Source organism: Cavia porcellus, unplaced genomic scaffold (assembly GCF_034190915.1).
Source record: "Cavia porcellus strain 051 isolate PalLab524CR breed Dunkin Hartley unplaced genomic scaffold, mCavPor4.1 scaffold_18, whole genome shotgun sequence".
NCBI classification, from domain to species: Eukaryota; Metazoa; Chordata; class Mammalia; order Rodentia; family Caviidae; genus Cavia; species Cavia porcellus.
In genome coordinates this window covers 53,761,712-53,822,659 of record NW_026947501.1, presented here as the reverse complement: position 1 = coordinate 53,822,659, position 60,948 = coordinate 53,761,712, and the positions used below count along the sequence as shown (strand labels likewise).

At 52.5% G+C, this 60,948-nt stretch overlaps 2 protein-coding genes across 6 annotated transcripts; one reads left to right on the top strand and one right to left on the bottom strand.

Moving 5' to 3' along the window:
* The first annotated feature begins 245 nt into the window (after positions 1-245).
* Positions 246-8,210, top strand: LOC100731203 (fumarylacetoacetate hydrolase domain-containing protein 2A). The gene is made up of 8 exons (XM_003471535.5): positions 246-408; positions 2,255-2,502; positions 3,924-4,140; positions 6,506-6,565; positions 6,723-6,885; positions 7,648-7,756; positions 7,832-7,919; positions 8,013-8,210. Exons 2-8 carry the CDS (start codon positions 2,261-2,263, stop codon positions 8,073-8,075), a joined length of 942 nt encoding a protein of 313 aa, XP_003471583.1. The 5' UTR covers positions 246-408; positions 2,255-2,260; the 3' UTR covers positions 8,076-8,210.
* Positions 8,211-8,331: 121 nt separating this feature from the next.
* Positions 8,332-28,020, bottom strand: LOC100730092 (glycerol-3-phosphate acyltransferase 2, mitochondrial). 5 transcript variants are annotated; one of them, XM_063229960.1, is made up of 23 exons: positions 27,636-28,020; positions 20,813-20,963; positions 15,774-15,884; positions 15,545-15,658; positions 14,910-14,983; positions 14,451-14,555; positions 14,061-14,174; positions 13,313-13,412; positions 12,839-12,972; positions 12,612-12,711; positions 12,312-12,524; positions 11,776-11,898; positions 11,574-11,656; positions 11,190-11,308; positions 10,673-10,743; positions 10,347-10,605; positions 10,127-10,275; positions 9,915-9,992; positions 9,384-9,515; positions 9,181-9,301; positions 9,046-9,111; positions 8,816-8,871; positions 8,332-8,525 (listed from the first exon to the last, which is right to left on the bottom strand). In XM_063229960.1, the coding sequence occupies exons 3-23, from the start codon at positions 15,825-15,827 to the stop codon at positions 8,409-8,411; spliced, it is 2,382 nt and encodes a 793-aa protein (XP_063086030.1). In that variant the 5' UTR covers positions 15,828-15,884; positions 20,813-20,963; positions 27,636-28,020; the 3' UTR covers positions 8,332-8,408. The 5 variants fall into 5 exon arrangements, with proteins under 5 accessions (XP_063086030.1, XP_063086029.1, XP_063086028.1 ...); XM_063229959.1 differs by lacking the exons at positions 20,813-20,963; positions 27,636-28,020 and adding exons at positions 16,987-17,086; positions 18,342-18,660; XM_063229958.1 differs by lacking the exons at positions 20,813-20,963; positions 27,636-28,020 and adding an exon at positions 18,342-18,660.
* Between the last annotated feature and the right edge of the window lie 32,928 nt (positions 28,021-60,948).

The following is a 60,948-nucleotide window of genomic DNA, read 5'->3' as shown; positions in this document are numbered from 1 at the left end:
TTTTGTCTATGCTCACCAGTATGCTAGAACTTGGTCTCTTCCACTACTTTTTGCTAAAAAAATCAGAAAGACGCCCGGTATAGAGGTCAATTTAGAGCCCAGGGCGCAAAACTTCAGAGTTCACTCTCAGATCCCCCAGTCCGGGGACTCCCGGAAGAGATCTAGGCTCCACTCTGAACCCGCCCCTCCGCGGGGCGGCTTCCGGGAAGAACCAAGCGCCCGTCTATTGGCCACCGCCTCGTGACGTCATTACTATGCGTCGCGTTTTCCTCAGTGGTGTCTCGCTGTCTCGCCAAGTGCTGTCCTTGGGCTGGCCGGGTTCGCGTCACCCGCTGGCCTTGACCTCCGGCTCCTAGCGCTCCGACCCCACAGTGAAGGGTGCCGGACAGGCCCGGCCGTCGGGGCCAGGTGGGTTGGGTACGGGCCAGACCGGGAGGATGATTTGGCGAGGACACAGCTGGACGCAGGTGGCCCGTTTGCTTCTGACCCCACCATTGCATAGAGTGCAGTTGGGCATCTGAACACGGAAAGACCGATTTGGCTTCCGAGCTAGTGCACAGCGGGACAAGTCTCAGGTGCAAACCCGAGAGTCGGGCCGCCAAGATTGTGCATTTTCCACTCCAGTCGCGGCATTTTTGCTGAGGCACACTTTTGCAGAGTTGCTTTGAGCTCGGGGTGTGGGGAATAAAGATTACAACGGAGCACCGGGGCACTCTGACAGGAAGCTTTACCTCTTTAAGCATCGGTGCCAGCTTCCATAGAAGGAGAGCACCCGAGGGACCATTGTAAGCGTGCAGTGATGCCGCAGGTGACCTATCATCACGGGTCTGGTGCTGTCTAGGAGTGCAAGTGTTCAGTCTGCCCTGAGGCTGGGCTAATCCAGTTAGGACCTCTGGAGGATTTCCGTTGGAAGTGGTGCCCTGGGGAAGTGGGGACAGGTTGAAGCTAGGTTCTCTTGCTTGTCCAGCTGGCTTCTGAAGAACTTCAATGACACCTGGTGTCATCAAGAACTTCGATGTCACCTGGACACAGATTCCATTAGTAGCACTTTGTACTCTTAGCTCTTTGGGCCGTAAACAAACTCCATATGCCTTCTTACTGTTTTCATCTGTACAATGTGTTGTCCACAGTTGTCAGGGGAAGAACCCAGATATCACAGGTAGTCCACTTACCACAATACCTGGCACCCAGGGGACAGAATTACTGTTATTCTAGCGGGTGCAGCGTCTAAGCACATACACTATGGCTCACGAAGCCTTTTGACAGTGGTATAGTTGGTGTTTGTGTAAGAAAACAGGGCCAGAGACACAAAGCTCCTGTTTGTTTTTTACCACACTTGCAAAGCAACACGCTGGCAAGCTGAGTCTAATGAATGTTTAACTAGATAGGGCAGGTTGAGCTAGCTGGGTGTGCAAGTCAGTGCCTCAGAGCGCTACCTCCACATTTTTTAGTATGAAGAGCTGTTTTTAAAAGCAAGGTGCTGCGCTGCAGAGGGAGTGGGTGAAGAGTGCAGACTGGACTCCAATTAAGAATAAAATAAGAGAATTGACAGCTGGAGAAAAGGACAACCTCTCCCTTAATGAACAATCAAGCCCTTGCTTCTGTCATTTGATCATGGAAAAATCACTATGAACCTTCTGTGGCTGTAAAACAGAGCTAAGCACTGTCAACTTGACAGTGAAAGAGATGTTGCCCCTGAATGTCTATAAGGCATAGTCCAACTGATTGCATTGTAACTTGGGCCCAGCATCAAAAACCAAGTAATCCCTATCTGCAGAGGCAGGCAGGAGCTGATCCTAGGAGGCTGAGTGGCCTGGCAGAGGTTCAGGCTTGAGCATGTCTGCAATGGAAAGCATCTTAAGGTGGAGGGCAACCCGCTAACCAATTAGCACTTGAAAGAATGCAGGAGGCAGTTCTATTAGCTGAAGTTTGCTTACATCACGTCTTAACATCTGTCTCCCCCTGTAAGTGGGACTGCAGGGCTGAGTCTGACCTGCAGCAGCCTTGCACATTGCAGTCATTCAGCAAACACTGGCAGAGGAAGACGAATTCCTCAGGAGGAGTCACTTTGTACACGAAGTACTCACTGCTGTATAATCTATCATAAGGATGAAACATTTTATGACTTGGACGTCTTACCATGTGGTTTGCCAGGAATGTTTCTTGGGGCAAAGAACTTGGGCTGCATCTCCAGGAATTTTAAGGATCCCGAGTAATTCTGAACTCTCTTCCTCCGTGTCTGTTTTCTGCACAGGTGCTGATGCTGATCTTTGGTAGGAGAAGGTTGCTCACAGCTCTGCTGCAGGCTCAGAAGCCCTTTCAACCCTGCAGAAACATGAGACTGGTGCAGTTCCAGGCACCGCACCTGGCAGGGCCTCGCCTGGGCCTCGAGTCAGGGAGTGGTGGTGACGTAATTGACCTCAATGCCTTTGACCCCACACTCCCCACAACAATGATACAGTTCCTGGAGCAGGGAGAGGCCTCCCTGTCCGTGGCAAGAAGGTAAAGTGGTGGGCAGCAGCGTTCTGCAGCTGCTGCTCGGCCTCCTTTTCCCTCCTCCACCGCCTCCCCACCCTGGGAAAGAGAACCAGCCAGGAGCCTTTTGCCAAGGAGCAGACAGCTTGCCCATTTTTCCTTTTCCACTTGTTCTTAGTGAGGAGCCTTAGGAATTTTATATAACATCTTCAACTTACAGAGGGAGGAACTGCAGCCCAGGGAAGGTGATTACACTGGATGGTGGCGTACGGACTTTATATTTTTAGGGAGTTAAGTCTCTGCCCATCTGAGGTTGTCTGGAGCAAGGGGGCTTAAGACAGAGTCATCTTGGGAACCTGGGGAGTGGTTTAGACTCCTGGATCCTTAGAGGAAAGGAGACTGCAGAGAGCTTTTCCCCATGATAATTGGATCCTGAGTTTGAGCTGGAGGAACTGGGGGCGTCCCTGCAGCCAGAAGCTATACAAGACCGGACCTGAAGTATTGATGAGCAGTAGATTAAAAACACTTAAGATGTTGTTTTCACCTACTAAACTGGCAGAAATAGAAAGGTTTGACAACCCAAGACCTTGGTGACAGCATGTTTCCATGCTGTCATATTCTTGCAAGACTGAAAACACCTTCGCTACCCCTCTTTAGGGAACTGGGTGATTGCTACAGAGCAGCAATGTACAGCCGTGAGAAATAAAATGAAGAAATGGTCTATACATTGTTATGCAGAGATCTTCAGATTATACCAAGTTCTTTTAAAAGGCACATATTGTGCTATTATTTGCATACAAAAAGGTGAGGGAAGCAGTTCATAGTGTAGCTGTTCAGAACGAACCCAAACACAAGAGCTGTCTCCAGCGAAGTGCATGGGTGACTAGAAGGGGTAAAGGAGACCTTTCTCTTCTTTTTCTTTTCTTTTCTTTTTCGTCTTTTGGAGACAAGATTTCACTACGCAGATCAGGCTGGCCTCCAATTCATTTTATAGCCCAGGCTGGCCTCAAACTCACAGCAGTCCTCTTGCTACAGGCATGTACCACCATACTGGGCTCCATTCATTATTGTTTGTGGGGGTTTTTGTGGTTACTGTTGTTTTGAGGCAAGCTTTTGCTACATAGTTCAGGCTGGTCTTGATCTCCCTATGTACCCCTGACTGGCCTCGAACACACATCCATCCTCCTGCCTCAACCTCCTGAGTGCTGGGACCCAACTTGGCTCTGTTCATGCATTTTGAACTCACCTGCATGGATGTAAATTACCTAATTAGGGAAAGGAAAGAAACACTGGACAAATAACAGTGCTCATATCAAAGGACTGTAGCTGGGCTTGATTTTCACACTCTTGCTGACAGTCGATAGATCTAGAAGATGCATCCTAAAAAGCAGCACTGGGAATTGCTGCAGGATGTCCCCAGCCTGCCCCCTCCTGATTGGTCTCTTCAGGGCCCTGGCTGCGCAGCTGCCAGTCCTCCCACGGTCAGAGGTGACCTTCCTGGCCCCAGTCACACATCCAGACAAAGTGGTGTGCGTGGGTTTGAATTACGTGGACCACTGCAAAGAACAGAACGTGCCCGTGCCCAAGGAGCCCATCATTTTCAGCAAGTTTGGCAGCTCCATCGTGGGGCCCTACGACGATATCCTCCTGCCACCCGAGAGCCAGGTCAGCACGTCCCCTCGCCTTCCAGGTCACTGAGGCCCTTCACCAGGCCACTGACCACCTACAGGAGTCCCATCAGTGCCTGAAACAATCTACGGGGGGAGGAATATATGGTGATATCACTGGTCTCCTGCAGGAAAGGCCTTCATCAATGCCCATCTGATTGTAAAAGTCACATTTTCATTGGAAAGCCATCTTCCCTGGCCTAGGGCTTCTTTCTTTCCTTTCTGAGTAGGGCTTTTTGTATTAATGTCTTGCTGTATTCCCATTCCTGCCTATACCTACTTTTTACTTATGAATTCGCCAGGAGTGTTTTTCGGGCCACAAATTCTCCCGCAGTTTAGCTTGCCATGTGGTTTTCTGTTGGGCCAGTAGCCGTGGTTTCCTCACCAGATGCCTGTTGCTGGACTTGTTACTTGCATTGGGCTTTCTATTGTAGCATTGAATCACCTGACATAGAAAAGGCTTTGCACATCCACAAATGATTCTCTCCTTAGAATAAAGTCTTAGAATTTCAATGTCTATGATAGCAGGAAAAAATAAAAATAAAAAAATATATATGCAAGCAACTTACCCAAAGTGCACATACCCTTAATAATAATGGTTAGGTTTTCTCTCAAATTTTTAAGTTATAAATGTTTTGGAAATGACAGTAAAGTTGAAAAAAGTCATACAATGAACGCCCAGACTTGCCTCACCTGGGTTAACTGCTAACATTTTGCTGTATTTGTTTCGTTGTTCTCTCCACGTGAACAAATACAATTTTTGGAGGGAGAGACATTTGAAAGGGAGCTACAGACATTAAGGTCATTCTGTCAGAGTAGGCACGCTGGCCTGCATGATGTGACACATTATCACAACTAAGAAAATGAACACGAACATGATCAATACCTATGCTGGTTGTCCCAATTCCCAGCCAGGAACATTGACGCCCAGTTACCCCAAGGATGGCTTTTCCTTTGGTTACTTTTTTTGGTAATCAATAATGGAGCAACCAAACCCACACACTGCTCTCGGTGCAGCTGCTGAGTGGCTGTTATCTGGAGCAGAGCTGCAGAGCTTTCCTTGGAGGCTGACTGGTACATGACGGCCTCCAGGAGGTATCTGCTGCAGCAGCTCAGCGCTGCTGCTTCCACATGAAAACTGCCAGGGGTCCCACCTGCAGGAATGAGCATGGGATTCTGGTGAGACATGTTTAGAAAAGGGGGCACAAAGCTGGCTGTAGTTTGCTGACCCCCAATGTCCATCCCTGTGGCCTTCTCTTTCCTGAAAAATCCACTGAAGTTTTCTCACAGCATATCCCAGTTCTAGTTCTCGTTTCCCCATGACAAGATTCAGGATAAACATTCCTGCCAAGGGCAGCACAGGGAACAGTGTGTACCTCTGCTCGCACCGCCCTGGGAGGCTCCTGTCAGGTGGCCCTCGGATGGGACCACTCGCCTGGTCTCTGGAAGCTTCATCTTCCGGTTGGTGCGGGATGGTAGCTCAGTGTCAAATGACTTGCTGCCGTGCTGCTTTCCACCCAGAGACCGTATGTCACCCCTTCCTAGATCCATGTGTGCACTGGGAGGTCGACAATTTTTCTCTTACGCCTTCTACTTGTATTAGCTGGCTTTCTTGTGTGAAGAAAAGTTGTCTCATCTCATGGTAAACTCCTGATTCTCATTCATGTTTACTGCAATCCATACCCTAACACTCGATTCACAGCCGGTTTGGCCTGGAGGACCGTGGTGTGGCACCCTGCTGCCCTGAGCATTTCCTGCCAGTGGTACTGTTACCCGGCCTCCCCTGGACCTGGGATTGGGCATTCCCTGGTTCTTTCCCATGGGGATGGGCTTAGAGACTGGCACCTGGGGTAAGGTGTGCTTACACAACTCTGGTTATTACATTAGAAATAGCAGCTAATTTTATCTCTTAGCAATGGCATTTTGCCAATTTGGGAAGAATGAACATTTGTTCGTCCTTCATAACCGTAAGTATTGTTGTTTTGTGTCTTGTTACTTTAGCTCTTCGGCTGCCTCAGTGCTGAGATGTTGATCTTTTTATTACTAAAGCAAGCCAGCGCGTTACAGCAGTGAGCTCCAACACACAGGTTATCATTGCTGTGGCTGACAGTACCGTCCTCTGTAGGAGGCCTCAAGAGTGGCTTTTAAATGCCATCCTCCTGATATGTTGCCCTTCTAGTCACAGGGGAAGGTGTGGCAGCTTCGGGGTCAGTGTGTCATGCCTCCCCTGTCATTCTTCTGGCTCTGGTCACGGTGACTGCAGACAAGAGCTGGCAGCCAAGGCCCCCCGAGGTCTGGTGTTCCACCTGTTGCCTCAGGGATAGGCCTCGGGCTGCCACAGTTTACCCTCTCCTGCTCTGCAGGAGGTGGACTGGGAGGTGGAGCTGGCCTTCGTCATTGGGAAGAAAGGAAAGCACATCCAGGTGAGATGGAAGGGCCCAGGCCCCCGAGTGCTGCCGCGCCTGCTGCCCCACCTTGGCTAACTCTGGCTGCTAATGTGCGATTAGGGCCTTGGGATCTTGTTCTAGGGGTTACTGTCACCCATGATATAGCCTGTCTAGCTGAATCCCTGCCCCCTAGGCCACAGATGCCATGGCTCATGTGGCAGGCTTCACCGTGGCTCATGACGTGAGTGCTCGGGACTGGCAAGTAAGACGCAATGGGAAGCAGTGGCTATTGGGAAAAACCTTTGACACCTTCTGCCCTCTGGGCCCCGCTTTGGTCACCAAGGACAGTGTAGCAGGTAGGTCCCCGGTCTTTGCCACCTGTGCCTGTCCCTGGCAGGCACTCGGGGTCAGAAGGCAGTAGTGCAGGAAGCAGAGAGCAGCTGCAGCCCCGGCCCGCATCCTCCCACAGGCATCCTTCCTGTGCTGGACAGGGGACGCGACTGCAGTAGAGGTGGGCCATGTTCGTGATGTGAACGACAGAACAGAGCTGCAGGGGAGGGGGGCCGGGCTGCCGGAACAGGCTGCGTTAGGAGGAAGCGCAGGTGGCCCCAGGCATCCTGCAGAATGGCTGCTTGGGTACCACCAGGCCCACTCACTTTCCAGATGGAGGGAGACTTGGAGGCTCCAGCAGGCTCTCACCCAATCACCGCACACCCAGGGCTAAAGCAGAGCTGCTGGAATGGTGCGGTGGCCACAGGGTGAGCCACGCCCCCACCAGCCTCCTGGGACCCCATGCAGTCTTCAGCAAGCCACTTTGGGGGCAGAATGGACTGCCACCAAGGAGTGAGGTGCACTGTTTGGCCAGGGCTGGCCGCTGCCTGCCTGTGGCAGACTCATGTGGCTTCCCTGCCCCTGCTGCTGTGGACATGAAGTCACCTTACAGCTCTGCCCACCTCCACTATGGTTTTGCTGAAGGCAAAACCACCGGGCATTTCTGTTCACTCTTTACTCCTGAGGGTGGCAGGGAAGTGGGCGCAGTGTCCAGGTTGCAGGCAGGGGTGAGGTGGGGAGGGTTCGGGAAGGAAGTGGGGTGGCCCCACAGCGCTGCTGTGTTGCAGATCCGCACAACCTGAGCATCTGCTGCCGCGTGAACGGGGAGCTGGTGCAGAGCAGCAACACCAAGCAGATGGTGTTCAAGACGGAGCAGCTCGTAGCCTGGGTCTCCCAGTAAGTGGTGGGTGTCTGCACCAGCCCCGCCTGCGGCCCGGCCTGTGTCTCACCAGTGCTTCCCCTCTGCCGTAGGTTTGTCACCCTATACCCGGGGGACGTCTTCTTGACTGGGACGCCTCCGGGCGTGGGGATGTTCAGGAAGCCACCCGTCTTTCTCAAGGTAGGTTAGCTAAGAGAGGGACGGGGTGAAGACCGAGGGCTGGGCAGGTCCCACAGGCCTGTGTGTGCTGAGCCCTCTCGCCTGCTCTTGCAGAAGGGGGATGAAGTCCAGTGCGAGATTGAAGAACTTGGGGTCATTGTCAACAAGGTGGTGTGACGGCTCCCGCACAGCCCAGAGTGGCACGGGATGGCCACCTACTGCCGACCCAGTGCTGGGCTCCCCCAGGCTGCCCTTCAACAGCTGGGAGGAAGCTGGAAGCCTCTGCAATAAACGTACTGAGCAGAGCAACAACCTGGCTGCTGATGGTCTTTGAATTTCAGGGCCAGGGAAGGAGCAGCCACACACGCCCTAGGGAGAGAGGTGTTGCCTGGTGCTCTGGTTTGTCACGCCCCAGGACAAAGACAGCAAGAGCCAGTGCGGCCACACACTTTACTGTTGCACGACTCCAGCTCCAGGCCAAGGAAGCTGGGGACAGGCTCTGTCCATGATCTAGCTGCACACAAACTGTCGGATGAACTGTTCCAGCTTGTCCTGACTGTCCTGGCTGGCAAATTCGGGGGATAGGCTGAGCTGGGGGCCCGCAGGGCCAGGTGTCTGCTGCAGTACCTGGTGGGCACACAGGCCATGAGAACTGTGCTCAGGGCTGAGCCTGTGCAGATACCTCTGGACCCATAGGTGGCCTCCCTGGGAACACTACAATGTGTCTCCAGCCTCCCTGCTGCCCTTCCCGGGAATAGAGAAGCCAGGGGTTTAGGAGGCCCAGGGCTGGGAAACCATCTAGTGCCCCAGCACACATCTGTTCCTGAGCATATCCATCTCCGAGTGTCATCAGGGCCAGCTCCATGGCTTGGGACAGGAGCAGGGGGCAGGAAAGAAGCAATGCCAGCTCCTCTCACCCCTAGGTCTCTAAAGGTCCAGACTGCGCTCATGGCAAGCTTTGGGTCCGCATACTCTGGAGGGAGAGAAGTGAGGCCTGAGGACAGGGCAGGGAGCCCCTGGCACAGCTTGTCTTGTTTAAAGGAGGAACCCAGGGTTGGAGATCAGGCTACCAGTGCCCAGCAGGGAGCAGCAGCCACCAGCAAACTCTTCTGCCTCTGGGAGCCTGGGCTGGATACTCAGGACTCACCGAACAGCCCATCTTCCTGGGCGCTGGTCTGCAGGAACTTGAACAGCTGCTCCACATAGCCGGACTCTGCGGGAGAGGAGATCTAGACCAGGCCCCGGGCTGAGCCCTGGGCAGCACAAGGGAGGCAGGCCTCACCGGTATCAGGCAGCTGCCCCTGGCGGAGGAAGGCTGCCGCCTGGGCAAAGGCTTTGAGCAGTGGCCTGAGCAGGCGACAGAGGAAGATGAAGAAGTCAGGGCAGCGCGACTGCTCGCTGAGCTGGAGGGGGACAGGCCGGAGTTAGGGTGGTGGCTGCTGTGTCCCTACCACTGGTCCCCCTCCCAGGCCCCTCTCAACACACCCTGAAGCACCGGCCCTGGGCCTCCTCGAAGTCGTCACTGTCACTATCACTGAAGTCTCCACTTAGTCTCCACAGCAGCTTTGCACTCAAACGCTGTCGACCTGTGTCGCAGGCAGCCCGAGAGCTCCCAGTCTGGGGGCCAAGAGAGCCGCTGGCCCTTGACAGGCACCTCAGGGGTCCGCCCTTCAGCCCCCATACTGGGTGCATGCAGGTGAAACCAGAAATGCATCTGAGGAGCCAGGAAGAATGCCAGAGCCAGACCAGGCCACCGCATGTGCAGCATGGGAAGTGAGTGCCCAGCTGCAGGGCCACAGCTTGGTGGGCAGGAGTCACAGGGGCAAGGAGTGCTGCAGGAACCCCCCAGGCATAGTGTGCGACCCATGGTGAGAGCCTAAGGGCCTGGGGCCAGCGTGGTAGAGCAAGGTCTCCCCGTCCCCCCACAGCTGGGCCCACGCCCTGCACACAGCTCGTCATCAGCACAGGAGGATGGGGCAGCACATGCACGGGGCCTGGGGGAGCTGCCCTGCCTACCTCCTCAGCCACCAGGAGCCCACACTGGATGAGCCGGTCCAGCACTTCCTGACAATAGCAGTACGAAGACTGGCAGGGCTGGGGGAGAGGGGCACCTGTGTAACCTCAGGAGACTGGGCCAGGGGCAGGGCAGGCCAAGTTCCTGGGGGCTCCGCAGCAAAGCGGGCATTCCCCTGAATGGGACAGAGCGGGATAAGGCCAGCAGGCCTGACCTGTAGCAGCAGCAGATCCCTTGGCAGCAGGTGCAGCAGCAGCAGGACCTGGTGGTACAGCTCCCTCTGGCTCAGCAGCTCGACGCCGTGCAGCTCCCAGGGCCCCTCAGGTGGCACCCTGCCTGCCAGCAGCCCCCGCACGGCACATGCTGGGGGGAGAAGGGCTGTGAGCATGCACCACGCCCCCCCCACCTCCCACCTTTGAGGCCTGGGCACTCACCGCCCACTGCCTCACTCAGGAAGGCGGGCAGCAGCTCTGTGCTCAGGCGTGCCAGGTGCACAAGGCCTGGCCCGGGCCGTGGCACCACCACCAGGTCCCCTTGGTGGAGTCGCAGCAGGACCACATGTGCCCGCAGCAGGCTCAGCGCATGCTGCACCAGGCTGCGCAGCTGCCCCGAGAAGCCCACGTCGAAGCCACGCAGCAGCATCTCCTCCGTCAGCCAGGAGAAGTCGCCTAACAGCTGCGACAGGGCCACACCCTGAGGGCAGAGCAGTGCTGAGTGGGCAGCAGGGGCACACCCAGGGACCCCATATGTCACACCCTACCTTCCGGTGCTTGAACAGCAGCAGCGTCGCCATGATGGCTGTGCTCATCACTGCCGAGCTCGCCACGCTGGCTGGGGTCAGGAGTGCTGCTGGTCAGGATCCTGATCCCACCATCCTCTGCCAGGTCGCTCCACTGCCCCCACCCTGCAGTCTCCACCCCAAAGGGGCACTTGAGATGCTGTCAGCAGACCCCTTGAAGGGCCCCTCAGAGCAGGTGCTGGGTTACCCCTGGCTTGCCTCTTCCCTTCCTATTAACAGCCAGGGCAGGCTGAGAAGAGGGGGTGAGCCCCAGGCGGGCTGCGTCCCAGGCAGGTGGCCACAGCTGGGCCCACGCCCTGCACACAGCTCGTCATCAGCACAGGCAACCCTGTGTGCCCCCCAGGGCAGGGGAAGACCCCACTGTGCCATCAAGGGAGGGTGAGCCAGGCGCACACTCCCACTCAGAAGGACCCACTAATGGAAGCCCACACAGAGCAGAGTGCTCAGGACACCCCTAAGCCCGGAGCACCGCCCTTACCATTTAGGATGTGGCGGCTCAGCCTCCTGACCAGGAGCCGGTCCTCCTCCCCAAGGGCCAGGAGTGGCCCAGTCACTGGGGTCCACTCCTGCTCCTTCTCAGTGTCCGGGACACTGGTACTGGGACAGATACATAGATCAAAGAATAAAGGCACCACCCCTGCAGTCACAGGGGGTGGGGAGCCTTCCTCACTGTGCAGGTGTGTTCCCCGCCCAAGGCCAGCCCTGGATAACTCTCAGAACTTGCTACTTCCTGGCTGCACAGTGTGCCCAGACTGGGTAAGGCTAGTCCCTGCACCATTCTAATTAAACAGGCTGCATGGGAAGAGGGCTGCCCACTGCCCGGGGTAGGGACCACAGGCCCAAGGCTGTCACCTGGCCCTACCAGTGGCCCAGCACGATGGGCTGCAGCAGGTGCTCCAAGGTCTGCCTGTCGCCCCAGCAGCTTCTGGCGTTGGTGGTATATTCCTGCCCAGAATAAGACCTTCAGTGGCTGCCACTGATCCCCAGGACACCTGCACACAGCCCACCTAAGGCAGGGGAGGTGAGCCCCAGACCCTCCCGGCTATGGCCAGCTAGCTCCGTACCTGCAGGGAGAAGGGCTGGGCAAGGTGCACTCGCACACAGACCTTGCGGTTGCAGCCCCAGTAACTGCGCAGCCTCCATAGGACAGCCAGAGCTCCTGTCCACAGCCCCAGGGGGGCCGGGGCCTGCAGGGAAGGAGAGGCCAAGTCCGAAGCCTGGCAAGGGCACCTGGACAGGCCCTGCTGTCCACTGTGGCCCACTCAGAGGCATTCCTGCTCTAGTCTGTGAAACTTTATTCCACCCCTAACATCATGCAGGGCCTTGCCTGCTGCAAGCTTGTTTTCTCGTCCACAGAACAGGACAAATTCCTCCCCAGCAGGGACTTTAAAGATGAAAAAAAAAGACTGATGGTAGGGTGTCACCAGGAACCAGGGACAATGATGATGAGGAGAACTCCCTGGGGCTCACTTCACTCCCTGCTTCAAGCCCATGCCTGGGATGGGGGGGGGCGTGGGAGACGCAGCCACATGACAAAGCAGTGCCCCCTGCCTGAAGCGGGTATCTGTCCCCGTGGGGTCCCCAGGGCAGGGGTACTCACATGGTGCACATCCCCTGGAGAATCTGGAACCAGGTCGTATGCGATGGCTACTGGCACCAGCGTAACATCTGGGATGACACCTGCCTGCACCGCCTGCACCACCAGCCCTAGCCAGGCCTGGCCCAGGGCTGACAGCCGTGGCCCTGGGGCCCCAGGAGCTTCTTCCAGGAAGATGAGCAGGGGCTGCCCGCTCAACAGCAGCTGCTCCACAGCCTGGGGCAGAGGGGCAGGTGTCAAGACCCAGGCAGAAACAGAGCCCATACCTTGGCCTGGCCCATGCACAGCCCTGGGGACACTTACAGCACCGGCCACCGCCCTTGCAAGGGCCCCCTCAGGGCTATCCAGAGAGAGGCTGGCCTCTGCAGGCAGGAAAAGCCCCCCGAGATTCCTCAGCAGAGCTCTGTGGGGCAGAGGCCAGAGTGGTGAGAGGCTGGGCTATGAGAGCAGGAGGGGTCTGTCAGCATACCCCACCCTGCCCTGCCCCAGCCTGGGACTTTGCCCAAGACAACCAAAGCCCAGGCTCTTACCTGAGAGCAGGGGAGCATGTACAGGGGTCCCACGCCACGCGGAGCACGCCCAGGCCCTGGGAGAGCAGCACGAAGGGCAGTAGGATCCCGTCCAGGAGCGACTTGTGCGTGGATAGGAAGATGAGTGGCGAGCCCTGCTCCGGGAGAGCCAGAGGCCAATGCCACCTTGTCCCCAGCCAGTGGCCCCACAGCAACCCCGGGGAAGGCGGAGACAGCTTTGGAGTCCCTCCTCTCAGCCATTTCCCAAAAGGACAACAGTCTCCCAGCTACTGTCAGGGTGAGGACACACTGACAGACGGTTGCTGGGACCATGATGAGAAGACCTGAGAGGAAGCCCCAAGGGGGCAGGACTGTGGGACAGCAGGAAAGGGCACCCAAGGACAGTGCATGTTCCTGGCAGCCGGTGGGACGGGCTGGACTTGGTGGCCTGGCCTCGCCTCTGCCCTGGCCCTGCCGCCCTGCGTGGCCGCTCACCACCTCGGCGGCCTTGTGCACCATCTTCATCTGGCCTTTGTGCAGCTGCACGTTCAGGAAGAGGCGACTCAGGAACCGCAGCAGCGCCCAGCTAAACAGCCTGGGAAGTGACACCAGGCAGCTGTGAGGTCAGAGACCCCACCTGATGGTCTCCATTCCTCCATGAGGCAGCACATGGGCATCCACAGACAGCAGTGGGGCTGAGGAGATGCGTTCTAGGCAGGAGTCTTCTGCTTTCTATCTGGACCCCCAACCACTCCTCGCTTAACCTTTGCAATGGGTTTTTGCTGCCCTCAGAGATCCAGCCTGCACTTCCCTGAGGCCCTTTATGACCCCAGTCCCTCTACCTCTCGAATTCATCCCCAGGGGCTCTGCCCTGCCAGCTTCCAGCCACACTGGCTTCTTTCTGCCCAGCGCCATGCCCCATGCCTTCCCTCTCCCAAAACTGTCCTGTTCCCACTGCCAGGCCTGTGCCCCCACAGCTGGCTCCTTCCCCTCTGGCCTCAGGGGACCATCTCCTTCTTCCCTCTGCAATCTCTCAGGCTTACCTGCCCTGTATTCTTCAGTTGTGTCTCTTCACACCTTACTCCCCAGAACAGTGCCTAACACCCGCTACGAGCACCACCCCGCTTCTGGAAGAAACCCCACCCAGCTCCCAGAGGGGCCCAGCCCTTCCCAAGCCCAGCCAACACCACTCTCCAGAGGGCAGAGAACCCTGCTCAGAGCAAGTGGCCCTGGGCACAGTCACCTGAGCAGGAAGGGGCGGGGTGGAGCCTGCATGTGATCCAGGATGCGCCTGGCCTCCTTCTTCTGGCCTTCCCCAGCCCCTGCTGCAGCTGTCCCTGAGAGCAGGCTCTGCACCCTATGGGGTCAGGTGCAGTGCTGGGCTGAGTGGGCCCGGACTCACGCCATGCAGAGACACACACACACACACACACACACACACACACACACACACACACACAAGTATGCATGCACACTCCCCAGAGTTCCCTAGTCTGTACCACATTCTGCATAGCTAACACTCCAGGAACCCTGCACCACCACCCCCTCTCCAGCCCTCTCCAGCCCTCTTGCCCTAAGCCTTGGCTGCCCCTCTAGATATGAAGGATAGTCAGACCTTGATCCCTCTCCTCACCCAGGGCTTTCCATGATCTTCTGTGAGGCATCCTGGCAGGGGGGGATGCTCTGCTCCAGGGACCATAGGAAACAGCAGAGCCTGCGAACCAGCCAGCCCCGAAACCTGAGCGGGGTAGGGAGGTGATAGTTCACAGTGGTCCCCCCTCATCAGGAGGGATCAACTACACTGCTGCACCCCAGAACACCTGAGCTGAGTTCAATTTACCATGGAGGGATGCCTGTCTTCTCAGCCCCAGTGTCCCCCACCCCGAGGGACACAGTAGGTGATACACGCAAGCTCACAGACCGAACTGCAGGATGGTGCCAAACCCACCTCCCCCAGGTTGGAGATGGAGCACAGGATGGGGACCCTTCTTTGCCTAGCAAAGAAAGAAAATGGCACCCCAAACAGGGCCCCAGACACTGGCATCCCAAATGCCCTGCCCACTCACACTCCCTTAGCCCCGGCCCCATCTACCTGGTGTTCTCCTCCTTCACCAGGATCACATTGCAGAAGCCCAGGTCCATCAGGCTCCTGTGAAAGAAGGACTCCTGCCCGGGGACAGGGACAGTATGTCCTGCGTGGCCTCTACATTCCAAGAAAGGTTCCTGCCCTGCCCCTCTAGCCTCTGCCCAATGGCCTTTCAAGTTTACTAGAAGAAAGGATCATCCTATAGCAGTTATCTCTCAAAAGGCGCCTGACCCCTAGCCCTAATGCTGGCTCAGGAAAACGGCTCCATGCTCACAATGGTACCCCGTAGGCTGCCCAGAATCACTCTCCTGGAGAACAGCACACAGACGGTCCCTGAGGACTCACAGCCTGGCTCTCCTCTGGAACCGCAGCCCCTCAGTACCAGCACCCACCGTGGACAGGCAGGGGTGTCTGAAGCATGTGCAGTGAGACACAGACACCAGGCCTCCAGGCATAGCTGTTCCCCCAAGGCCCTTTTGATTAGTGCTCCCCCAAAGCCCCCCCAAGACCTCCCCAGCCAACAGACTCAGCCCTGGAAGCCCAAAACTGCATCCAATGCCAGTGCCTCCACTCCCAGCAGAGACAAAAGCAGAGGCCTAGTGCAGGCCAGGAAAGATGAAAGTGCGCCTCTCATCACTTACCCAGCTTTTAGGGGTGCAGGTCTGGCAACATCGACCCACAAAGGGGCGATACTTGCCCAGAAATGGGGTGACAGCCTCCAGCTTCATACTAAAGCCTGATGATTGCAGGCTGGCCTGCAAGAGGGCCACAGAGAGTGAGGATTCAAGGTCCTTGGCAGAGGGCACCAAGAACAAGGGTCACAGGGGTGAAGGTAGCAGGGCACAGGGCTGTCGGAATGGGCGCCACTACCTCTGGGCCACTGTGGCTGCTGCTCTGCTGGGTCTGGGATCTGGATTCCAACATGGTGTCGATGTCAGTCTCTAAGGTCTAGGAAGCAGGCACCTCTCTCACCACAGGAAGCTAGTTTTGGGTAAAAGGTAAAGCATGGAGCTACATGGAGTTTGAACCCTAACTTAGGAGCTCTTGGGAGGACCCCTATGGCCCCATCCTACAACAGACAGACAATGCTCAGGCCAGCAGCAGTTAGACAGACGTAAAAAGCCAAGGGCTGGTTCAGCTCAAAGCCCCAGTGAGCCAGTTGTCCTTAAAAGACCCTGGGAGGTCACAGGCCAGGGGCTTTCTCACAGGGACATCAGGGGACTGGCTGTCCAACTAGCAGTATCCACCCTGCCATCTGCAAGCACAGACAGGCTGTGGCAGACACGTAGAGCTTTACTGTACAAGGAGAAGTGTGGGGCTGCACTGCAGGACAGCTCCAGGCTACCAGAGAGCAGCAGGACGGTCACTAGGAGGCTAGCAGGTCCTGCTCCACTGCTCTTCCCCTGTCTGCCAGACAACACTTCACCCATTCGTCCTTACAGTGCCCGGGGTCCTTACAACTGGGCTCAGAGCACAGAGAAATGCCACACAGACCTGGTCACAAGGAAGGGTCATCCAGTTTGGGACAGGGTAAGACTGTTTCACACTCAATCCACTCTCAAGTGGCTTCTCCACAGATGGTACCACTTCCCACCACAACAATCCCTATGACTGGCAAATATCCACCTTCGATAAAACAGTACCAAATCCCTTGTGGCCCAAATAGCTAGGCCCTAAAATCCCTTCTACCTCGACCTCCCACCTCAACCCTGACAGCAGGCTGGGCTACATGTTTACATTTTCCTCATCCCACCTTCTCCCTTCCTGCCAACCCCAGACCCTGCTCATGGCCCTGCGTTCATGAATCCTCTAGGACACCCTCTCTTTAGGTTTTCAGTCCATGTTCTCTGGGCAAGCAGCCATGTGAAGCCTCGCACCGCAGCTCAGCATTCCCCTCCCCAGACCATCCATAGATGTCCTAAGAGCCAGTGCTCATCTCTGTGCACTTGGCATGCCCAGAGGAGGAAGGCAGGAGGAGCAAGATGACTGTGACCTCCTCTCCAGGAAGTCAGGCTCTCTCTTTTGCTGTCCAGTTAGTTCAGTTCAGAACTTTAAAGCCAAAGCTAGGCATGGTGGTGCCTACCTGCAATCCCAGTACTCTGAAGGCTGAGCCAGGATGATCGCTGCAAGTTCAAGGCCCATACACAGTGAGTTCAGAGCCAGCCTGAACTACATGTGAGACACTGTCTCAAAAAAAAAAATAACAAAACAAAACACTAACCAAATAAAAAAGAACCACAAAGCCATGGAGTAATAGGATCATGATTCCAGCCTGGATATTCTGTTTTTAAAATGTTCTCACAGCCCCATTCACAGACACTGGCACAGGGAAGTTAAGCTAAGGCTGCAATCTGAGCAGTACAGCCTCCTTTACCCAGGTGTCTGCCCCTGCCTCAGGCTTAGACCTGTCCCACTCCCAAATCCTAACTGCACTAATCTGTGCCAGCCCTAAAAGGGCAGAGTAAAAGTCAGGGCAGAGGTGACTCCCTAATGTCAATGAAGGTGATTACTGAGCTGACACACTGCAGGCAGTTCTAGGACACGTCTAGCACCTAATTCCCCCATGGGAACCTCTGTGGCTCTGTAGCTCCTTCTTAGATGCCTCCTCCCACTAGGACACATACTGCAGAGATTGCAAACTAGCATCCCAAGGATCAGACGCAGTTTTCATACATACTTTTGAATACATGTGCTAAAACCGTAGGAGTTAAGCCTAAGGTTTAAAAAGTGGAGAGTTCGTTATATAATAATCAGTATTTCCAGCTGCTGTTGTAAAAGTGATGTAAGAGTTGGGGGACTCTGTGTGTACACCCCACAGAGTGTCTGATGGGGACGCAAGAAGACCACTCCTTTGGTTACAACTTGTCTCACCTCAGGGGCCCCTACCTGGCCTGCCAGGCCTATCCCACTAGAGTGAGCCTTTCCGTTCACGCCCAGCCCCTGTGCACACCCGTGCTTGTATCCTCAATCCAAGGATGTAAACAAAGCCACTGGCATCCACAGTGCCCATGCCAACTGAGGACCGGTCTTTTAAGGCTGGGCTCCAGTCTTCCGCCACCCCCACGCCACTCTCACCCCGTCCCCCCACCCCGCGACCCTTGCCCCAGGGCAAAGGGGAGAAGGGCGACCCCTTGGTGGCAAGGCCCAAAGTCCCTCCTCCATGTCCCTGTCCCCACCTCCTTGTGAAGTAACACAGGTCAAGGTCAGCACTAAGCAGACTCCCCAGTGTTCTCCCCACAACAGAACCCCAGAGGTCTCGTGTGCTCGATGGGCCTGTGAGGCCTATACTCCATTGGGTCTACAAAGACACCCACCCCGCCTGCTCTCAAATGACCACCGGGCCCAGTTTTCCATGCGGAAAGGTCCCTGAAGGACCCAGGACCTGGTCAGACCATGCTTGCCTGGGAGCAGCTCCCGTGGATTAAACTTCGCACCCACCTCACACTTCCGCCGAAGTGGACAGAAAACTGTTTGGTGCGCTCAGTGCGCAGGTGTAAAGCAGCTCTGAGAGCCAATAGGAACACACGCTGGGTCTGAGGCCCGCCCCTCGCCGTAGCACCGCCCTCAGTCCAAGGCACTCTGGGTATGGGGCCCTGGCTCTGGGCGGGTCCTCTCAGGCTGCGCAGAGCATGGTGTGCAGGCTATGTTCCCCTTCCAGACAGGCCCTGCAGGCCACGCAGGGATCTCTGAAGACTTCTGTCAGACTTGGGGCCCCCAAAGTGGGACGAAGAATCATTTGTAGCCAGATTCTAACAAAAAAAATTTTTCAGCCAAGCATTATGTGGCATTCCTGTAATTCTAGCGCTGTGGGAGACTGAGGCAGGAAGATCACACATTTGAGCCCAGCTTGGGCAATTTAGCGACTTAGTAAGACCCTGTGTAAACATTTTTAAAAGGCCTTAGAAATGTAGCAGAACGCCAAGGTCTTGGAAAAGTGAGAGAAAATGTCGACTAGAGCCAATTCTAAGGTGATTAAAAAAAACAAGTTGGCCTCTCCAGCAGACTTTCTTTCCTTAATTAGAACTCCAGAGCTGCTAGGTGCCTGGCATCAGCTGGGCCTCTGGCCCCTGTGTTCTTCGCCAGGTTATTTGATTAATATCAAACTCCTGTGTCAGCCCTGAGCTCCGTGTGAACGAAGGCCTTACAGGTTCATTCATCTTTTGACTGTGTTCCCAGCACCCAGCAGGAGACCAGTGAGCGATGGGCATGAAGCTTGGAATAAGTGAAGGAGAGGATGAAGGCACTTTGTTCCCGCACTGTCACCCCCTCCTCCGTGGGCCACCTGACTTGCCAGAGCATTCTATGGTTCGAGGGCATTGTCACACCATGGAAGCAAAGACGTGCAAGCCTGCTGACCCCAGGTGACAAGCCGGATGAACAGCCCTCTCTATAGCCTCCACACTCCCGATGTGACTGCCTAGATTTACCCTCAGGATGTAGCCATCTCTCCCCCTTTTTGTGTCTATCCAGGCTTTTTCTGTCCACTTAACACGTGTCCAGTTTTGCGATGTCCTGCTAGTATTGCACAACCCATTTTGTGCCCTCTCCTACCTTTTTGTACCAGAGAGCACAGACACAAAGAGGACTGAGATTCTAAAGCTAAAAAAAACAAAGCAATCTTTTTTTTTATGTTGTCTGTTCCCCCTGTTCTGGGAACACTCTCTGGGTGGGTGGCTGAGCTTCAGTTACTTCCAGGTCTGTCCTCAGGGAGCTCTGAGGCGGGACAGGAACACTGTGGACTGGAACACCCCGTGGTGGTGAGATACCAGGGCATCATCTGGCAGAGTTCTGTCCTCTGAGGTGTGGCTTCTTTGGAAAAAATGTGTTTGCAGGTGGTCAGGATGTTTTCCTACAATCTGGACATTTAAAAAGAAGCCTTGCCTTAAATCTGCACCAGAGCTGAGGTCCTGAGGACCAAACATGCTTTTCTTAGGCAGTCTGCAGACTGACCATGACCAGCGTGGCCCTGAGAAGGATTGAGGCACATCTGGGCTTGGCCTGCCCAACCTGGACTGAACCTAAGGAGAGAGAGAGGCCTTGTTGACAGAATTAGGATTCTAAGAGATTTTGAGAAAAGGTGATTGAGGACCTAAAAGACTGTGTTGAGACCTGGTGACCACAGTTCATTAAAGTGAACAGAGTAATGGACTTCTTGGGTTCTCCTCTTACTGGGGCTCTTCCTTTCCAACAATTGCAACCCACATACACTTAAGGCAGAAGACAATGTATTGGCTCATTTAAGGAGAAACTATATGCACATCAGCTTCATGTATAGTTAGATACAGGTGTTCAGACAATGGTACTGATCCTTGGATTCTTCCTTCATTGTCTGTACTGCTCGTGTCTGCCTAGCTTTGCTCCTCCTGAAACTTCTCCTATTAAAAAAAAATGACTGACAGCCCAAAAATTACATTCACCCTATTAACCTCCTCCTAGATAGGAATGTCTGTCCCCCATTATCCAAATGGAAACTCTAGAGGAGACTTTGATTGGTCCTGCAAAATCACCTTCTACCCTCTTGTTGTAGTCAAGGGTTATACACAGAGAACAATTCAGATCAGGACATGGAGTTTATAATATTTTTATAATGGTCACTGAAAGTTAACACAGGAGAATGCAGGAAATCTATCCGCAACACTAACGACATAGATTATTTAGTCAAGAGTCTAAACCCCACAGCAATGTCCCACATGAGTCCAGATAAAAACCCAGAGCTCAGGACAACGCCTCCACAAGTCCAACTGGAAGTCCAGAGCCCACAAGAAGGACTCACACCAGTCCCTTTTACGGATCTGTGCCAGGAAGACCCAAGGGTCAGCGGTGGAAGCCAGAAAGTCTATGCCAGCAGGATAAAGGAGCTGTGCTAATGGGATGAGGATTCTACACTGGAGCCAAGAAGTCACACTCACAACAAAGAGCGGGGCTGTCCTGAAAGGCACCACAGCTGTCCTCAGTGACACAGAGGCCCCGAGCTCCTCCGACGACAAGCTCAGTCAGGTACGTGCCAGGAAGCAGCGTGAGGAGTTCATCCTGGAGACCAGGCAGCACATGTCTTCCCCTCTGGAACCAGGAAGCAATGCTCGATGTGAAGACCAAAGCTTTTCCAGGAGAACCAACAGCTCAGACAGCAACTCGTAGGAGAACCAACAATGCCTCCATAATGCCTCAATCCCTCTCAACACCTCTCTTCTTCTCCACCTATTTATCCTGGCAACCTGCTCAGGTGGAGCATCTTCTCTCAATCTAATGTAATCCAGCTGGAGTTAAGTTGACCACTAGTTATCAAACCATAACACCTCTGGACCAATCACAGTGTCTAGAAGGTGTGGCGTGTGAAGCCATTTTACCTGGGTCTACATCTCTGTCCTCTTTTCCTGTCCTGGATTCTGGTCTAGCAGGGATGGTGCATGGAAGGCTTGGGTCTCGCAGGGAAGAGACACTGGCTGGCAAAACCACATGTACAATCTATCACAGGTGTGCTGTGGACTTCCCAACAGTAGGCTGGGACTAATTGTGCACTGCACTGAAGGCGCCATGCTGTGGCCTCTTGATAAATGGGTGTCAAGAAGTGACTTCCTTCTCAGTGAATCTCACTTGTCAACTTCTGTTGAAGGGGGTGACCTTCTGGCTGCTTACTTTGTGAGTCAAGCATAGCTTATGGTCAAGGGATGGGCAGGTGTGGTAATGGTCACCCAACCGTGTGAATGGATTTATACTCCTGGCACCTCCCAGAAGCAGAGGGCTCCATAAGGGCTCCTCTGTGCAGGTAGCACCTGGCCGACACCCTGGTTGCAGCCCCAGGGCAGGAGGCAGCTAAGCTGTGCCCAGCTCCTGGCCCTCAGCAAGTAGGAGATAAAAAGTGGTGTCCTTTCAAGCCCCTGGGTGCACGGTAACCCGTCACACAGTTGAGGAGGGGAATGCAGTCTACCAGTCAGGCTAAGCGGAGCAGTGCTGCTGCTAAGCGGCATAACGTGATGTCGACAGGACTGTTGCAGGAGTGCCAGTCAGTGTGCGTCCCACAGCCCACTGTGCACTTCCTGTGTTGGTGCAGGTGGCACTGTCACCTGTCCATCAGCCGCCCCACCAGGGAGCTCCTTGCAGAGCTCTTTGTGTGGCTCTTTGGGGGAGGTTGTCAGAGGCAAGTGAGATATTCACCTCTGGGAGAAAGAAAGGTAAAGGGGGCCAGTTCCCACTTCAGGAAACCAAGCAGCATGGAGGAGAGCTGAAAATGTACACAGAATGATGTGCAAAACCATCCTGAGTCTAAAAAGTAGGAAATAGGGGGCCCAGGCATATACTTGCCAGAATATCTCTCTCTCTCTCTCTCTCTCTCTCTCTCTCTCTCTCTCTTTTTCTCTCTCTCTCTGTCTCTCTCTCTCTCTTTCTCTCTCTCTCTTTCTCTCTCTGTCTCTCTCTCTGTCTCTCTCTCTCTCTCACACACACACACACACACACACACACATGCACGCACGCACGCACGCACGCACTTACACGCACTCAGACACACAGTCAATGGCCAAGCCCAGCTACTTGTTAGGCAAGCGCTCTACGGCTTCATCCCCAGCCTCCCAGCTTTGAACAAAGCTGATTTATGAATGTGTGTTCCTCAGTTGCTCAGGGATGGGTCAGCCTCAGATGCTGCTCTCTTCGAGTCCTGGGTATTTTTCTGGTCTGCCTTCCTCTGTGGAGGTCTCACTGCCAGGCAGACTACGTTGAGGGTCAAGGACTTCCTGCAACCAGATAAGAGGCCTGAACACCCTTTATTGAGGTGCTCCCAAAAGCCCTGAGACCTGTCTCAGAAAGAGCTACACTCTGCTGGCCAAGACAAGATCCCTAAGTACCTGTGACAGCCAGCAGCTCCCTGCAGGGAACTCAGGGATGTACCAGCAGAAGCTGAGTACCCCGAAGGCCAAGTCTTGGGGCCTGCAGGTGAAAGGGTAAACACAAGACTCTGCAACCCCAGGGACAGTAGGGTCCAACATTGTTGCTGAGCTCATGGCAGGTGACCTCCGGGGAGAGGTGACAATTCAGGCCCTAGAGCTTTTCCTCCCTGGGGACACAATGTCCCTTTCCCAGAGAGAAGCCTAGGGTTCAGAATGGTGGGGTTAGAGATTTTGTTTTTCCGGTGCTGGGGATGGAAGCCAAGTGTTTGAAACACTAATGACCGTGGGGAGGGCCCGGTGGGGCTCCAGGTCACTGCCAGAGAACGAGCATTTGGGAACAAATCTGTGTAATCAGAGTTGGCTGTATTTCTCCTGCCTCAGGAGAGGTGCAAGAGAGGCCGAGCTGTGCCCTGCACAAAACCCTGCCACCCGCCCTGGGCCGGCGGGCCCCCAGCTCCTAAGCAGCACCCTCTACCCACCAGCTCCACCACCTGACCCTGCCCAGGGAACCGGTGGGTGTCTGAGGCCTTTGTCTCAGAGCAGCCCCGATGGAGGGCTGGGCTTGGCCGCGGCGGGTGCTGGCTCTGAGCCCTGAGAGCCACTTTCCTCTGTGCAGCGCCCTGGGCCTCCCCCAGTCACACCTCCCACCCACTTGGGACTCTGAACAAAGTCCTGGTCCCTCCGGGCTGTGGATTTTTGTAAGGACCATCGAACCCACCCATGAGGCTGAGCTCCAAGACCTCACACGTCACCTTTCTTCAGCCGCCTGGTGTCCAATGGGGGACTGGGTTAGAATTAGCTGCATTCAAAGGGGTTCAAACAACAAGGGAGGGGGGTCTCCTATGTCCAACAACCAGGCCAAAATAAACCTTTCCTCCTTTAAACTGCCTATGTCAGATATTTTTCCCAGTGGTAAATGTTGTACTCCACTCAAAAAACAAGGCCTCATGGTGAAAAACGGGGCAAGACCCCAAGATGACCAACGGGGCAAGACGTCTTTTTAAAAGAAGCACTTTTATTTTAGCTGGCCCAGCGACACAGTGCAGATGGAATGTGCAAAGCTGTGCAACTGAGTTAGAGTTTTGACTGATTTTTATAGTTCATTTATGATTAGCTCATTGATCATTAAGTAGTGATGAGAAACAGAAACAAGGTGGGCCTTTGTTCCCCTTTGCTTGAGGTCAGAGGCATTTCACAGTGGGTGGTTAGCCAATTCATAGCCCTTGGTCTGCCAATTCCAGGAACATTTGTCTCTCATAAAGGGAACAATGGTTGACACAGCATCATTTGTCTCTGACAAGGGGAACAAAAGTTGACACAGCAAACAGGTTACTGGGGTGGGGGGATGACGCATACAGAACAGCAGAATGAAGCGGTCAGTTAATTTATAACTATGTGGTTGTTGCTTGGTTACTAGGGTAATGAGCTCAGTACAGAATGACAATATTACTAATAACTATCTTTTTAAGTAACTATTTTTGTTAATTATCTTTTCATCAATTATTTTAATTTTTAGCATCTTAGTATAACAGTAAACAGTTGACTAATACACCAGGCAATGAGAAACTCCACCATGATCCTTCTACAGACAATTTTCCTTTATATGCAAAGAAAGCTTTTTGCCTCTTTCTCTTCTCCATCCTTTTCTCTTCTTTCCAGTTTTGTTCACCATTAAGTAAGAATGTGATGTTTGGAGCTATGGCAGTGATGTTATGACAATGAGGAAAACACCAAAGAACTCTTGGGCTTGCAAACTCTAGGATTTGATTTCCCTGGGGGGTGAGACAATCTGGGGACCACAAATATGACCAATGTAAACTGTTCAGTTAAATCCAAATTGGTGGAGTTGCCAAATACAGCTTGACATAGAGTTTCTTCATCAATAAAAGAAACATTAGATATGGGTCACCCAATACATTTGTCACATTAGGTATAGGGATAGTTTTTGTTTAGGAATAACTCCAAGAGCAGTTTTCAAAATATTTTCTTTTCCCCCTGAAAAGTCAATCAGGTTTGCTTCTCATGAGATCCAGGGGCAGGATAGGTGTTCCCTGTGGACCCAAGGGAAGAGGTGGCTGGTTTTGAGGATGGACCTCAGGTGATCGAACCCTGCTATTCTACCATAGCCTCACTCTCCCAAATCTGCAGTTTGTAAATAGCAAAAGAACCCAATTCGAATGGTGTGGCCAGTAAAGAATTTGTAGATTTACCTAACTGAAAACTCAGAACCAGTGTGAGACTCAGGCATGGTGTGATCCAGAGGTTTGAGACGACGTGATTGCTGTGCAGTATTTGCTCCACAAAGCTCTTTAGTTTCTGCTCTCTGCAAGCGGTTCATTTCTAGTCTCCGCGGGACCTTTCCTTTCAGGCTGGCTTCCCCTCTGTGGTGACAATGGCAGCAGGAGTCCCAGAGCTTGTCTGGGCTTCACCACAGCCCCACTATGAGCCTTTTATGTTAGAACTTCCAGGAAGTCCTAGACTTGCTCTGATTGGCCTGACTTTTGTCCCTTGTCCTCTCTAGAGCAAATCAGTTCCTGCGGGGGCTGGGTGTGGGGCAGGCTGTTTACAGATTGCTGCATACAGAAGGCAGAAAAGAGGCTCCAGGATGTGCACAACCCGATCCCTAAGTCCTGACCACACGGGAGGGAACAAAGGTTGCTAACCAGACTTTGTTTTCAGAAGAGAGTCCATGCTCACCAAGGGCCGCCCGGAGACTTTGCTGGGACTCAGCCCAAGGTGCACAGCGATCCAGCCTATTTGCTTTGGTCCCTTTCCTATCTATCACCCTATTTCTCTCTTTTTGGAATGGGAATGCCTTTGTTGATTTTCTTTTTAATTGTGCAGGGACCTGGAGCTAAGAGTTTGCCTTGAATCTCAGGGGAGACTTGGGACTTGGACTTTTCAGCAATGCTGGAACTGTGAGGACTTCAGAAATGGACTAAATGCATTTTGCATCGAGAGATGTGCCTGAGTCTGCTGGAGGCCAGGGGCAGAATGCTATGGTTTACACAGATGTCCCCCAAAGCCTCCTGGGTCCATGGGAGGGGCATTTGGGAGGCGAGTGTATCATCCGGTAGGGATGATACCCTGGGGTACCTAGCTGAACGTGCTGCTGGGAGGTGAGGCCTGGTTGGAGGAGGTGGGGGGCTGGGGGCGTGGCCTGGAAGGTTTTATTTCCCTCGCTCCGCCCTTGAGCCCTCTCTGCTTCCTGATTGCCATGCTGTGAGCAGTTCTCTTCCCCTAGGCCTCTCTGCCTTGCCACCCTGCCTTGGAACCCTCTGACTATAGGCTGAACCAAAATAAACCCTCCTTAGGTTGGGGGTGTTGGGTATTGTGACTCAGATAAGAAAACACTAAAACAGCCCCTCTGTTTTTCTGACCCTGTTTGAAGTGCTCAGTTGCCAGAGCCCTAATACTTATACCTCTGATTCTAGAGGTGACTGCAGGTGACATTAGCCAAAGCAGGAATTCATTTGTGACCAGAGATACAAGACAATCTCCAGCCCCTACTGATTTGTGAGAACTGGGCTCTTTCTTAATCAAGGATGCTACGTGGGTGGGAGGCACTCCTGACGTGTTTGTGCATCTAAAAGCCTGGAGTTGTGGGCTGCCCATGCATCCCCGCCCTCCCCAGCAAAGGTGCTGCCAGCTCTGTGGCAGAGATGACTCCTTGGTGGGCTGAGAAAGGACTGCATCTCCATGGAATATGCACAGGGAATCTAAAGATGTTCTGCCTGGAACACACACTTTGACAGAAATAGGCGTTCAGGGCAAGGAGCAGACCACCAAGTGAGTGAGAAGGCTTTGTCTCTAGAAAGCAAACAGAAGCGAGTGCTGGTCTTTGGACATGGAGCCTCAGAAACTCCAGGAGGAATGAGATCAGCTGGGGAAAAACTGGGTTTGATCTCGGAGACCAAATAGGAGCAGCAGGAGCAGCTAACAAGGGGAGAAAAGAGCTGTTTCTGCTGCTGCAGCCCTGTTCCTCTTCCACAAGGTTGTAGGAGGACCTCAGAAGCAGGCAGCCATCTTGCAACGGAGTAGATTGGAAGGGGGGACCTCAAGAGACGCTAGGCCATGGTTCCAACAACAGCCCCACCAAAGCTCCTGTGGGGATGTGGTCCCACTAAACGCGTGTCAGTCAGCTGGTCCTCACAGTTACCTGAGAAAACGGGACAGAGGAACGGTTTGTGTGGACTCATGGTTTCAGGGGATTCAGCCAAAATGCTGCTCGTGCTATGGCAGCCAAGAAGGTGAGGAGGAGGAGGAGAGCCAGAGGGAGAGAGGACAGAGCTGGGGACAGGATGTTCTCCTGAAAAGCACGGCCCCAAGTAACCTAGTTCCTCCCACAAGTCCCTGCCCATCCCCACATGGGCTCAATGCTTCAGCCCTTCACCTGGCACTAATCAGGGCTGATCCAATGTCCTTGGCCTCTGACCAGGGCAACATCCTGCTGTTCATGGGATTAATGGGTTGCTTTGGGGTCCAGGAGCCAAGAGTATCCTTTAGCTTCTTGTATGTCATCTGACCTAACCTCTCAGCCTTGCTTCACTTAAAGTGGGGACACTCAATCATCTGACCTGCTTTGTGGGTGATGAACAGAGTCCCTGGGATCAGGGAACCCCGTTGTCACAAAACAAGCTGGGCTATGTTGCTGTCACTGGCAGCTCTGCAATCCCAGGACTTAACAATGACTAACCTCCCTCTCCCAGCACAGTTACATCCCAGGCGGGCAGGGACATCTGCTGCATGCAGGGTAGGTCCCCAGGGCTTCAGATTGCTGGTCCTCCAGGAGACAGTGGCCCTTGCAAACCCATGACAGGGGAAGACCAAGGTGTTAGGTGCGACTGACCTGTCCGCTGAGCTGCCCGGCTGGGAAGGGGCAGGTGGAGTCTGGCTCAGGAAGCTCTAACCTCCAAGTCTTTCCTCCACCCCTTCAGCATGCAACAGTGCCCCCAAAACTGTGGCAACCCGTGAGCTGTGTTGGTGAAGCAGATTCCAGAGGGTCAGCACCATGGCCCCAGATCTTCTCACGAACAAGGGGACAACTGGGTTACACTACCAGCCCTTCCAGCCTGCGCACTCTGTCCCTGCTGAGTCAGTCCCATGACTTCTAGTTGTCCTCAGGGTCCAGAGAATCAGACCCCAAAATTCCTTCTCCTTCGGTGACTGGAGGCCCGTCCTCCCTGCCCTCTGCCTGGCCCATCCCAGCGGGCAGCTGCCTGGCTCACAACCTGTTAATCTATTAATTATCTGCCTTCAGCACTAATGCCTGTTAATAATAAACCCAGCCCCCTCCCCCCTCCTTTAATTGCCTGCCTGCTACCTCTAGCTTTGTGGCTTTTGCACTGGGTTCCCCATGGGCTCCAGGCCTTGGCTTCTCTGCCCCAGTCCCTACCGCCTTCCTGGTCCTTCTGCAGAGCGGGTGAATGCAGCTGCTGAAGTGTGACGTCAGGATGGAGAGAATCAGGGCGTCACGCCCAGCCCACCTGGGAGCATGCCTCCTATCTGCCTGGGTTTGTGAGACCAGATGGTGTTCGGAGCAGTGGGTGTGTCCCGGAATTAATGGGGCAGTGCTGGGCCAGAGAAGGGGAGCAGATTTCCCCACAGGGGACCAGATTTCTTGGGGTTTTTTTGTTTTGTTTTGTTTTTTGTTTTATTGAAAGTGAGCCTTGCTGTGTAGTTTAGGCTGGTTCTAAACTCACTATGTAGCCCAGGCTGGCCTTGAACTCTCAGCAATCCTTCCTCAGCCTCCTAAGTGCTGGGATTACAGGTGTGTGCCACCACACCTGGTTAGGGGAGCAGATTTCTACCGAAAAGCCAGGAATTGGTGTCAGGGGCTCTTGGGAATCACTGAAGAGGCTGTGCCAGAAGCCCCAGAGGTTCTACCCAAGTCCTGATGCTCAGCCTTGCCTGGGGGACTTCAGCCCTCGGCATCGGGATGCAAGGGCTCGCAGTGGCCCCTGCCTCCTTCACAGCTTCTGCCCTGGCACCTCTCCTGGTTGGCCAGGTACAGATAGACCTGGGCAGTGTCCACAACCTGACATACGAGCAAAAGTCTATGAGCTACATTCCCAGCCCACTGCCCTTTTGAGGCTGAGTCTCGCTTGTACTTTACTGGCCTTGAACTCGAGACCCTCCTACCTCAGCCCGAGGGCTAGGATGAATGCCACCGCACACAGCCTCAGCCCATCTTTTTAAAAGGAAGGCCTGATACAATGTCCACTATTATAGTCTGTCTGTGCTGCTATAACAACATCTTAGAGTGCGTAATTGATGGTCACTCACAGGCCTGGGGGTTCCAAAGTCCAAAATCAAGGCCCTAGCAGAGTGGGTGTGGGAAGGACTCGTACCATCCAGCTGTGTCCTGTCACAGCACAAAGGAGCACACAGCTTCCTCAGACTCCAGAAAGCTGTGCCACTTAAAGCCATCTCGGTACAAGATTGCCACATGTGAATCCTGGGGGACAGGAACATGCAGACAACTGCACCCACCTGACTGCTGGGGGTAGTTGCTTCCAGACAGTAGGGTGGGGAGAGGGAGACAGGAAGACCTATCTGTGTTCTATCTTTACCATTTGAATTATTTTACCAGGAAAGAAATCGAGTGACCTTAGTCCTCAGTGCCCAGTGACCTTAGGCCCCTTAACTACCCAAGGGTCGATACTGGGAATTGGACTCAGGACCTTTGCACTGAGCCAGATCTTTTCTTAGACAGTGTTTCACCAAGTCATTCAGTTGCCCACGTGGTGTTCAAGCTTGTGATCCTCCTGCCTCAGCTTCCCAGAGTCCTAGGACTATACCATGCCCAACATGGGATTTTTAAGTGTCTAAATCTTCAGCAGAAAACAGAAAGCTGAGGTGGCCTCTGCACCTCTCATATGTTCCTGCTCTCTTTCCCTTTGAAATGTGATTTTTCTACTTCTGCATTTCCATGGTGGAAAGCAAATAGACTGGGTTTATGTCTTGGGAGCCAAGCCCACCAGAAAGGTTCTTATTCTGAAGTCCCAGGTAAGGACTCACCAGCCAGCTTGGTGTACTCTCAGGACAGGATCGGCTATGCTGTAGTAAGGAACATCCCCTAAACGTGTCAGTGGTTTCAAAGTGTATTTCTTGCACATGCAACACGGTTCTTCCAAATCCACAGGAGAGCTCTGTGCACCACTATCTCAGTGACTTGGTGGAGGGGGACTTCATCTCAACAAATGTGTCCAGAACCTCAGAGACAGCCAGGTGAGGTGGTGCACGCCTGTAATCCTAGCGCTCGGGAAGCTGAGGCAGGAGGATCATTGCGAGTTTGAGACCAGCCTGGGTTACAAAGTGAGCTCAAGGCCAGCCTGATAGTGGGACCCTGTGTCAAAAAGCCAAAAAAAAAAAAAAAAAAAAAAAAAAAACCAAGAGAATCTCAGAGACAAGCAAAGAGAACCATGGTGGCCACGCATAGGTTCCTAGCTTCTGCCGCAAAGTGACATTCCATGGTACTTCTGCCCAGGTTTCAGAGTGTCCCTGGCCAGCGTGGGTACTTTCTGCAGGGATAACAGAAATCAAAACTGAGACAACAGCATGAACTGGCGGTAAAGAAAAACCAATGGGAAGGACAGCTTGAGGACTGGGGAGTGGCACTGCTCAATGGGGGGTTTGGGCTGGCCCCTGACAGAGGAAAGACGCCAGGCTTGGTTAGGTCGCTAAGGCAGTCTGGGTCTAGCTGGTTACTGTCTCAGTTCTGGCGATGTAACTCTCTACAGCGGAGGGACAATCTGTTTCCCCGGAGACAAGTGAGGCCCTGAAGCAGGGCTGTCTCAGCTGGGAGGACTCTCTGCTGGAGTCAAAGGTGGCTGCAGGTTTAAAGCAACCAATGGAGACTTTGGGCACCTATTCCAGGGGGTAAAAGCTGGCAGCCAAATGTCCCTGTTGATGGCTCATCTTGCTATCCTGTCTCAGGGGGATGAGACAGACCTGGTAAACTGAATGCTACAAAGCTCGAAAGACTAGTGTAGACAAACACTCCTTAAATGCCTCACCCCTCCTCCATAGCTCCACAGAGCTGGGCTGGGTGATACAGGAGACAGATGCTAAGTGGAGGCAGGGATGCCCAGCTCTGTCCTGTTTTAGTTGCCCGCTGGACATCTGAAGGCCCAAGCAAAGTTACAGACTTTTAGCAAAATCAGCTCTTAGGTCCCAGACCATCTCAAAGAAAACATGAGTCATGCTTTTAATGAGTTACACATTAAGAGTCCAGGGACTGGTTTGTCCTTTGTCCCTCTGTGATGATCACAACAACTTTCTTTTCTTGCCTAGCTTATTCTTGGAGGCACCAACTATGGTGAAGAACCCCAGGAAGGAACAATGAGCCAGGCTGGCGAGGTTGACAGGATTGTCACCATCCTCTGTATGAGCAGCAGGTCTTGCGTTGGGGTTTCAAAGTACATCTGGCCTTCTGGTGGTCCCAGTCCCAAAAGCATGTCACATGGCCACACCTGAGTTGAAGTGGATGGAGAAGGCAGTTCCCACCATGACCCGAGATGAGACAAGACAGTGCGTTTCTGAACTCCGGGTGTCCTCGTGAAATGCTACCAACAGCACCACCCCAGTTCCCCTTCACCCCGCCTGTCATTGCAGCACTGTGAACAGAGGTCTTGTGAGGGAAGAGGTAGAGATTCCTTGTCAGTGATCTGTTGCTGACCCAGTGCTTGTTAGCTACCTTCTTTTCTCCATGGGGGAAGAATCATCAAAGCAGAGAGCCAGGACTCCCCAGCTTCCTGTATGTCCCAGGGTTGCCATACCTGCCTCCTGGGACTCAGAGGCAGCCTCTCTGCTGATACAACCCAGCACCCAGTTTGGGAGGGGAAGGCCGGGTGGAATGAGGTAGATGCACCTTTGGTACACTCTGCCTGGGCTCCAGAACAGGAGCCACAGCTGCTGTCTGTCCTGGTGGCTCTCCCTGGCCTCATCCGATGCAGGAGCACAGCTTCTACAAGGTGTGGATTCGGGGCCCAGGAGCCCGGGTCCAAGCTCTGGCTTTGTCCCCATGGTCAGCCCCAAGACCTGGGTGGGTCAGCAGGCCTTCAGAGCCCCATGCTGGTGGCTCTAACAGTGGATGTCACAGCTCTTGGTGTGAGGCTGTGATACACGTGCAGACAAACATGAAGAGGATCTGTGGGCTGTGGTGAGCTTCAGCCCTAGCCCGCCTGGCTGTTGCCTCTGCAGACCTGAAGCAGCCGCCTGACAGTTCTGGAGAGCACTCTGAGATGTCAGACAGAGCAATTTCCTTTCCCTCACATGCCTGCCTGTCCTGGAAAATCGCACAACCCACGCACCCCCTCCCCATGCGCGCCTCCCGGCTCCCACAGCCATTGTCTCCCTTGTCAGTCAGTCAGCAACACAGCGGAGTGGGGGCGCTGCAGAGACCGACACTGGCACCCCCAGCAGGAGGGACCCCAGCTCTTGGTGAGCTCAGGAACTGGGCCCTCGGCCACACTCAGCCCACCCTGCAGAAGCCAGGGGTCCCCAGAACCTTTTGTCTGTACAGGTCTGGAAAGCAGACGAGCCAGGTAGGGAAGTCCAGAGAGAGCTGCTGGAGGGACAGCTGAGTGACCTGGGAGACACCAACTGCTCCCTCCCTCCCTGCAGCCCTGCTCCACAGACGCCCCTGCTCTACGGCCTGTGCTGGGGAACTTCCGGTACAGTGAGGCTGGGGCTCAGCCTGCCCTTAGAAACAGTGGGCCCTTCTCTCCTCGCTCTACTGCACCGAGGTCCCCAGAAAACCCGGGCGCTCTCTGAGCACACCCACATCCTAGCCTACCAGTCCATCCATCTCCCTAGGACCAGGCCAGAGGCCTTCCCCTGCCCTCCAGTGGGAGCCCGATCCTCCAGCAGGGGGCGATGTGGACCCCTCTCCCAACGTTCAAGCCCTCCGGTCCGGAGCTGACAATGGAAACTGCCATTCAGGGTGCAGAGGAAGAGTAGCTCAGAGGCAGAGTCAGGCAGGTCTCCAATCCACTGTCTGCAGTGATAAAGACCCTTCGTTCTGAGACCAGTTTCTGGGGCTGTTTCGCCCCAGCAGAGCTGCCCACATAGAGTCACAAGAAAGGAATACGGATGTAAACTGACATCTTGGCGACTGGGAGTACAACCTTCGCTGGAGGGGGTTACCTAGAGCCCACCTAGAAGGGGCGGGCCTGGGAAGAATGCGTCCTGGCCCCACCCCCAGCTCCGCCCATCTGTTCCTCCCAACCAGCCTCTGCCCTAGCACAGCAGGCCCCACCAGCCAGGCAGGAGCCTGGAGGGCAGCAGGGGGTACTCCAGGCCCAGAAGGGAAGGGACTGCTGTGGGGGCTCGCCCAGATATAACCCCTTGAAACACAGGGCTGGCTGGGGTCTGAAAGTTGAGCGGGCCCCATCCCATGAGGGGGCCATAAATATGCCATGCTCTTTGACCCCATAATCCCACTGTTTGGAATTCCTCCCAGAGATATAATTGCAAAGGGAAAAATAGCTATACGTGCTTAGCTGTTTATAGAAACATTATTTATAAGAGCAAAACAGTGGGACCAGCCAGGCCCCCGGCGCCCTGTGGGAAGGGGTGCGGATGTGCCCATAGGCAGCACGTCTAAGATAATACTAGGCAAGGGCAAAGTGGGGGAATTCCTCAAGCAGCGATGGGAACGGACAGGAGGCCACGGACTGCACAAGGTGACTCGGGTGATGGTGACCAAGCGCCCTCTGGGCCACACTGCTGCCAGAGCAAGGTCCTCATTAGCAGAGCAGTTCCCGTCCTCCTGAGAGCCCATCCACAGCAGATGGACGGGTCAGCAACACGAGAGGAAGTTCTCACTGACCCACTGTAAGGCAGGCAATGGGCGAGCACCAGTGCTCTATGCTCCCACTGCCCCTGACTTCGCATCCTGCCTGGCTGGTGGTCACCAAGGTGCAGCCCAGCAGAGACCCTGGGCTCCCAAGGCAGGAGCTGAGCCCAGGAGGAAAGGCAAGGGCAGGTGAAACAAGGATGGTGACCACGCCATGCAGAAGGGTCTGTTCCTCTGCTTTGGGGAAGGCTGTGAATGCTTGGGGTTTGTGGGGAACAGGCGGCCCCTCAGATGTGAGCTTCGTTTTCCTCTAACCTGGCAGGTGGGGTCTCAGGCATGATTGGGCCTGAGTGGCACCCACATGACCAGGTCTGCAGGAGGAGACGTCCGAGGGGACCTCCAGGGAAGGTGGAGGGAGGAGTGGAGGGAGAGGCAGGGTGGCCAGTCCTGCTGGCTCCCTGAACCCACCGTGCATGTGTGCAAGAGGAAGCGTCTGCTCCCAGCCAGAGCTTCGCAGGAGGCCCTTGCCACGGCCCCAGAACTGCTGGGAGCTCCCTGGGGTGGCAAAGTGAGGCAGGGGCTTGCAGGAGGCCCCAGTCCCGGGTCCAGAGTGATGCTGCTGGGTACGAGGAGGCCTTTCTGCCCCCGCTGCCCGCCCAGGCAGCTGAGAGACTGGAGCTCCGGGCCGTGGGAGGCAGCAGGCAAACGGGAAGCGTCAGCAAGCTAAACATGCTATTAGCAGCAATGGAGAAGTGCCGATCAGCACACAGCCACCAGGAGCTTCCCAGGTCTGCACCCTCCCGCACTGGCACCTGGGAGTGCGCCTGGAGGAGGGGGCCGGCATCTAGTGACAGGGGCCAGTAGGGAGGCCACCCTGGCATCCTCACGGGGTTGGGAAGGAGGATGCCAGGGGGCCTGGGAGAGGTCTGGGCTCAAAGCCCTTTACAAAAGGGGTCTCTGCCGCAATTCTTCCACACTAAATCCTGCCTTCAGGGACTTGCTGCTTCGGTCACACAGCATGCTGTGGGGCTCAGAGTCCAGCTGCAAACAGGTGTCAGTGTCCACAGCTGGAGCCAGGAGGGAGCTCTCAGAATGTCCAGACCCTGTGCAGTGAAGTGGGATCGGGCACAGGAAAGTGAGGTGACCCACCGCTGGCCACAGAGCAGACACCAGGTGCACTGTGTGGAATAGCAATGCCAGGACTCAGGTCCCCAGCTGGGGGCCAAGGTTCGAATCCTGCTGGGCACTGAAGAGCCACACCAGCAGCAGCCTCTGGGGGACCCTAGGACAGAGGGAGAGAGGCCCTAGCACTTTCCACAGTGCTTTGAACCGAGTCTCCTCCCAGGCTGCTGCTGCCCAGAGCCAGGGAGAAGGATGGGGAGGTGCGTGGCGCTGCCCACCTGAGCACCCACCTCGTGCACGCAGGGACTGGGGGCGAGGCGTGGATGAACACTCTATGTGGGAGGGACTGGAGGGTGAGGTGACTCACAGGACGGTGGAGGACAGGATCTGTCTCCAAGCCTCCCTGGCTAAGTGGAAAGGAGGGCTCCATGCCTCAGGGACAGGTAGGGAGGGTGACTAGGGGCGGAGCTCAGCCCTGGAGGCCACTAGTGTGTGCACCTAGAGCTGTGCACCCATGTTACGCGCCTTGATCCTGCCATGGTGAGAGGGGACCATTCACCCTGGACTCCCAGGCGGCTGGCTGGATGGCCCTGGAGACCTTCAGCAGACCATGTCGATCCTCTGGCATCACTTCCAGGTTTGCAGAGGAGGAGCAGAGACCCTGGCTCCCATAGCCCAACTGATCGTTCTGCCACTGTGGGTGGTGCAGCTCACAGCAGGGTCTTGTGCAAGCTCGATGAGTGGCCTGGAGGGCTACTGCAGGTGCCCCACCTGCCCAACACCCACTCGTGGCCCCACAAGCAGTAAATAAGGAGCCCTGCCCCTGACCCTCTCACTACCCAGCACCCTCCACCCATACCGGTGCAGGGCTCCTGACGGTAGCTGCCTGACTCAGCCTCACCAGTGCTCAGCATGCTATAGCCCTGGTGGGACACAGAGCGAACAGTGCAGCTTAGATGAGGGATCTGATACCCCTAAAGAGACCCCCATCTGATGAAGTAGGAAGATACAGCTCCACTCTGTCCTGTGTCTCCATAACGCTCAGCCCATCCCTGCAGCCCTCTCCCAGCCTGACACCCAGGCCACCCACCACCAGGTCTCCCCCACCTTGACTGTTGCCCCCCCCGCCCCATGTTGGTTCAGGCCACTGTCACCTTCATCTGCCATCATCTGGCAGTCAGCTCCCTTGAGGTAGAAATCCAGCCACAGGAAATAAGGAAAGGGATCATGCTTTTACCTCTCCCCAGCCATACAGCTGTCTGCCCACCCATCTCTCTACTCACCCATCTACTTACCCATTCCTCCATCTCTCCATCCATCCTTCTATCTCTCCATCCACCCATCTCTCCATCCTTTCATCTACCCATCTCTCCATCCATCATCTATTTATCTATCCCTTCATCCATTATCCATCCATCTCTCCATCCATTCATCCACCTACCCATCTCTTCATCCATCATCCATCCATCTCCATCCATTTATCAGCCATCTCTCCATCCACCCATCTCTGCAGCCATTCACCTGTCCATCCGTCAGTCTCACCCAGAGTGCTTGCTACCGTCATCCCATGCATGTGGGTCTCCCGCTGGGCAGGACTGCTGCTGGGTCATTCTGCTGCTGGGTCAACACAAAGCTTCTGTTTCATATGTAGTTGTTGAAGGTTGGCTGGCTCCAGCAATGGATTCTCCACCTGGAGACCGGGAGCCCAGGCCTCATCTGCAGCTGAATGATCCAGGCCAAATCCCTGGGCAATCAGAGGTGGCGCCCCAAGCCCACAGAAGGCATGACCTTCCCATGGCTGCTGAGTCAGGAAGGGGCAGGGCCAGGCTCCAGAGCAGGGTTCTTCTCCCAGGCTGATTGATATTCTTCTCACCAGTGACAGTGCTGGGGTCTGGACAGGAGACGAGTCCAAGGCCACTGGCCTGGACGATGATCCTGCAGCTGGCATGGTGGTGTCGGCTGCAGGCCACCCTCAGCTCTGGTCTTGCCTCCATTGGGCTTGTTGCCTTGGGCAGGTCCTTAGCCCTCTGTTGGCCACCTCTGGCCTACAGAATTAGAAATGAGCACTTTACCAGTGCCCGCTACTCAGCCATGAGTGGACAGGGCTGAATGGCCACAGGGAGCCACCCCAAAGGTAGCCCAGGGCTTCGGTCTTCTACCTCTGACACAGGAAGTCTCCTGTGGGCCTTGGCAGGTCCCCTGGGTGATGGGGTGACTGCTTGGCCGTGCCCCAGCAGAGAAGGGGCGCGTCGATGTTGGTCTGTGGTCACAGCCAAGCAAGGTGGCACTCTGCTGGTCTCACTTCCGTCTGCAGGGAGCATCCCTGAGGGAGGTGGTCTCTGCAGTGGACAGAGCCCCAAGCCCAGCATTCCCTGGCAGCATGGAGGGTCATGTCTCTTCCCGCAATGGAAACCTGGGAGCTGTGTGGGCCTCAGGTGCCCTGTCTGCGCAGTGGGCACCCTAAGAGTCCAGCAAGTGATTCTGTGAGAATCCTGCAAGCTCTCTGTGTGGCAAGATGCCAGCTCCACTCTGCTCCTCCAGGATATTGCTCAGCGTTGCTGGCTGCAGCGGGTGAGCCCAGGGAAGGAAAGCAGGGTCCTGAGACCTTGCTCCTGCCTCATTGCCCGACCATGGGTTAGAGATAGGTGAGGATGTGTTGTCCAGTGCTCTGGCAGCTGTCTTGTGACCACAAAGAGACAAATCCTAGCAGGAAGTCATTCTTTTTTTTCCCTTGCAGCATTAGCTGCAAGATCTTTGCACTGAGCTACATCTCTAGACCTTTGTTTTGTTTTTCACTTTGAGATAGGGGCTCACTAATTTGCTAAATGACTCCTGCCTCAGCCTCCTAGAGGTATGCACTACCAGGCCCAGCTGAGGGATCATTCTTTTTTTTTTTTTTTTGTACCAGGGATTAAATTCATGACCTCGCACTTGCCAAGCAGGCGCTTATGCTGCTGAGCTAATCCTTGGCAAGAAATCATTCTTGATCATACTGTTGAGCTGCTAGGTAAACCAGCCCTGGCAACGGCCTGACTCTGTTTGTTACATAACATAATAAAACATTTCATTTATGTGTTTATAAAACAATTAGTTGTGCCATTTGTTACCTTCAGTCGAAAGCATCCTGACTAATATAAAAACTGAGCATTCTTCAGACGCCTTCTTTTCCATGATGCTTTCCTATGCATCTCTGGGTGGTTTGCTTTCTCTTTGCTTTGCCTGCTAACACAAGATCCTTCCTGCTTCCTCTAGTTGGCGAACTCCTAGCCATCCTTCAAAGCCTAGATGAAATGCCCCAAACATACCTCTTCCTCACCTGCTGTCTTCAGTTTTCTAGCTGCTCAGCTACCTGGGAAGGATGCAGCTGTCAACCCCGAGGCAGCAAGGTCTCAATGAGCAGTCAGGGGACAGACTCACTACAGCCCAGAGGCCCCCACAGGGGAAGGACAGATAATGTCACCCCAGGTGCTTGAGGTACAGCAGAGTTCTGGAACCCAGCAGGGGAAACAGGGTGACAGGAACAGAGGGAGCAGGAGCACTGGCAGGTGCTGAATAGAGCTTCGGGGTCAGGGGCAGCCCAGCCTGGGGACTGGCAGGGGATGCCACCCCCATGCTGAATGCCCCTGGCCCTCGGCCCTCAGCCTGGGGGAGCAGAGCTGCTGAGGAGCAGGGGGGATGGAGAAGAAGGGGTCCAGCCGGCTCTGGTGAAGGTGTGGACCTCAGACTGGGACCAGGTGCACCGAGGGCTCAGAGGTCTTGGAGCCTGGCAGGCCCTGGCCTGGTGCCTCTGACAGCAGCCAGTAGGAGCTGTGAACTCTGGGAGTCCAGGGAGCTGGCCCTGAGTGCCCAGGCACCTTGGCTGCACGTGGTGTGTACACACACACATGCGTGCACACACACACACATGCACACACACACGCACACACGTGAGCACACATGCACCTGGGGGCGGCAGACAAGGCTGGGGCATCCTAGCCTGAGCCCCACCAGAAGATGCAGCCAGGCTTGCAGGGTTTAATTTAAAACGAGCTTTGGGAGTTGTTTTTTTTAATATATTTCTTAAGAATATCTCTTTGTTTAAAAAGAAAAAGCCTTAACTATTCCCAACAGTGCTCCCGTGTCTCTTTTCACTCCTCTTCCTTTCCAAAACAAATTCTTGTCCCTAAAGGTAACTGCTTCAGCTCCTGTTTCGAATAAAGGTAATCCTGGCCTCTCCGACACACACATCCACACACACATGTGCACACCCACGCCGGCAAGGCTGAAGGGCTAAGGGAACATGTTTCCCTCCCCCGAATCATCACTAACAACTGCCTTGCGTCTGTGACACTTGGTTCACCTGCTATCACTACCGCTTTGCCAGGGCTGGGTGGTCCTGGGGTGGCCCTGCCCCTTGGGGTCCTGCCCAGCCTGCGGCCAATGTTTGTGCGCACGCGTCCTTTGCGGACTGAGGCTGGGGTCTTTCCCCCTTGTTTCCCGGGCAACCTGGGAGGCATCTGTCACCCCCCAAGAGGGGCGTAGTGGGGCTGGGCAGATGCTGCAGGGTGTGGCCTTAGGCTCCTGCTGGGAAGGGCACGGCCCCATCTACCCCTCCATCTCCCCCAGGACAAGGACAGGAGAGGTCAGCCGGGGTCCCACTTCCTTCAGGTCCTCTCCTAGTGGGCAGAGGACCCTGACGGTTCAGGGCTGGCCAAGTTAGTCTGCACCAAGCCTCCCAGGCTACCCCACAGCCCTGGCCCCAACTCTTGTCCCCGTAAGGGACATGGGTGACCACGCGACCAGCAAAGCCCAGGGGAAAGGGACTGGGTGAGCCGGGCTCCCAGCAGCTTGTGCCTCCCCCAAGTCCCAGCTCCTCTGCTGCAACAGCTCAAAACACAAAACAAACACCCTTTGCTCCAGAAAACACAAAACGAAAAGACAATGAAAATGTAATATTTCCAGGATGAGTCTTCCCAAAAAGGAGACAGCTGCCTGGTTTGGCAGAGGACGAGAGATGTTTGTTCCTTTCCACATTTTCTTTCCAAGAGGTCATGCTAGTTGAAACTCCTTTCTGGGGGCAGGGGACAGAGCGTTTACATAACACTCACGAGCCCTGGCTTCAACTCCCAGCACCACCAAGAGCAACCCCAAACCCCGCGCCCATCCTGAAATAGACCTCCTGCCCTTTGCTGTGACTGAAGTGGCCATTGTTAGCATTTCCTTCGCCTTGCCTGTGGGGATGGCTGGGGCTTTGAGTGGCAGGATGTCACCTCAAAGGAGGGAAGGTCATGTCCACAAGGTCAGCCAGAAGAGGTTTTCAGGCACTTCCCTCTGTTGCTCTTTTTTTCAGAAACATTCAGAAAAGGTCTAAGGCAGGTGCGGTGCTGTCATTCCAGCACTCTGGGAGGCTGAGGCAGGAGGATCTCAAGTTTGAGCCCAGCCTGGGCAGTTTAGCTATTCAGTAAAACTCTGACTCAAAATACAGAATAAAAATAAAAAGGGCTGTGCCTGTAGCCCCATGCAGAGGCCCTGGGTTCAATACTCAGTGCCACCCCCAAAAACAAGAGTCTATACCAGGAGTCGCCCTGTGCACCGTGTCCAGTCCTCCACCTTCCTCCACCACTCAGGGCGATGCTGGGCAGAGGAGCAGCAGGCAGAGTCGGGTCTCAAACAGGGTACCACTGAGTGGTCCCCGGGAGAGGAGAGAGCACCGGGATGCTGTCTGCAGGTGCTCCAGGGAGCTTGGCTGGACCCTGTGTTGGATCATGGTCCTGGTGTGCAGGTGGGCCACTGTGCAACCCACAAGGGAGCCTTGGGGCCTGACCTGGAACCCACGGGAGCTCCCACCCATATCCCCACGCTGTGGGGAGCCAGCGTGCAGCTGCGGCATCGGGGGCTCCCTGCCCTGAGAGCTCCCTGCCCCTCACCTTCCCCTCTCCGTACCCTGTGCTGAGCCTGGAGCAGGGGGCAGCGGGTGGGCTCCGGGGCCCTTCCCCTGGGCTGCTTCTCCGGGCCAAGCCTGCTTTTCTCAGGCTCACTCGCTGACAAGACGGGGCGCCTCTCAGAAAGTAGACACCCATGTGTCTTTTTTCCATCTTCTGTTTCTTCCCTGTTATTCCCACCCCCGTACTGGGGATTGAGCTCGGAGCCTTTATACTGAGTTTCCTCCCCACACCTTTTTAAAAAAGTCTCCAGACAGAACTTTGCTAAATTGCTCAGTTGGGACTCAAACTTGGGACCTTCCTGTCTCAGCCTCCCATATGCTGGGATTATGGTCTCGTAATATGTTCTTCCCTGTGCCTCTAGAGTCACTGATTTCTCTATGCAGAGCAGTGAGGTTGTGGTGTCTCGGGCTCAGCCCCTAGCTCTGGGGCTCCCACGCACACATCAGTCGTCACCCCAGGGTGACAGCCTTGGACCCGGATGCAGGAGGCCATGCTGCCGTCCCATCCACTGCTAGGAGCTGGGCGGTTTCCTCACACAGCAACAGGACCAAACCTCGCACTCAGGGCTCCGGCTCACCCCTACTGTGGAAAGGGAAACAGCATCCACGCCCCAACTCCTCCATAGCAGCTCAGGCCTTGCAGCGAGCTCGGGCACAGATTGTGCAGACGCCAGGGTCTTGGGGACCCCACAGGCTCCCAACGCAGCTCAGGTCATCCAGGTCACTCCTGTGAGGAGAGGAAACTGACCAAGACTGTGGGGTACGCGGCACCGGCAGCCACCTGGAGCTCTTCTGGGTCACCACGCAGTCTGGATGGCGAGTGACACTGCCCTGTGATGAGGAGAACGGGACTCCTACAGGAGACAAAGCCAGGCCGCTCCAGGCCCCCCAGGTACGCTGCGTAGCAACCCCAAGTGGGGCTGGGGTTCAGCTCTGCGCAAGAGCACTGGCCCAGGACCCAAGGCCCTGGGTTCTGTCCTGAGCATCAAAAAATGGAAGAAAGGACCGAGGATTTGCCTCAGCGGCACAGCACCTGCCTGACAAGCATGAGAACCAAAAAGAGAGAGACAGAGAAAGAGAGTGAGCAAGACATCTAGCACACACATTTGACCCCGGCCTGGAGGAGCATGTCTAATCCCAGTACCGAGGAGGCTGAGGCAGCAAATCTCCTGAGTTCAAGGCCAGCCTGGACTGTGGAGTGAGACCCTATCTCAAACAAACCAACAGAAACAAACAAACAAAACCAAAAGAATCCCAAGGCCAGCACAGAGGTCAGCAGAAGACAAGGCTAAAGATGTGCCCACGCAATCCTCTCAGGCCTGTCCTGGCCTGTGTCTCTGCTCAGAGTCTTACAGGTATGTGCACAGCTGCAGGCCAGCGAGGCCAGCTGCAGGCTGCAGCCCCGGGAGCTCCGCGAGCCCCGCCCCTGGAGGAGAAGCCAGGAAAGGGGCTGGTGCACGGCCTGGTGGTCCCACGGTCCTGTCCCCTCCTGGTTCCTAAGGGAGCCGCTAGGCCTCCCTGAGCCTTTGACAGTCAGCAGGCAGCCATCACCACCTCCCTCCCTCCCCAGGCGCCTCTTAATGAGCGCCCATTAAGCCGCCTTCTATTCCCACATAATTGTCCCCATTAGGAGGGCTTTGTTCTCTTCATTTTAGAGATAAAACGGCTCAAAATTCGCAAAGCAGAGAGGAAGGAAGCTGCAGGAGGCTGGGCAGGTGGGGCCTCCCTGGTGCCCTGGTCAGCTTCTGAGGTCCTCAGGCCCTGTGCCAGCCCAGCAGAGCCCGAGCATGGGGATGGCGGCCAGCGTTTCCGCAGCCCAGGGGACTGCACAGCTGCCACAGCCCAGCTCAGGCCCTCAATCCCCACCAGCCCCAGTGACCTGCATCACACACACCTGTGCCAATCACACCCAGGCTGCAGGTGGCCTGTGACCAGCTGGGCTTCCAGCACAGCCCCGAAAAGTACCAGGTGTAAGGGGAAAGGCTGGGATATTCCACAATATTCTGGGGTATTCCAGAATAACCTGGAATATTCTGTCCCCAGCCTTTTACAGAGGGAGAAATGGGCCGCAGGAGGTCAGACCCAGTGCCTAGCAAGACCCTGCCCTCCTCCCTGGTGTCCTGCTTGCCCCATGCCTGCCAACCCTTTTCTCACTTTTGCCAGCACCTGCCCAGTTGTCTTCCATCCTGCTATGCGAGACTGGTTTCCTGGAGGCAGTTAATTTGCAAGCCCTTCCTAGCCAGATTGAAATGGGTATCAGTCCTCACACCTTAGTATGAATTAGTTCTACCCCCCCCCCCCCCCCCGCATTAACAAGGTGAGGGCATTCACGGGGTAGAGAGGGGGATAATTATGAATCCTTTAGCTTTGTTTAGGGAGAAGAAGAGGGAAGGCAACTATTAGACCAGAGAGCACACCAAAATAAACCTTCCTCCGGAACCACCCAGTCTGCGACCTTGGGTTATCACAGCAGAAATCAGGATGGTACACGGTCCCCAGCCGCCATGTGAGGGGAGCCTAAGAATTTGACCACGGAATGATGACAACCTCATTCTATTGGCCCCTCTTTGCTTTTTGTGGGTCACCATGCATTCAATTGCTACATTTTTATTATTTTCACTTAAACAAATCAACTGTTTTTAAGTAAAATAAAGAAAAGAAAGGAGGGCCAGGGATTTAGCTCAGTGGCACAGCACCTGCCTGGCAAGCGCAAGGTCCTGAGTTGGTTCCTGGTGCCTGAAAAAGAGAAAGAAATATATTTTCCACGTATTCATAATTTCTTGATGTAATAGTCTGGGTTTCTACTTGAGATTCTTCCCATTAGGCTTAAAGAACATCTTTCAGTGTTGTGTTTGGAGAGAGGCTCTCACTGTGTTGCTCAGCCTGGTCCTGAACTCAAGCGATCCTCCTGCCTCAGCCTTCTGAGTGCTGGGACACACTGCTACACCTGGCTTAGGATTTTTCTAGCTTAGTGTTTTCCTTTGTTTTCTAAGGACTTTACATTTGTGTTTTTTGCTTATTTTGCAGTGCTGGGGTGCTAGGCAAGCATTCTACCATGGAGTTGCTCACAGCCCAGGATATTTTTTTTGGATACAGATTTTAAGGGGTCACAAGCTTTATTTTTTTCTTTCAGAGTTTTTAAGCCATCCTTCAGTGATCTTCATGCTTCCTTTGTTTCTAGGGAACATTAGCTATAATTCTTACGTTTTTCTTCTGAACAGAGTGAGTCCTCTGAGTGTCTGTGAGATCTTACCTTTATGCTCATCTGATGATGATGTGCCTAGGGTTACCCTTCCTTATGATTACAGTTTTGGGGGCCACTCATATTCTGAAATTTATAAGTTGATATCTTTCTTCAGTTTTACAATATGTTAATTTTCTGTGTGTGCATGTGTGTGTGTTACTGGAGATTGAATCCAAGACACTAAGCTACTTTTCCATCTCTTTAAAAAAAATTTTTTTTTAAATTTTGTAAGTTTCTCCCTAAATCACCCGGTTGCCAAGCTGGGCTCAAACTTGTGATCCTCCTGCCTCAGCCTCCCAGAGTGCTGGATTTCAGGCACGCATCACCACACCTACAAAACTAGGCTTCTCTTCCGCTACCTACTCCTCCCCTTCTCTCTCACTTCTCCTCCAACCAGACTCTCCTCCAACCAGACTCAATGCTAGTTAGCATTGTCTCATGGCTTTCAATGCCCTAGTACAAAGTACAAAGGTTGGAAAATTCCCTAAAGGACAAGACTATAAATAGCTAAGGCTTTGCAGGCTCCACGGTCTCTCTTACAACTACTGAGTTCTGGAACTAGAATATCAGCCTGGAAGGGACTTCCCACGGCGGCCGTTTTACAGAGATGGGCCCTGGGAGTCAGCGAATAAACTCCAGAAGCTAAAGCATCCTTAGGTAATGTCGCACATGTTTGGGTTCCAATAAAACTTTATTTACAGCATCAAGCCCTGGACAGACTCTGGTCCATGGCCTGTAGTCTGCTGGTGGTGGTGGTTTCTGGGCTTCAGCATGGATAATTCATATTGACCCCCCTTAGAGTTTACCAGCCCCTTTCTCCTGTATCCCATCTGCTGTTAACACTAACATGAGTCCTTCACTTCAGATGCGGCATTTTCAGCTCTAAAATTTACTTGTTGTTTTTTGGTTTTTGGTTTTTGGTTTTTTTGTACCAGGAATTGAAGTCAGGGCCTTGCGCTTGTCAGGTAGGCACTTATGCTGCTGAGCTATAGCCCTGGCTATATTTCTTATTTTTAATAGTTTTTTTTTCTTTTTTATCTTTTGATTCAGGGTTGCCACTATGCCAGGCTTAATAGACTTTTAAAATTTATTTCTTTTTTAAATTAACTTTATTTTCTAGAAGAATTTTATATTTACAATAAGACTGCGCAGAAAGCAAACCATATTCCCCTAGATCCCTGCCCCCACCCCACCCCACGTGCACGCGCACACATACACACACACACACGTGTGCACACCCACACACACACACAGCTTCCCCCAGGCACTACAGCTCCACCGGTTTTGTTGCCTTTGATGGGACCAGGCTCTCTGGTCCACATCTGGGCTCACTCCTGGCGTGTACGTTCTGTGGGTTTTAACAAAGCTATGTTGCCCAGGTCCACTGTGACAACAGCAGGCAGAGCACGTCATTCCCTGTAAGCCCCCTCTGCTCCGTCTCCTCCCTCCCGCAGCCACTGGGTGTTTTCTGTCCCCGTGATTCTGCCTCTTCCAACCTGTCAGCTAGCTGGAATCACACAGTATTGCAGCAATAGAGGCCCAGCAGGCAGGAACGATGTGGATCAGGCTCCTCGAGAATGAGAGGAAGCCAACCTGGGCTGCTGTTAGCATGTGGGCCACTTGTACTCGGAGCTTAGCCATGTTTCCCTTTGTGCAAACTGTACCAAGAAGCACAGAAAAGAGTAAGTTTTCAGTGGGCTTGGTGGCACACGCCAGGAATCCCAGCATTCGGGAAGCTGAAGCGGGAAGATCACTGGGAGTTCAAGGCCAGCCCGGACTTCTACAGAGCAAGACCCTGTCTCAAAAAAAAAAAAAGACACTTTTGGTCAGGGCTGTAGCTCAGAGGCACAGTAACTGCCTGGCAAGCACAAGATACTGAGTTCGATTCCCAGTACAAAAAAATCTGCTCTCAAGACTTTCATTGGAGACCCCTAGCAATGAGCTGCTAACCAATCACAACAGCCACTGGGAGGGGTGAGATGGGCCTCAGGACCCCATTACCCCATAAAGCAGGACGGCTGGCCCACGTTCAGCAGTTAGCTCCGGGGCCTCCACCTCTCAGAGTGGCTTTGCGCTGTTTTCTCCTGCAAATAAGCTTAATTTTGCTTTGCACCACTTCCTCTCCTCTACAGTGGAGAGAGAGAGAGAGAGAGACAGAGACAGAGACAGAGACAGAGACAGAGACAGAGAGACCAGAACCAGACCTGGAAAGTGAGGCGGTAGCAGGGGAGGGCCGAAGACCACCCCTCACGGCCTCCTGCAGGCCCCCTTCACCTGCACATGTGGTTTTCACCTCATCCCGGAGAAGCTGCCACCCTGTCTCACAACTCAGCTGCCCCTTTTCCATTGCCATCAGCGGGGAGTGAGCACTTCTGTCACTCCCTGTCCCAGTGGATGTTGCTCCGTGTTTTTCCCTGTTATTCTAATGATTATGCAGTTCCCCAATGACCTGCGGCAAGTGTATTGTGTGTGTGTGAGTGCACACACGCGCTGTGCTGGGGACAGGACCCAGGGCCTCACACGTGCCAGACAAGTCCTCTACAACTGGGCTTTAAGCGCAGCTCTTTTTCAACCCTTTGTATACTCGAAAATTTCATAGTAAAGTTAGCCCAACACACCCAGAATTGTGAGGGTGAAATTGAATCCCGGCTGCCACAAGAGATGCTGAGTGGACGGAGGTTACCACGGCCTCAGTCATGGACTTGGGCGAGGCACTAGGCACTGCTCCTTGAAGCCCAGAGGCCCCACTTCCGAAGAGACGTTGGTAGGCGTATCCCTGAGGATAAACTGAGGTTTGCTCCAGTAACAAAAGACCCCCAAATATCAATGACTTTTCTTCTTCCACTTCTGCCATCAGTGGGTGGTAGTTCTGTAAGATCACCATCTCGAAGAGGACCCCAAGGGACCAGCTCTCATGAAAAATCAAGGGGTTTTATTATCCGCACATGCGTGGGACTCTCTGATCGCACTCCGGTGGGAAGGGAGAGAGAGAGAGTGCCCGGGTTGGGGAGTGCAGAGTATATAAAGCCGAAAATCGCAAAGCAAGCGTCAGTTACAGAAGCAGATGGCATTGGTTAATAGGGGTCGTGTCATTTGCTTATTGGCGGGTGAGCTATCCGCTGCAGGTGGCCTGATGTTTGTGAAAACTCATGTCCTATCTGGCAGGGTCGATAGTTCACGGTGCTCTTATATTTGGGGACGTTGGACCACAATTTCCTTACCAGGCCAGAACATCTGGTTGTTCTGATCGTGTGACAAGGCAAGGGGGGGTTCCTAAATGTTTTAACTCTTCATTCCCCCCTTTTTTTGGTGAGTATCTCTAATTCTAGAGATTATTAGTGGGTATTGGGTTATATTGGTATCTCAAGACCATCATCTTTACCTGGAAGACCTGTGATCGCACCAGATGTGTAATCTTGTTTAGAACGCAAGGGCCATCGGTAGGGAATAAGAGCAAAGCGGCTAAAGGGCCAGGAGGGGGCCAACATAAGGAGCTAGCCCTTGCCATAGGGAAGGGAAGGATGTCCCCAAAGAGTATTTTTTTTTCTCTAGTTTTGATATTTTCTCTGAGTTTGGACATGGCGTCTTTTACTATGCCTGAATGGTCAAAAACAGCACTCTTCTTTTAGAGCAGCACATAGGCCACCCTCCATTAGGAGGAGTAGGTCTAGTCCCCTCCTGTTTTGGAGAACTACTTTAGCCAACAAGTCTATTTGGTCTTGAATGACCTGAATGGTACTAGATAATGTCTGTACATCACTAACAATCTGGTTGGAAGGTTGGACAGAAACCCCTACTCCTGTTGCCCCTATACCTAAGCCTCCTGATATCTCTAAGCCTACCAATAAGGAATAAATTGAATTGCCCTCTTTGAGTGGCCTGTGATGTAATCTAAACTAGGAATGGGGACAGGCTCATCCCCAGGTAGGATCTCTGTATCAGGCAACAGGACAGCTGTTACACATATCCCTGTCCAGTTAGTTGGGAGGAAAGTATAGGCCATATTTCTTCCACAAATAAATACTTGTCCTTTGGCAGGATAAAGGAGGTAGTCCGGTTAACTATGGAACTACAATCAGTAAATGTAACGAACTCCACGTCAACGTTGGAGGTATCATTATGAAAACCTCCTTGGAGACAGAGAGAATCCTTGAAGTCTACTGGTTGTATTCTAAAGGGGGGACCGGCACTACAATTTAAGTAATCTTGTTTCTCCAGTGTAGCCAAAGAAACACTGCTGGGGATGGCAAGGGGGATGGGGGAGCCCTGTGCCATGCATAACCAGCAATTCTTCAGCCAAAGTTGGGTTGGAAGCATTTAAGGCTTTATGAGTGGCTTCTAGAATATCATAAGTTTGAGCATCCAGACCAACTCCCCGCAATTTAGGCAGCTTATTTTTATTAGCAGCTTGACTCGTTCCTCAACCACCAGAGTTTTTTTATTTTATCTTGTGGCCTGCCCCTATCAGACACATGTATAGGGCCACCTTGCTCTAGCACACTGATTTATCAACCATGTTGAGACATGAGGGTTGGGCATACTTTGAACTTCCTATCACTGTCGGATTTGTCAACCAATCACCTTTAACTCTTTCAGCCCTTGTCCTCATAAGCTCAGCAGTGAAGTAAGTTTTGCTATCTATGCCTATACATTCTTGTACAGAGTCATAGCAGGAGGAATGCATTTTTGAATACTAAGAACAATTTTGAGGGCATGGCCCTCACTGGCTGCCTTTGTTAGGTATCACACGGGGCTTTATCATTCACATCCACCTTTTAGTTAAACTCCCTGTAACTGAGGGTATAGCAACAAGGAATGTTAACTTGTCCCCACAATCTGTCCGAAGACTGTATGTATACAATTTATCATTTGTGTGGGAAGGATCTCGATCTTTGTTTCCTATTGTATGTATAATTTCCCCCAGTTGGTGTCTTTACCTTTAGTAATATAGCCCCCTCCAAAATCACAGGAGCTCCCACATAAAGATCTTAACAATTGTTCTTTGCTTACAGAGGGACCAAAGCCGCCGTGTAAGGTCGGCATCAATGTTATTAAAATCAAAGCAAGCAAGCTAAAACAGTTCATGACCAGCATAATCTAACTATGTCTTAGTCAATTTTAACTTTAAGGGGTTACCAGTCTACTGAGTATGTCCCTTTTTGTCCCCTGTTTCCAGTGGCTTTACGTGAGTATAGTAAATCTACGCAGTTTTTTCTGCTACCTTGATGGCAGTGGGGGTACTGAGCACCACGGTGAAAGGTCCTTCCCAGCGGGGTTCGAGGGAGTCACGGTGGTGACACTGCACCAAGACCAAGTCCCTGGCTTGATCCGCACCTTGAGAGGTGTCTCTGAAGGCAGATCCGGGTGTTTTTGTCTAGTCTAAACAGCTGGTGGATTGAAGTCAACACGGGTTGGAGAGTCTGTCGGGACTTAATGAGATCTTGATTAGTTATTTTAGCTAATTTATTTTCTGGCAATCTTGGAACCAATGGCAGGGGCCTCCCAACATGGCTTCAATGGGGGAAATTCCAGAAACATATGGGGTACATCTAGCTCTTAGTGCAAAGGGAAGAAGGCTCACCCAATTATCTCCAGTTTTTGAAGACAGCTTAGCTAAAATTGAGACTTTGGTTCATACGTTCTACTTGTCCTGAGCTTTGTGGCTGATAGGCACAGTGGAGTTTAATTAATTTTTAATGCCTGGGCTAACTTTTGGGTAACTTGGGCTATGAAAGCCAGGCCATTATCAGACCCCCATTGATAGTGGGAGGCCAAATCAAGGTATGATCTCATGCAATAGCCTTTTAACTACCACTAAGGCTGAGTCAGACTTAGTAGGGAAAGCGTCTACCCAGCCATTAAAAGTGTTTATTAATACCAAGAGATAGCAGTACCCCTGTAAATCAGGCTTTACCATGCCATGAAGTCTACTTTTTTAATGTTCTCCTGGAACAATTTTTTAATGTCGGGTGGTCTCCAGCATAGAGCTCTTGGCTGAGTTAACTAACAATCACTGTGGGCATCTGGAGCTCAAAGAGGTAGTCAGTTTGCAGAGTTTTGGAATAAAAAAACCTAGTTCTGAACAATTCCACAAGTTTAGTTTTCTCTAACGAGTAGTCTGGCGAGCCCAGTATAATAGCTCCCACCCTAGTGCCTCCAGTAACAGTACTTGTTTATCAGGTAACTGGTACCAGCCCCCAGGGATGGGGGACTTTACTCCAAGTTGAGATGCTAACTGTAGGTCTTTCTTTGTGTAGACTGGTTCTGACAAGGTCGGAGGGACTAGCATCAGAGCAGTTACTTCCTTGGTTGGCCCCTCTGATGTGGTTGCTATTTTTTGAGTGGCTTGATCTGCCAAACTGTTCCCTAAGGTGACAGTGTCATCTCCTGTCTGGTGAGCCTTGTAATGAATAATAGCAACTCGTTAAGGCAGCCAGACATCTGCCAGCAAGTCTAGAATCTGTGGAGCAGTTTTAATCTTAGTCCCAGCTGAGGTTAAGAGACCTCGCTCTTGATAGATGGCTCCACGTACATGTACAGTAGCAAAGGCATATCTACTGTCAGTTAAAATGTTTACCCTCCTTCCTGTGGCTAGTTTTAGCCTCTCAGTCAAAGCAACAAGCTCCGCCTTTTGGGCAGAGGTGCCAGATTCCACCCGCTTAACCCAGAGTACCTCCTTTTCGGTGGTCACTGCTGCCCTGGCCACTCGTTTGCCATTCTGGATGAAGCTGCTTTCATCGATGAAATAGTTGTCAATATTTCCCAAAAGCTGGTTGGTAAGATCAGCCCGTAGGTTCTGCTGCAGTTTAAGGATGTCAGCACACTCACGGAGAGGTGTGCTTTGTTCCTCCAGGTCATCATCAGGCATAAGGGTGGCTGGGTTTAAAGCTGAAGAAGTCTTGAATATCACTGACTCTGGGTCTAGAAGCAGGGCTTGACAGTGTAGAATTTTGACATTCGAAAGCCTTTTTTTTTAGGAGGGGTTTTGATAAGAGTCTCTAAACTGTGAGAGGTTACCACAAAAATCACTTGCCCAAAGTGAGTTTCTTTGCCTCCTTAAGTAACATTGTCACAGCAGCTAGTATTCTTAGGCAAGGGGGCCATACTCTTGTCACTGGATCAAGTCTTTTGGAGAGGTAGGCTATAGGCCTCTTCCAAGGGCCAATGTCCTGAGTTAGGACTCCTTTGGCAATGCCCCTGAGTTTGTCTATGAACAAGGTGAACGCCTTGGTAACATCAGGGAGTCCCAGGTCCGGGGCCTCTGTTAAGGCCCACTTGAGCTGCTGGAAGGCCTGCTCACATTTATCAGTCCAGTTCAGTGCTTTGAGTTTCTCCCTTACAGGAGTCATATAGAGGCGAGCTTTTCAGTAAAATTTAGCCTACAGCATCCAAACGCCCCCAGAAACTCTCATCTGTTTTTTTTTTTAATTTTCTCTCATAGGGCAATTCTAACACGTTGGTTATCTTTTTGTTGGTAGCTTTTTGTAAATTTTCTAGTTCTCAAAGACCTTTTGTGTTATCTCTATTAACTGGCTGAGGGGCATTCCCTCAAACCTCTCAAACCTTTGCAATTTTTGTCTAATGTGTGGGGTCAACTGAGTTGCAAAGAGAACAACTGGCGATACTGGGAAACCTCCTTACCTCTGGATGTCCAATCGGGGTGGGACAAAAGGAAAACATGGCATTCAGGATCAGAGAGCCGGCTTCATTTGGATGGCACACCGCTCTTTTTTTCCCCCAGGATATCACGTGGCAGGCCATCATTTTACTGAAATTATATTCTTAACAAAAAAGGGCTTTTTCATAGGTAACAAAATTGCGCTGCATAATCTCCCAGATGTTTACAGCACATGCAAGAACTTGTATCTTATCTCTAGTATCACCTATAATCTCATTTTAATGGAAACATTTTGCAGCAAAGTACAATCTTATGAATACTTCTACCAAAACTGATCTAACACTGTCAAATTCTGAACACATTTACTTCTTGTCAAACTTGTTATTTGTAGTACTATAAACCAAGACAAATAAAATTCACATCCTCTTGAGCCTTTTACAACTTACAATATAACCCCCAAGTTAAGCTTTTATCTTTTTTTTACATTCTGGCACAGCCAGACATTTTTACTTGAAGACAAAACACTTTTTTTTTTGTCCCTCTTTTTACTATTACCAGTCAATTACCTTTCCTCTCGCTTCTCAGACAACATCAAAACTCTTAACAAAACCCTTGAAGTCACCTTTTAGTAGTCTAAAACATACTTAATTATTTTATGTCTTTTTACCGCATAAAAATGCTGTATTTTTAAAAACAAAACTGTAACCTTTAAACTGGCTCAAATATAGTACAACCTGGTTTTTACTTGGTAAAGTTGATATGATTCTTAAAAACTATAAATATACATGTATATGTGCACATATGTTTACATTTTAACCAGAAAGAAAAATACTCCTTTTAAAAGGCATGCCGAGGTTGCAAGCAATCAATTGAAGACTTACATATTAAACAAGGTGCCACAACATTAAAGACACAAACAAAGGGTGCTTCGTGCATAGTTTGGTGAGCTAAAGGAAATAATTCTTATTATGAACCTTGAATCTAATAAGCCATATGGATCCTGCAACAGAAATGGGCAACAAGCCCGTAAGTTAGCAACAAATTTAAACAGGCAAACAATTCTAAAGTACAAAAACTCTGAACATAAGTATCTAAATCCCTTAGTCTGTTTTGGGCTCGTAGAAAGGGTTCCTAGGAGAGAATGTTCTGTTAGATTTGGGGTAACCAAAAGGAGAACAATTAGAACAAATGGACACACAAACAGACATATAAGACAAGACAAGCTGCAGCAAAATGGCCTTTGCTCAAAAATTAGTCAAATTTTGGGATCTGGAGGAATTAACAAATTAACCAACGGAGCGGTTCCCCATCCAGGGCAGAGTCACAAATGGCAAAAACCAATTGACTCCGTCCTTGGGAGGGCGTCCCCTTCCTAATGGAGCAGTTCCCCACCCAGGGCAGAGTCTCAGACAGATGGAATTTGTCCAAAAAACCAAATGACTCTGTCCTGGGGGGGGGGGGTGTTCCCATTGCCAAATTGAGGGCGTCCCCTCCAAAATACAAATTGATCATGGCCCAAACAAACCCTCCAGAGTACTTACTTTCAGATGTTCAGAAATGAGTCTGAGGTCATGCTCTCATCCCGGACCGAGCCCCCAAATGTGATAGCTCGGACCCCGGCATGAAATTCAAGGAAGCAAGAAATTAAAATTTGGGAAGCAAAGGCTTTATTTCCAGGCCTGGTGACAGTCTCTCTAGGGTCAACCCAAAGACTGCGCACCTGACAGCTAAAAGTCAGGGCTTTTATCTTGTAAATCCACAAACAGCTGCTGGTCACACAATGTAAGGAAAGGGATGGGGGGTGTGACGCACTACAAAGCAGAAACGGCAATTAACAACCTTAGTTACCTTACTTTAGCACCTTTTACAACTGTTATTTGTAGAGGGCAACAATGGTTAACATATCAATTAGGTAAGATTTTACAATTCTTTACACAGGAGAGCACTGATTAACATATCAATCTTTTACTCAGAGGGAAAGGAACACACAGGTATTGTTATGATACAAATGAAGCTATTACAACCTAATGCAATTAACACAATTTGTGACTGGCTACCGGGTAGGGAAGGGGGTTGTCAGGAGCTATTACCTCAGGCCTTTGTTTTATGACCTTTTAGGAAGTTAAAACTTAACCTAGTTAGATTTGAAGGGGGAAGAGGAGGGAAAGCAGCAGGCGGGCTTAGACAGAACAGGCTTCATGGCGCGATAGTTAGGGGGCCTTTAGGTTATTACAGTTCCCTTACTTTTGACGAATGGTCTAGAGTAAGGGAAAGAGGGGTTGAGACACTTTGTCCCATGACAAAAGAGACGAGGACAAAGACTGAGACAACAGAGAACACCAATAAGACAAAACACATCACATGTTCTGGCCGGCCACACTCACACGAGATTGATGAATCCACCGCCAATGAGGGGGGAAAGAGACCCCTCCTAACAAACTGGGAGCCCGAGGGACAAATGGACCCCCAAAAGAATCCTTTTGGGGTATCCCCCAAAGAAACTGCCCTATATTAGGATCACGAGGTACGGGTCAGAAGCGATCCGGGGCCGTTAAGACAAACAATCGATCACAAAAATGAAACTAAAAGGAACGGCCGTACTTACCCCGAGAGACACTTCGCGGCCATTGGGGCCTCCTTCGGCGAGGGGATGGATCTCGCTGGGGCCTCCAAATGTAAGATCACCGTTGCGAAGAAGACCCCAAGGGACCAGCTCTCATGAAAAATCAAGGGGTTTTATTATCTGCACATGCGTGGAACTCTCTGACCGCACCCCGGTGGGGAGAGAGAGAGTGCCCAGGTTGGGGAGTGCAGAGTATATAAAGCCGAAAATCACAAAGCAAGCGTCGGTTACAGAAGCAGATGGCATTGGTTAATAGGGGTCGTGTCGTTTGCTTATTGGTGGATGAGCTATCCGCTGCAGGCGGCCTGATGTTTGTGAAAACTCATATCCTGTCTGGCAGGGTCGATAGTTCACAGTGCTCTTATTTTGGGGGATGTTGGACCACAACTTCCTTATCAGGCCAGAACATCTGGTTGTTCTGACCATGTGACAAGGCAATTTCCTAAATGTTTTAACTCTTCAGTTCTGATCCATATCATCTTCCTTCTGGAGCCCACTTTTTTATCTAAAAGCAGAGAGGAAAGAGCCATGGCAAAGGCACAGACTAGTTCTTCCAGGAGCCTGGAAGAGACTGTGATGTCCACATCTTATTGACCAAAATGAGTCACATGCCCCATCTTGGAACACAGATGTCCTGTCGGGTGGCAGAGAAAGGTGCAGCAGATGAGACCCACAGTGACCAGATCTGCTGTCCTATGATTTGGGTCTTAGTACCCCTCCATCCCCCCACATACCCTCCCTAACACTACTCATGTGTGGAAGATCTGGTCCCCAGGTGATGGCACTATTGGGAGGTGGTGAAAACTAAGAGGTGGTGCCTGTTGGGAAGAGGTAGGTCCTGGGGGTGAGTCCCAGAAGGTCATATCAGGTCCCTCATCCCTTCCTCTCCCAGCGTTTGCTTCCTGGGCACCATGAGGGGAGGAGCTGTTTCCACTGCCACATACCCCACTGTGCTGTTCAGGCCCAAAGGAAACAAAGCCAAGCAACCAACACTTCCAAAAAGCACAAACCAAAATAACTCTATCTTCCCTCTAAGTGGATGTTCTCAGGTATTTTGTCACAGTCTGGCTGACTAACACATACCTGAAGGAATCTTTCAGAATGGTGTGAGGGCCACTGACATGCTGGTTTTCCTCAAACAGTTTAGAGAACACAGAACAAGTCTTGCTGTGCCTGCTCCAGAGGTGGCCTGAGGAGATTTCCACTGGCTGGGACAAGATGGCTTCTTGGTCACCAAGGAAGCAGGTTCTGATGAGGCTGTCCAGTGATGGACACAGGTGCACACAGCCTGGCCACCTCCACAGGTTCATCATGTGCCCACTTGTTGTAGTTTATGTCTGAATGTCCCCCCAAAGCCTCATGTGCTCACAGGTGGGGTTTTGGAAGGAGACTGGGTCATGGGTTTGTAATACTGGATTAACCTGCTGATGGATTTATAGCTGGGTGTGATGCTAGGAGGAGAGACCCGGAGGGATGAGGTGGGTCACTGTGGATGTGGCTTGGAAGGGTGTATCCTTCCTCTCCACCTGACCCACACTGCTTCCCGCCATGGACTGTTTCTTCTCTGCAGCACCCTTCTGCCATGCCGCCCTGCCTTGGAGCCAGCCAGCTATGGAATGGAACCTCCACAAATCGTAAGCCAAAATAAACCTTTCCTCTTTTATCTTGTGGGTGTCATATATTTTGCCCCAGCAATAAGAAAGTAACTAAAACACCTCTTGGAGACATTGTTGAATCCCATATCACAGAGCAAGATGGCAGACTCCAGGTGCTGGCCACGTGGGACAGAACTACAGGTTTTCTTGCCCACTTTATTCCCCTTGGAGTTACCAGCTAGGTGGCTGCATAGACAGGGCTCCCACCAAGAGTATTTCTGGCAGGGACCATGGAGTGGAAAAGCCCCACGATGAGAAGCTGCACAGGGCTCTGAGGCCTTGGGTGGCGGCTAGCACTGCTGCTGACCATCCCTATGACGTTGGTCTGAGGTCTCCATGCAGGCCAGGAAGTGGGGCCTGGGCAGGCTGTGTGTTGCAGTCTCTACCAGCAAAACCTGCGCCACTTACCCCAGCTGTGGGAAGCTGTCCTGGGGATGGTGACGTCTCATCCCACCAGGTACTGATATTGGCAGAGAGATGCCCACTTGCTCACTGCTGATCCGCTTCCCACAGTTGCCTGACAGGACTTGTCACCACGATAACCCTCGAGTGTGGACATTTGTCCTCATGAGAGCCCTCAGAGCATTTGCAGGGGCTCCATTTTCCGTCTTCTGGAGCTCAGCGTGCCCCACCCCACTTGAGCAGCCCCTGGAGGCCCACCTACCTCCCCCCACACCCCACCCATTGGCGTCAATGCCTGTGACCTCAGCAGGGCACCGCAGGGCAACACAGAAATTAGGATACAGACAAGCTGGAAGTTGCCAAATAGTCACAGAGGCCCCTCCACCCACCCCACCCCCGTCAGCCCTGTGCAGCATCTGCTCAGGCCCCTGGCCTGCAGGGGTCCATGTGGAGGGGAGAGGACATCAGGCCAGGCCCCAAGGCTGGCCAGCCGGAGGCCAGGGACCACAGAACTGCTCACATCGCACATTTCTGTGCATCCATGATCCTTGAGCCACTTCCAGGGGTCAAGGCCTCCACCCCACCACCAGGATGTCTGCCTTCCACACTCAGCCAGAGGCGACCCAGGCCCTGGCTGGCCCAGCTGCGTGTCAGACCTCAGCAGAGAGAGGCACACAGAAGGCCGCGTCTTCCAAGGCCTCCCAGGTCCCACCCCAGCCCCAGCATGCGCAGTCTGCTCAGATTGTGACCCCTGGGTGCTGCTGGCCGGCCTGGGCCCTGGCCATGTGCTGTGCCCTGGCCTCAGCCTTCCTCGGTCCTGGGTGACACACACCTCTGTTTGCCAGCCTCCCTCCCCAGCAGACTCCTGGGGTGCCACGCACAGGGTGCCCTTTCCACCCTCCTTCCTCCCACATCCACTTCCGGAGGTTCTGAGCCACCCAGGAAGCCTTGCAAGGATCTGGGGGGATTCAGCTTGTGCCTGTGTGGTGCATGCTTGGGTGCATAGCACAGTCTCCTCATCAGCACTGCTGTTTAGAACCTCAGATGACATATGTCCCTCTTTCTCTGGCTTCTGATGGCTGTTTGGCTCACTCCTCTGCATTCTGCCAATGCCACTAAACCCATGCTTTCAAACTGTAAATAACCCTATAAGGAGCAGCTCCCTGCAGGTCCCTGATCGATCTCTGTGGGGAGTTCCTGGAGGAGACCTCAGCAGAGGGCTGGCAGGGTCACAAGCTTCATATGTCCGTCAGGAGCTGTCAGATTTCTCCAGAGGGACCTGACTGGTCGCACGCCCACCAGCAGCTAAGGACATTCCAAGGCTCGTTACTCTTTGCCACACTGCTTTATTCGACCTTCTCATTATGCTGTTTTAAGGTATAGAAAGTGGTGCTTCCTGGATGTCTTGCTGTGCAGCTCTCAGATCACGGGCGAGCTGCAGTGTTGCTTCATAAATTCAGCAAAGAGGGAGTGTTATGGGCTGAGTTATGCTTCCCCAAGATGCACTTGCTGAAGTCCCAGCCCAGCGTCCTCTCAGAACATGATTGTGTTTGGGGACCGTGACTTCAAAACAATGGCGTTAGAATGAGGTCACCAGGGTAGGCCCAAAACCACAGTGAGTGGGACCCGATGAGCAGGAGACAGCAGGCTGCAGGACACACACAGGGGAAGCCTATGCAGAACTGGGGCTGGGGAGACGCTGCCTACACCCCAGAGTGGGGGCAGAATGAACCAACCCCACCAAACTCAGCCTCGGCTCCAGGCCCTGGAACTGTAAGAATTGAGTCTCTGTCGTTTAAACCACTTAGCTGGCGGTGCTTTGCCATGGCAACCCGGGCAGATGAATGTGGAAACACTCCCTCTCCATAGGTAACAACCATGCAGCCTGGAATCAGAAGACCTGATGGAGTGCGTGGCGTCCCCCAATATGCCATGCGTCAATTTGTTAGCTGCAAGGAATGCAGGCAGGTTTGGGGACTCAGGACTTCAATCGTTGTTATGGTTTGTATCTAGGTGTCCCCAAGAGCCTTATAGCAGAACTTTTGAAGGACCAATGGATTATGGGGGTTTGAGGCTAAGTTGCTGTTAGGAGGTGGGATCCGGTCAGAAGAGCTGGGTTGCTGAAGTCCCGACCCAGAAGGGCCTTCTCCCTCCTTGCCAGCTCCTCCCTGTGCACCGCATGAGCAGCTCTCCTCCACCAGGGCCCTCTGCCACAGTGTTCTTCCTTGGGGCTAGCCAGACTGAAACAGCTGCAAACTGTGGGCCAAAACGAACCTTCCTCCTTTATTTATTAAGCCGTGGGTGTCAGGTAGTGTCTTAGTGACCAGGAAAGTGATCAGGACACTAGGTGGAGTTTCCAGCAAGAAGAGCACGGGCAGGGATAAGATGCTAACAGTGTATTTGGGGTGCGAGCTCCAGCTGTAGGGAGTACCAAAACAGGTTTCCCCATTGGACAGGCAAGTCACAGCAGGTCCCTGTATGGGTGGATTCACACTCCTTTGGGAGACAGTAGAGGGAGAATCGGGGACCTGACTCCCCATGCCAACCAGATGGGCCATCTGGGTCCCCAGGGTTACTCAGGAACTGACCTATGCACGTGTGGCTTCTGGGGTGGTGTTTCACCAAAGTCTGGAAGTGAAGGGGTGATGGCCTGGTGAGTTTTCTGTGGCTGCAATCGAATACCACAGGCTGAGTAAGTTAGAAGGGAAACGGGTTTATCTGGCTCTTCATTCTGAAGGCTGAGAAGTTCAAGGTCAGGCTGCCACACTGAGGTCCTCCTTGCTGGGGGGGATCCTCTTAGCGTTTTGAGGTAGCCTCTCAAAAACAATTGACAGGCTAAAGCTCACCTGGAAATGCATAGCATCCAAACAGCCAAAATATTAAAACTACACAAAGATTTCAAGTCTTGAAATTTATTATGGAGTTATTGAGAACCCAGAAATTAACCCTCACATGGTTTTCTTTTTCTTTCTTTGTTTCCTTTTTTTTTTTTTTAGTACCAGGGATTGAACTCGTGACCTCGTGCTTGCCAGGCAGGTGCTTATGCTGCTGAGCTAAATCCTCAGCCAGCGCTCACATTTATGGTCAGTTGATTTTCACTGAGGGCGCCAAGACAACCCTGCAGGGGAGACAACAGTCTTCTCTGTAAATGGCATTGGGACCAGCAGAGATCCACATGCAAAAAATGAATTTGAACCTCTACCTCACACCGCATGAAAAAAATTAACTCACAATGGATTGACAACTTCATTGCAAAAACTAAAATTATTAAACTCCTACAAGAAAATATAAACGTGAATCTTCATGATACTGATTTTTTTTTTTTTTTTGTCTTTTTCCATTTTATCGGTACCGGGGATCGAACTCACGACTGCCTGCTTGCAAGGTAGGCACTTATGTCGCTGAGCTAAATCCCCAGCCCTGATGATACTGATTATTAAGCAATGACTTTAAAAGCAAAAGACAACCAGTACATGATTACATTTATTGTAAGGAATTGGTACTTGTATATAATTCATCTTAAGTCTTCTTTTTGTTGTTTTTTTCATTTTTTCAAGCCCTAATCCTCCTCTCCCTCCTGGTCCCCTTTCCACTTACAAAAGCTTCTGTTTTCCTTATTTTTCCCCATTCAATTCCTTTTTTAAAATCCCTGTTCCCTCCCTTCCCTCTCTTCCCTACACCTATTTTCCCATTCATTTGAAAAATCTCTCCCTACCTTCTATTTATCTATATTATATTTTCATATATATAAATATATTAAACATGTACTAATTAAAAATAAAAAATAACAGGAACCAAAGAATAAATAAAGTAGACTTCAAAATTAAATATTCATGTGCTTCAATGTACACCAACAAAAATATAAAAAGACAAGCCACTGAACAGGAGAAAAATTATTTAAATTCTATCCAACAAGGACTTGTATCTGGCACAAATAAAGAACATGTAAAACTCAATTATAGACGAATAATCCAATTTAAAAAGAGGCATGTGGGCATGCTGGTGCACATCTGTAATGCTAGCACTTAAGAGGCTGAGGCAGGAGGATCACCATAAGTTCAAAGCCAGCCTAGGCAGCATGGTGCATACAAGAGCAGCCTGAAGTACACAGAGAAACCCTGTCTCAAAAAAAGAAAATGAAATTGGCAAAAAATGTAAATACATATTTCCTCAAAGACAAATGGTTAATAAAGATGTTAAACGTCATTATCTATTAGAAACATGCTATCAAAACCATGAGATAATTTTTTTTTGAGACAGAGTCTCACCCCAGTAGTCCAGCTGGCCTCAGACTCACAGTGATCCTCCTGCCTCAGCCTCCCAAGTGCTGGGATTACAAGTGTGAGCCACCACACCAGACAAGATACCATTTCCTACACACTAGGATGGCTACAATAAAAAAGACAAACAATAATAAATGCCAGTGAGAAGGTAGAGATGGAGGCCCTCACACATTGCTAGTAGGAATGTAGAATGGTGCTGCCAGTGTGGAAAAGTCTGGCAGTTCTGAGGGTTAATCATGTAGTTACCCTGTGACTAGCAGGTCCAGCTCTGGGTTTAAACCCAAGAGAAATGAAAATACAAGAAGCACGTACACATGTTGGAGTCACTGAAGTCGAATACACGTGCAGGGCTGTGGCGTGGCCTAGGCTTGGCTGAACTGACAATGAGGAGATGCCCCAGGGGTGAGATATTTTGGTTAGTTTTCCTTAATTAGCATCGCCTGGTCTCTGAGGGATCCTTGAGCCCCTCCCAAGATCCTGCTCAGGTTTCC

Excerpts from the sequence above, each read along its gene's own strand:
- LOC100730092 (XM_063229960.1), bottom strand. The coding sequence starts at position 15,827 with ATGTTGGAATCCAGATCCCAGACCCAGCAGAGCAGCAGCCACAGTGGC. Across the intron at positions 15,659-15,773 it reads GCAGCCACAGTGGCCCAGAG|GCCAGCCTGCAATCATCAGG; the intron begins GTAGTGGCGCCC and ends GCCCTCTTGCAG. Across the intron at positions 8,872-9,045 it reads CCAGGAAGATGGGCTGTTCG|AGTATGCGGACCCAAAGCTT; the intron begins GTGAGTCCTGAG and ends CTCTCCCTCCAG.
- LOC100731203 (XM_003471535.5), top strand. The coding sequence starts at position 2,261 with ATGCTGATCTTTGGTAGGAGAAGGTTGCTCACAGCTCTGCTGCAGGCT. Across the intron at positions 2,503-3,923 it reads TCCCTGTCCGTGGCAAGAAG|GGCCCTGGCTGCGCAGCTGC; the intron begins GTAAAGTGGTGG and ends TGGTCTCTTCAG. Across the intron at positions 6,886-7,647 it reads CACCAAGGACAGTGTAGCAG|ATCCGCACAACCTGAGCATC; the intron begins GTAGGTCCCCGG and ends GCTGTGTTGCAG.